The sequence below is a fragment of the Narcine bancroftii genome, unplaced genomic scaffold (assembly GCF_036971445.1).
Source record: "Narcine bancroftii isolate sNarBan1 unplaced genomic scaffold, sNarBan1.hap1 Scaffold_266, whole genome shotgun sequence".
Classification (NCBI taxonomy): domain Eukaryota; kingdom Metazoa; phylum Chordata; class Chondrichthyes; order Torpediniformes; family Narcinidae; genus Narcine; species Narcine bancroftii.
Window position 1 is genome coordinate 26,097 of NW_027212001.1, and position 72,089 is coordinate 98,185.

Sequence of the window (72,089 nt, forward strand, 5' to 3'; positions counted from 1 at the left end):
GCCTCCAAACAGGAAGTATGATCAGGTGCTGCTAATAGGATGTCATCTACATACTGGATCAGAACTACCCCACCTGGCAGTCCTAGCCCCCCCAGCTGTTCTTTCAACACCTGATTGAAAATCCCTGGAGATAAGGTAAAGCCCTGTGGAAGCCTAGTATACCGCAACTTTCTACCTCTATACGTGAACGAAAACACATCTCATAATGGTTCTGCTAGCAGCAAGCAAAAGAAAGCATTCGCTAAATCTATGCAAGAGAACAACTTGTGGTTAGGGGTTAAAGTAGTCTTGGCAGTATATGGGTTTGGTACTGAAACTGTGGGTGTTCGCACAATACCATTGATGAGCCTTAAGTCATGGGCCATCCGATATTTGCCCGTGTCTTGTTTAGGAACAGGTAAGATGGGTGTATTCCAACTAGAACATGAATGTTCCAACACCCCTGAATACATAAGGCCATCAATGGTATCTGCCAAACCTTCCTCAGCTTCAGGTTTGTGGGGATACTGCATCTGCCAAATAGGGGTGTAATCTGACAGTTCAAAGGTTATGGGATCAACCTGCTGACAAAAACCCACATCTGCTGATCCCACTAACCACAGGTTCTCAGGGAGAGAATCTAGCATAGGGGCTGAGTCGGGGAGATCCATCTTCTCTCTACCATGAAAGCGTTCAATCTGTCTATGCTCAAGGAGGACTCGATCATATGTCGGGGACCAAATCCTGTATGCCTGACCAGATGAGGAGAACTGCACTGTCGGTATTTGGGTATCGGACCAGTCACTTAGGGACATCAAGTTCCGACACATCAGTCCAAAATCTTTTGCCTGGTGAGTAGTGCCAATTGCAAGGGTGACATGAGGAATGGCCTCACCTGCCATCTCATACCATTCCAGCTGTTCAGATGTCAGTGCCACTGTAGCGGCCACTCCCTCCTTTCCTACCACTATGTAGTCCGAATTAATTTCCCATAGCATGCCCTCTACCTCTTCATAAAAGGCATGCTGATACATTTCATCCCTATCCCTATCGTAAAAGAGGGTCATATGGGGGGGGGTCCAAGGGAGGGGTATACGGGTGTAACGTCTGGATCCACGGCTTCAATTGATTATAAAGCTTTAACAGCCCTCCCTTCTGTGGGTCCTCTGGTTCCAACAGCCCCCAGTAAATGTCAGCCCATTGTCCCTCAGACGCGGATCCTCCAGCTGCCGCCAACAACATCTTAGAACCGGAATGAAGTGTAGTTACTGAACAGTTCATAGAATATCCATTTGGAAAGGTGACCTCTATTCCGCTGGGTCCACAAAGGATCGATGCTCCGCACCTGACCAACAGGTCTCTGCCCAAAAGATTGGTAGGGCACCTGGCTGACAAAATGTATTGATGTGTAAAACTCTGTCCCGCCACAGAAGTGACTAGTGGTGTAGAAAACGGCAGATTTTCTGGTGTACCCGAGAACCCTATCAGCTGGACGCTAGAGGATGATGTTTTATCTTGAAACTCAGCGCCAGTGAGTGTTGAAAATCTGGCTCCCGTATCCACTAAAAAGGATACTTCCATGTCCATTACTTTAATCTGCAGGAAAGGGTCTGCCAACCTAGCCTGCTCGTGGGTGCTCGGGCTCCATCACTGTGGGCAATATTGCTCCTCCTCTGTCAGCAAAAGGAATTGTCTCTTCGGAGCTACAGCCGCATAGGGTGCCTGATGTACGATCTCTGGGGCTGGACCCAATGCTCATTTTGTGGTGGTCCATATCCCCTTTCCCCCAGTGTCCCGAGGATCCCAAGCTAGGGGTCAGTCTCTCTTCCAGTGTCCTGGCTGACTGCATACAAAACATACGGCTGGTTGCATTCGTGGAGCACCCCGACCTCTCCCTCTTACTCGGAATCCCCCCATTGGACCTCCCGTACTGCCCACGTAGGTGGGACCAGGTGCCCAATATGGGGCCGGGTGCCAACTCATATTATTCCCTTGTGGTGGCTGTGGTGGCTGCTGAATCATCTGGTTCGCACCCTTTGAGGAAATCTTTTTTGCCTCGTTTGCCTTTTTCCTAGCCTCTTCCAATTGAAGCTTAAGGAGTTGCACTTGTGCCGACTCCGTAGTTTGTTTGTCCTCCTTTTGCTTAGCCCTGTAACGTTTCATGTGATGGGTCAAATGTTTTTCCCATTGCTCACTCGAGCAGCCAGGAATATCAGGGTTATTCTCTAATGCCTCCCAAACTATAGCTGGCAGTCCGCTCGTTACTGCAGCCCTAAAGAGTGTAGTCTGCAAGGGATCTGTGGCTGGGTGTACTCCTGCTTTATCCATCCAACTCTCCTTACACTGACTCAAAAAAGTCGAGATCTCCTCATCCTCCTCTATGGAAAAGGTCAGGGACTGCATGACACCGGGGGGAACGGGAAACTTATCCCGCATTGCCCCTCCTACTGCCGAGGCATGGTTGGCAAATGGCTCGGCATCGAGGCACCTAGTGATTCCTGCGATCATTTCTACCTGCTGTATCTCCCACAGCCCAAGCTGTTTACCCAATAATTCTCTCCAATCCCCTATGGCTATCTTATGTCCCATCGTATATTGGCAGAACTTTCCCATCCACGCTCCACCTCCCTCAGTCGGAGGTGGCATTTTGTCCAAAATACAATTCATGTCGGTGAATGAGAAGGGTTGATACCTTTCCCAAATTTGCGGACCCTCATAAATTAGCGGCATCTGTCTAAACCTTTCTGGAAGCCGTACTTCCTCCCTGTCCAGCAACGCATATCCCAAAGGGGAGCGAGGGTTATCCTGACCCTGTCTTCTGTGTGTGATCATGCTTCCCCTGATCGTGACTGGCTGTTTCTCCTCTTCACTCTCAACACTCACACTAGCTATATCAGTTTCCTCGTTCTGCTCTCTCTCCCGCTCCCATCTGACACTCGCTGGGTCATTTCCCTTCCTATTCTCCTCTTCTTGTCCCAGCTCTCTCTCATCTGTATTTCCCAAGCCCCTACTATTTTCCCTTACTGCACATATATCGTTCTGTACTTCGTGCACCCACTCTTTTGTTTCCTCCACTCTCTCCTGCGCAACTCTCTTAAGACTCTCCTTCGCCTCATGTAGTTCTGGACCTGTTAACTCAGTGACATTCACTATTCCCTCACTTATCTGCATCTCTGGCATTTGGGGAATAGGATAAGGTGGTGGCAATGTCTCCAGTAACTTTGGATATAACGGGGCAGATGGCTTAACCTCCCCTGTATTCTCCTTAGTGATATGGGATCCCTTTTTAATATCATGTTGAAGGTTCGCTTCCACAGCCATACAAGCCAATGTCATATTGTGTAAATCTGCCCTTCTCTGTTCCTTGTTGTTTAAGCCTTCTTCTATTCCATATAGATCCTTGTCCCTTTGCCTCATGTTCCTGTACCTCCTTGGCTGCTTCCCTCTCTGCTTCTCCTAAGTACAGTACCAGCCGGATTTTTTCAAACCCTCGCGGTACCTTCCCCTGACTCTGCAGCTCTTTCCATATCTGTTCATACCGTGCCATAGCATGTACCTCCTCTCCCTTCGGTAATCCTCCCAGTAATTGATTCCTTGTTTTTTCCCACTGTCGGTTTACAGATGGGGGATCTCCTCTGACTTCCCCGAACTTTAGCCCTACATCCCTATTTACTCCTTCCATCTCTGTTCCGATTTTTAACCCTTTAGCCTTCGTACTTCACTGGGTCTCTCCCCTGGTAGGATTTTGCCACCCTGCAATCTACTTCGACCCTTCCCACGTTATTATAAACACCAGCGGCACACTGTACACAATCCTTAAACAAATACTTATTATAAACTATTATGATACACTACACGATTCTTAAACAGATACTTATACACTATAGAAACAAATAACTATAACACAATACACCTTATACAGATACTTATTATACACTACTATGGTACACGATCCTTAATCAAATACTTATTACACACTATAGAAACAAATAACTATCACAATACACCTTATTCTAATTGGCCAAGTGTCTAAACCTATCTCTCGAGATCGCTACGAGGGGACTCCAACCCCGTTCTACTAGGGGGACTCTAACCCCCTTTTTTCTACAGGGGACTCCAACCCCGTTCTACTCGGGGGACTCCAACCCCCTTTTTTCTACAGGGGACTCCAACCCCGTTCTACTAGGGGGACTCCAACCCCCTTTTTTCTACAGGGGACTCCAACCCCGTTCTACTAGGGGGACTCCAACCCCCTTTTGTTTTATTCTTTGGCTTTAACTAGGGCTTTTGCAGAGTAGTGACAACACACAATTTTATCGTTGCCAATAGCAGAACTTCATTTAAACAGGCGTCTGCTTACCTCCCTTTGTAGAATGGTCACTTGTTGTAATCACCACACCACAATCGACCGGTGTTTCGTATCTTTTTCTTCCGTCACTTCTCCATCTTCATCACGTCGGGGTCACCAAATTGTCGGACTCTGGCTTTACTTTACTCTTAATTTAGTTTATGTGTGGTCCGAGTCCAGCGTGTTCTTTGAATGAAGTGATAGGAGAAGGTATTCGGTTCAACAGTCAATTTATTACACAGCACAAGAATAAAGCTTAACAGAGCTCTGGGTCAATCGTTAGTTCATAGGTCACCTGCACAGTGAGCTACACCCCAAGACTGACCCGTATTGTCCAGTTGGCTTAGTTTATATAGATCAACATTATCGTACAGAACAAAAGTTGTCTTCCTTTGCTAGATCTTTTTGCATAAGGGTTATCACAAGTCATCTCCTGTTTTGCAGATATCTGGGTTGTAGCACTCCCATCTTAATCCTCCAAGCCAGACTATCCTGTTGATTGGATCAGAAATTAATTCATCCCCAGATATTTCTAATCACCATTCTGTTCCTGTCTGGCCAATTTCTGCTGTTCTCTTTAACACCTCCTCCTGCCTTAATCTTCCTCCTAGACTGGTTTTCCATTCCCTTTGTTTCTTGCAGGCCATTCTTTGTTCTGGTCTGGCCTGTGTCTCCTGTGCTACTCACCACCTCCTTCAGTTTGAGCATTCCTCCTAAATCGTTTTCTGCATTTCCTCTCCCTGTATTTGGGAGCAGACAATTTTGCTCAGCCAACTTTGCTCCATGCTGTGATTGCCACTTCATCACATTCCTCTTTTTCCCTGACTCATGCAGTACATATAAACTTATTAATTAATCATTTCTTTCATAATGTTTTAACCCCTAGATTCCAACAAGTCTCAGCATCATCAGGCAGAATTAGGGACACATGGGTTATAGTGTTCTGATGAGGGGTCCGTTGAATTAAATACTGCACACAAGTCTTTAGGCAGGGGAGCACCATAATGGCCAGAATAGCGAGTCCAGCTGCTATAAGGGTTGTGGATATCAGACTCCAGCTACCAATAAAAAGTCTAGTCCATCCCACACTGGATCGAGGTTGCCAAGTCTGAACCTGAGCATGGGAAGTTTTTCGAACTCCTGAAGAAGTGTCTTTAACTGCCTGACCGTTGTGAGCATTGTCATTAACCAGTCTTTCACAAACGCTGCCTTCAGCAGCCAATGAATAATCAAAAGCCAGGCGGTTTTGTTGAACTGTGGCTCATATCTGTCGTCTTTCTTCAGCCCATAAATTCAGGGCCATTGCTGTCTGTTCGGTGATCATGTCCAAGGCTGTCTGGAGTCTGATTAAACGATTGAAATGCCAAGCAGCTGTGGTGTTCTGGAGCAGCTTATGTCGTTTACAGCTGGGACTCCCCTTACCGAGGTGGTGCTTAACATTCCGAATGTCTGTGTGACCCAAAGGATGCTTTACAGGAGACCAAGTTGGGGAGGGGTGTTTCTTATCACTTAACCATGAGTTGCAGCTTGTCTGCGAACATTAGCACAAGTATCACTGAACCTGTGAGTTGCAGCCTGTCTGTGAACATTAGCATATGTATTCACTCTATCTCTGCTACATGTACAATCCTGACTAACATTCTGTCTGTCATTGTCCCACCATCTTCTTTGTGCTATCCCTTTAAAACTCCTCTTTTTAATACATGTAGAGGCCAAAATACAAATCAAATCTACTCCTCTAGAGCCGTTCTGTTCCCCTGGTATGATTATACTCTATACCTGCGCCCTGTCTACATTCTAAAGGTAAATAATTGTCACCTCTGCTGCCCTTGTTCCAGGAGGACTTAATGCATTGTGAGCAATTTGGTGATTTCCCAAAAATTGGGAACCAACAAGTAAATAAAACAGCAAATGGTAAAAACATCATTACAGCACTTTTTCTCGGCGTAGGACTGCATGCCAGGTGGAGGGTAGATTATCAATGTCGTTAGTCTGTGGTTCAGCAGCTCGTTTAATTCGTTGGATGTGGCTCCATCCCTTTTCTTTCATTCGCACGGCAGTGTCTGTAATCAAAAGTACACAATAGGGGCCATCCCAGACAGGTTTTAGTTGGTGATCATGCCATGCTGTTACATATACCCAATCACCAGGTTTAGTAGAATGAATAGGATACTCCAGGGGTGGAGTTTGAGCTAATAAACCCTTCTGTCGTAAGTCATGGAGAGAAGTAGAAAGTCCCTGTAAATATTTAGATATGTACTGGTCATTAGCCTCAGGGATAGGGGTATCAGTGTGGAATCCCATGTAAGGAAGACCAAACATCATTTCATATGGTGAGACAGCAAGGTCCTTACGAGGAGCTGTGCGAGTCCTAATTAAAGCTAAGGGTAAACATTTAATCCAGGAGAGGCCAGTTTCCTCATGAAGTCGAGTGAGCTGATTTTTCAAGGTCTGATTCATTCGTTCAACACGGTCTGAGCTCTGGGAGTGCCATGGGGTATGTAGCTGCCAATCTATTCCCAGTATTTTGCACACACCCTGGAGTACCTGAGAGGTAAAATGTGTACCTCGATCTGAGTCAATGGTTTGAATCATACCATATCGTGGAATCACAGACTCCATTAGTATCCTGATAACGGTGCTGGCACGATCATTAGGGGTCGGGACAGCTTCAACCCATCGTGTGAAATGATCTACCATCACCAGGAAGTATTTGTAAACCCCTATCTTAGGTAATTCTGTAAATTCAATTTGTATCCGTTGAAACAGGCGTACAGCTATATCGCGACCGCCAGGCATTACCTGGCGCATAACTTTCTTATTTACTCTCTGACAGAATGGACAACCCCGAGTACTTTGTTTGGCTATAGTATATATGCCTGAGCAATGAAAATACCGTACAAAAGTATCCACAAGTGCCTGTGTTCCCCAGTGTGTCTGCTGGTGTAGCTGATCAATAATTTGCCGAGCCAAGGGTTTGTCCAGTACTTGATGTCCTTCTGCCGTCCACCACAACCCATCAATGGTTTGACGAATTCCCTGGTCTTTCATGTAAACCTCCTCTTCCCATGAAAAGATCGGAGTCTTTTTAACCTCAAGTGGGGTGGGCAGTAACAGCTGCATGTCTATTTTCTCCATGAGCACAGCCTGTTTGGCAGTTGCATCTGCCTGTCTGTTCCCCTGTGCTTCAGGACTGTCACCACTTTGATGGCTTCGTACATGAACTACAGCTATTTCCTCAGGTAATGTAAGAGCATCTAGAGATTGGACAATTAAGTTTTCATGGATCAACTTTTGTCCTTTTCCAGTTATCATTCCACGCTCTTTCCAGATCTTCCCAAAGGTGTGCACGACATCAAAAGCGTATTTTGAGTCTGTGTAGATCGTGCCCATCTTGTTCTCTAGACCCTGGAGAGCTCTACGCAGGGCATACAATTCACAAGATTGTGCTGAGCAATGACCGGGAAGGTGACCGGCTTCAATCACCACTCCTTCTTTCCCATCCACTACACTATACCCGCTATAGCGAGTGCCATCAATGCAATGGGAAGATCCATCAATAAACCACCTTTCACCCTCCTGTAAAGGCTCATTGCTTAAATCCTCTCTAATTTTGATCTGTAAATCTATTACCTCTAAACATACATGCTCTAACTCATTTATGGTATTGCCAGAATTTGGAGAATTCGGGGCACCAAACGTAATCTTTCGTCCTTCCTTAACTAAAATAGCAGTGGCTGCGATGGCTTGCACACACTCTGGCCAACCACGACAAACAGGGTCTAAAACTTTTGACAGAAAAGCAACTGGCTGTCTACAGCCTGCTCTCTCTTGTGTTAGTACTCCGGTGGCTACACCTCCTTTCACATTGGTATATAGGTCAAATGGATTATTTAGGTCGGGTAAAGCCAACACTGGGGCATTGATAAGGCGCTGTTTCACCAAGTTAAAATCTTTCATCTCTTCCTCTGTCCAGACAACAGCTTTGCCCCCTAGAATTGTGAGTTTGTCATAGAGCAATTTGACCAGGCTAGAATAATTTTCAATCCAGATTCTACAGTATCCCATTAAACCAAGGAATTTCCTAAGTTCTTGGGCATTCTTGGGAAGTGGGATCTGTAGAATACCACGTATCCTCTCTGGACTTATTTTCCTAGTTCCCTGACTTACCAGATGACCTAAGTATTTAACTTCTAATTGAACAAATTGTAATTTGGATTCATTCACCCTGAGACCCTTATTCTCCAGAAAATTCAAAAGTTCAACAGTATACTGTTTAACTAATTCATACGTTTTTCCCATAATTAACAAATCATCAACATATTGTATCAACTGACAATTCTCTCTCCGAGGAGCCTCATCTAATATTTGTTCTAAGACCTGGCCGAATAAATTTGGTGATTCTGTAAAGCCCTGGGGAAGGACCGCCCACCAGTATTGATTCTTGCGTCCAGTAAAAGGATTTTTCCATTCAAAGGCAAACATGTCTCTGCTCTCTGTTGCTAACGGACAGGTCCAGAAAGCATCTTTGAGGTCAATCACACTAAACCATTTACTATGGGGATCGATTTTACCCATTATTGTATAGGAATTAGGTACAACCGGGTGATGGGTGAGAATAATTTTGTTCAGCTCCCTTAAGTCCTGCACTAATCGATAGGTACCGTCTGGTTTTTGGACAGGTAAAATTGGGGTATTAAAAGGTGACATACAAGGTTCGAGTATACCATCTTTCACCAACTGGTCAATTACTGGCTGCAGCACCTTTCGGCCAGCCATCGGAATTGGATACTGCTTTCGTCTAATTACTTGCTCAGGATCTTGCAGGGGAGGAATATTTAACACACCTCTATTGCCTTTTTCTGCCCATACACCAGGATTTATTAGTTTTCGATCTTCCTCGCTTAATACATACAATTGAACCCCGATACCCGATTCCTGTGGTCTGGTGCCGATAGCCAATTGGTCCTGTAAATCTCGTCCTAACAAACAAACTCCAGCTTGGGGAACTAGTAAAATATCCTCTGTTATTATCCTTTCTCCCATTTGTATTCTTACATCTCTTAATACAGGGACCATAAAATCTCTTCCTCCTACTCCCAAAATCATCACGGTCCCCTCTATCTTAATACCCTTGGGCGGTTGTAAAATACTAGACCGGGCTGCCCCAGAATCTACTAAAAATGCCATCTTGTCACTGTGGGGTCCTATGCTTAAATTTACCAATGGTTCGCCGTGCAGCCCTACGGTGTGCATTGACTGAGAACCGTGACCACCCTATTCATAATCTGCTTCCATCAGGGCGTAAGATCGCATCTCCCTGGCTCGCATTGGGCATTCTCTCTTAAAGTGTCCTTCCTTTTTACAATGGTAGCAAACTACTGTTCCTGTTTCCCAATTTCTACCTGGGTCTCCACGGGGTCCCGGGAATGGTCGTCGTCCCCGTAATTCTCCTCTACCACTCCCTCTGCTCTGGTCTCTACTTCCCCACCCCTGGCGCTCCTCCCAACGTCCAGGAGCTGGCACACAGTTTCTACCCTTTCCTTGCTGTTCCTCCATGACTTCCTTGACTGCCTGCATCAAAATCTTAGCCTTTCCTTTCTGTTTATCCTCAGGCCTCTGGACGTATGCTCTTTGTGCGATCTGTAGAAGCTGTGTTATTCCCTGCTCATGCCAATTCTCAGTCTTCTGCAATTTCCTTCTAATGTCTGGGGCTGAGTTCGGAACGAAGCCCGTTAATACCAATTGTTCACCCGCTGGGTATTCTACATCCAGACCCCCATATTGCTGTATGGCCATGCTCAATCTATTCAGAAATGCAGAGGGGGTCTCCTTGGGACTTTGGGGAACATCAAATGCTTTCTTAAAATTCTGTCCCTTTGGAACAGATTCCTTGATTCCTTTTATCAGATTAACCCTATATTCTTCCATTAATGTGCGACCATCATCAGTATTCTTATCCCAATTTGGTTTTGCCAGGGGGAATTTAAGTTCCCCAGTACCGCCTCTGGTCCCCCTTGGTGGTCCCTATCCCAGACTCTAATCCCTGCTTGACGAATCATCCCACGTTCATCCAAAGTGAACAGAGCCCTAAAGATCGATGTTAATTCATCCCATGTATATATATTTGGTCCCAAAAATTGATCTAATTGTTCGGCACATCCCTGAGGATCCTCTATCAGGGAGGTCATTTCTCTCTTAAAGTTACGCACCTCCGTAATGTCAGGGGCACATTTACAAAACTGAGACCCCCTCCCATGAGAACTTCCCGCAGAGGTCCCATCCAGTTAATTTCTGGCTTATTATGTCTAGGTTCCTGCTCTCCGGGAAATGAATCAAAGGGTTCTGCTCTTTCTTCCCGGAGGGTCTCACACTGTTCTGAATCAAAGTCTCCTCCCTCTCTTGTCAATAGAGGTGGTAATCTAATACTTTGTGAATGGGTCATCATACCACCCCTACTTTCTTCTTCTTTCTTTAGCTGTGGGGGAGGGTGCAGAAGGGTAGAGCATAGGAGAGAGGGGAAAGATAGGAGCCGGCATAGGAGGAGCATAAGGTGGAGGAAGGGAATGTAACACATCCCATCCTTGTGTTTCAGGGACAAAAGGTTCCTCATCCTTCTTGTCCTTACATTCCTTTTCATTCAAAATCAGTTGATCAACCGATCCACTGAGCCAGCAGGCTGCATATTCCCTGCTCTCAATATTATCTCTTTGGTTTTGATAGAGCCAGATGTTCAATGCCTGACACATCCAGTCATCCTCGGATCCGAACTTTGGCCAATATACCGAACTCCCTTTTATCGGACTTTTAACCCATTCCAGACAGCAATACCTGACCATGGTCAGTTTGTCTTTCCCACGGGTTCTCCCCGCAACCCAATCAGATAGCATTAATCCTAACGGACTTTGCTTAGTTATCTGATCATCCCATCCTTCCCTAGGACTATCTTCCATGCTACTCACACCTCCCATACTGACAGGTAAGTAAAATTCCTCTTACCGGGATCCAGTAGCTATTCCTAGCGCGCTTCCTTAACGTCCTCCCATTATTTGTTCTCAATGCCTCTTCTCGGATATCACTCGCTTCATCCACTGACCAGTCACCCGCCGTCCGTGAGTCCAGCTGAATTAGCCAGGGTGCACCTAACCCCGTCGTCGGGCACTCTGTCAGTGGAGGGAGTGGGATCCCGGACGAGTCCCCATTTGTGAGAAACAGAAGTACCTTCACAGAATTTGCTCGAGACAAAAATTGAGAACATAGAACATTTATTATACAACAATGCAAAGTTGGGTGCTTCCCCTTATCCTGGGAATACACACACATACTGGGGCTCACCCAACTTTTATACAGTTTATTTCAGTATAGAAGTACCCTCCCCCTTACATTCTTCTGCCTCCTGGATGAGTTTGGCATTAGGCAATCCTGTCTGCCTACGTGCGGTTTCTGTAAAACTTGGAGGACCAGCGGGTATCCTGTCGGTGTCCCATCATGTAAGGAAGGAGAGAGATGCATGTGCTGTGGACCATCTGTAAAAAAATTAAAAATCCAGGGTAGAACGTAAAGGTAAATGGTGAGGAATCTGAAATAACAAATATATACTTTATTGAAAGTGGTGTTGTACGTAGGCTGGGCCGTAACAAGAACTTTTGGCACATTCGTCTTCCTAAATCCAAGCCCCGAGAACCCTGGAGTCATTTGTGCAGAGAATATTGACAACCATGTGGCCGAGAATTGAGCAGGTGAGATTCGGTGAAGGTTCAATAGATGAGATCATTTGCCCCGGAGCGTCGGAGAATCGGGGGAAATTTGATAAAACCTCGATGAGTTAAAGCAGGCGGGCTTTTTCTCCGAGCCCGTCCGTGAGAGACAGGAAAAAATGGACAACCTAACGGCGAAAGTTTTAAGCGAAACTTCGTGACGGGCGGGATCTTCATCTCAGAGGGTCGTGAGAGTCCGAAATGAGCTTGTAGCGGAAGAAATAAATGCTAGTTCCATTTGAACACTGAAGAGAATTTTAGAGAGAGACACACAGAGAGGCGGGGATTCGAGTGCGACAGTCCGGGTACAGGTAGATGGGACGAGGCGGGAGAATTTTTCGTCGTGGAGTAGATGGTCGGGAGAGCCTGGTCCCCTGCTGGAGCGATCTGTCCTTGTAGGCAAGTGTTGGCGTCATTAAACATTTGTCAATAGAGTAAAAGTGTCTTCTGCTCATTCCTATCGCCTGTGATTTTTGCAAAGTCGGCGTGACATTCTCCCTTCCAGAAAGACGTGAACATTCATTCAGCCACGAAACTCAAGTGTGTGCTTAATGTGACCTAATTGGAGGACTGGCAATTAAAAATTAGTCATAGCAAGTCCAATAGGAATTAAGCAGCTCCACACACTTCCCAACATTCTCCATAGGAAAGGTTGAAGCTAATACCCCTTGACGATCACAGTTCATCGGACGGGAAGAGAAGGATCCCCCGTGGAACTCTTTGTTCAGTGGTTGTCTCAGGGGAATTCGTCTCACTCCTTAAAGGGAGGCGTGTGAGCAGCTGGAAGGTTGTGCGCACGGGAGATGGGGTATCCAGCGATTTTCTACATCGTTCGCATTTACTATCCGGTTCTGGCAGCGCTCGGCATCCCCGGTAAGATTCTAATCTGGTGACAATGTCTTTTTGCAGCACGGTGGAATGAATCTACGTTTGGGCGGACCATCCGGAGGAAACCCACGCAGACAAACCATCCAAACCACGGTGGCTGCAACAGCCTCACCTGCCGCCGCGCTGACCCATCTCCCTCTATCTGCTGCAATGTCTTCACACCCAGCACCTTGAGCACCGTTTTCAGAATGGGGTTTTTTTTTTGGTGGGGGGGGGAAATTTTATTTATAAATCTGAATACAATCAAATTATATATAAATACATAATATAGTCCCCCTCCCAGCCTTCCGCTAAACTACCCCAAAGAAAAGAAAGTAAAAGTGGAGATCAATTTACATTTTCTTTGGCTTGGCTTCGCAGACGAAGATTTATGGAGGGGTAAATGTCCACGTCAGCTGCAGGCTCGTTTGTGGCTGACAAGTCCGATGCGGGACAGGCAGACATGGTTGAAGCGGTTGCAGGGGAAAATTGGTGGGTTGGGATTGGGTGTTGGGTTTTTCCTCCTTTGTCTTTTGTCAGTGAGGTGGGCTCTGCGGTCTTCTTCAAAGGAGGTTGCTGCCCGCCAAACTGTGAGGCGCCAAGATGCACGGTTTGAGGCGATATCAGCCCACTGGCGGTGGTCAATGGGGCAGGCACCAAGAGATTACCTTAGGCAGTCCTTGTACCTCTTCTTTGGTGCACCTCTGTCACGGTGGCCATTGGCCAATTTACATAACAACCTTCTATTATCGCTATCGTTTAGTGCAACCCCATCAATTGTGGGAAAAAGAAACTATTACAAATTATATCTCATATACGGCCTCCAAACTTTAACAAAAAATAATTATTATTATGTATATTATACACGATCTTTTCCAACGGTATGCAAGACCTCATTTGCGAATGCCACCGTTGAATACTCAAACCAGCCTCATTTTCCAATTGCCAAACATTTTCAAGCCACTGCTAAAGCCAAACTCAAGAAAACAATTTGTGATTTATCTAATTTTAATTCCAAACTCAATTTCTTAATATAACCTGATAAAAATACCATAGGATCAAGTGAAATTTTAAATTTAATAAAGTTTCTAAAAGTTCCTTAATTCTATTCCAAAAACGTTTCACTCTTTTTCACAACCAAGTTGAATGCAAAAAAGAGCCAACTTGCTTATGGCACCTAAAACATAAATCAGAAGAAACAAACTTCTATTTCCTTAACTTCTTAGGAGTTAAATATAACTGATGTATAAAATTATAATGGACCAATCTATATCTTACATTTACTAATTTAGTCATACTATCCTCACATCCAGTCATCCTGAGAAATAGATGAAGATAAATCTTTTTTCCCATTTTAACTTAGATTTATAGATATCCATCTTAAGCATTTTATGCTGTAATAAGGCATACATCTCAGATATAAATCCTCTCTTACCACCTTCAGTAAGTAAACTTTCAAATCTAGACCATCAAGGCAACCATAACGTATGGCCAAAGTTATCCAACAATAAAGCTCTATCCAGATGATAAGAAAACAAAGTGTTTGAAGAAATTTCATATGGTAATTGCTCTTGATGCAGAGAAGGCCTTTCATAGAGTGGAATGGGGTTTTTTGTTTAAATTTTTGGAAACGTTTACATTTGGGCCTCTTTTTATTGGGTGGATTAAGGCTTTCTATAAAAATCCTTCCCTAGAGTTGTGACAAATGGACAGGTATCTACTTTGTTTGTATTAATTAGGTCGACTAGTCAGGGCTGTCCTTTGTCACCAGCTCGATTTGCATTGGTCATTGAACCTTTGGCTCAGTTAATTAGACAAAATGGTAATATTAAAGGTATTAAGGTGAAACCAGATGAGTGTAAAATAAATTTATTAGCAGATGGTGTTTTGATATATTTAACACAACCCTTGAAATTTTTAGGGAGTTTGCAAGTACAATGAAATATTGGGATATCAGGTTAATTAGGATAAGAGTGAAATTATGCCTTTGGCGGATGTGGATCACATTATAAATGACGGATGCACTTTATGCATTTTGTAGGCATATTGCGAAATTTAAGTGGTCTGATCAGATTAAATATTTTTGTATTATAAGAGATGATAATTATAATCATTTATATGAATTGAATTACTTAACTTTGTTGTCTAAAATTAAATATGATTTAAATCGGTGGAAAGATTTACCAATAACGTTGACAGGACGTGTTAATCATGTGAAAATGTATATTGAATTCCCCATATTCAATATCTTTTCCAATCTATTCTTTGAAGGGTTCCTCAAAAATTCTTTAAATATTTCAATGTTGTGGTGAGGACATTCCTATGGAAAGGTTAAATGGTGAGGGTGTCGTTGCAGAAATTGACCTAGAAATGTGCTTTAGGAGAATTGCAACTTCCTCCTTTTCAGAATTATTATGAATCAGCGCAGTCGAAATTTGTTAATAGGATGTTTGAAGTGCATAAATATTTGGTTTGGGCCAAGATTGAATTGTCTCAGATTAATGAGAAGAGAATGGATCACTTTATTTATAAATGGAATTCTCAACTGTTACACAGTTATAATTTACAAGTGTTGAAACACTTAATGGAATTGTGGACTAAGAAAAATGAAATTATAGGTACGGAAAGTAAAATCTTGACTAAATCGTCTTTATTTCAAAATAAGCTTTTTCCCTTTAATCAGTTTTTGTAATTGTGGGAACAGAAAGGAATTAGATTGGTAGAAAATTGTTCTGAGGCTGGGTATTTTATATCGTTTCAAAGAATGAAAGAGAAATATGCAATTTCTTTGAATACAGTTTCCAGAATATTGAAGCTTCATGCCATTGATATTTTGTTTGACACTTTCATGTGTTGCAATAGTTTAAATGTTGCGTTCTGCATATAATTGTAAAATTCGACATACAGGTAACAGGCTTTTCCGGGCCACGAGCACATGCTGCCCAAATACCCCAAATGACCCACATCCCCTGGTGCATTTTTAAGGGTGCGAGGAAACTGGGGCACCCAGATGAAACCCACACAGAAATGGGGAGAACAGACAAAGTCCCCACAGAGAGCACCGGATTCGATCAGGGCCACTGGTGCTGCTCTGACCACCACACTAACGGTGCCAATCCGAAGGTTGGAGTGAAATCCTTGCTGATACTGATGTTGTTCTGTCATTTTTACCTGCTCTCACTTCCCCTTCACTATTCGTACATATTCTTGGCGATAAAGAGAGTTAAAACTTTACAGCAACAACTGTGGCAGCTTCGAAATCATTTTTAGTTTATGCGCAACATACAGGTCACTGTCGGACTCTGGCTTTACCCTCCCCTCAATTTGGTCTATGTGTCAACTGAGTCCAGCGTGCTCGTTGAATGAAGTGATAAGAGAAGGTATTCGGTTTCACAATAAGTTTATTTCATAGCACAAGAATAAAGCTTAACAGAACTCTGGTCCAGTCGTTAGTTCATAGGTCACCTGCTCAGTGAGCTATTCCCCAAGACTGACTCTTACTGTCCAGTCTCTTCTGTTTATATAGATCAACATTGTTACACTGAACAAAAGTTGGCTTTCTTTGATAGGCTCCTTGCATAAAATTTTTCTCAAGCAATTTTCTGCTCTGCAATTATCTATGGTGTTGCACTCCTATCTTAATCCCCAAGGCCAGAACATTCTGTTGTTTTAGTGTAACCTTGGGGAAGAAAGTATTCTCTCTCTTTGTATTTGGAGGCAGCAAATTCTACACATACTATAATCAGCCAACTTTTCTACATACTGTGGCTGTTACTTAATTGCATTAATATTTCCCTTACACCTTATAATTGAAGTAAATAGTAAATTGTTACATAGTAATGGATTAATGAATACATAATGAATAGTACGTAGGCATATTTTCCATGATTACTTAACCCTTTGGTTCCAACATCACAAGAACTATCAGGTAGAAATCAAAGTTCTCTTTGATTCTCACCATAAAGTGGGGGGTCTCCTCGTTTGTCCTTCCTTGGGCTTCTGTCGGGTCCAATTGTGAATTATGATTCCACTTCTCAAATACGTCATTGCTAAAGATTAAAGCTGCTTTTATTGTCAGGCTATAAAACAAAACATGTGATATTACACAAAACTTCCTTCAGTCTAGGTGTAGGCACAAATATCCCGACAACCGTTACTGTCAGAGGAAGCAAATCCCCCCTCCCCAAATCACTCAGTGTCGTTGATTGACCTCCAGTGATCCCATAACCTCTGCAGCCACATCGAATCCAGTCCAAATCATTGGGAACATGAGCTGCAGATCCAAACCTCCTGCACCATCAGGAAGTCCTTAGTGCCCTCGCACCCTCTCGTATCTGGTTCCCATAACCATTCTTCAGCAGTCCGGAGCCCATGTGAATCTCTCGACTGCAGTTGCCAGTAGCAATGTGGATTGCTCTCCATGAGTCGCCAACAGCCTGCCGCCTGTGTGTTCTTCAGCCGCAGAGCTCCTCCCTGTGCCAGTGCTGTGTGCACTGTCCCGTGAGTCATTTCCTTTGCCTCTCCTTCTCAAACTGGGTGTGTCTTTCCTGTTTCTGGTCTGCTGTGTCAGTCTTCTGATTCCCTGGAGTCTGGAAACCCTCAAGGCGTTACCATACATAGGTGCCGCTGTCATGGGCCCAGTCCTGCGATCTCAGGATTTTCATATGGTAAAGATGAAATCCGCTGGAACCTCGAGCCACGCTCAAAAATATTGAAGAAAACATGTCACGGAAGATGATGGGGAGAAAAAGCGCTGGATCTATCACTAATAGCAGGCCACGCAGGGAAGCCAGATGTAGACAAGACTTTCCTTATTTTAATGTATCCTATTTTAAAAATATCAACTTTCAAAAGCATGAGCTATGATATTTCAAATATCGATCTCGTTAATAAATCCAACTCTGTGACTGCTGCTTTAAGTAGTTGATAAAACAGCCAAACATTTTGCATAACTTCACATTAACACTTTCTTAACAATGAATAACAAAGCATTTCTAATGTTAGAGATATAAAATGCATATAAAGAAGCTCAAACTTTAAAGAGATTCATAACAATATAGATAAAAAAATTTAAAGAGAAACACAATTCAAAGAAAAATCTTTCATGCATCCTCTAGAATAATGAGCAGCCATTAATCAGCACCTAGTCACTATGGAAACACTGCAAACAATAGTATTTTAAAGGGATAGGCACAAATTTAACCAAGAGTTAAAAACACAAGGTTTTCCACTTTACATTTTGGCCTCTAATTATTAAAATGGACATTAATGGCTCATATATAATAATTACTGTACAGATACACAAATAAATATAGTTAGTATAAGATTAGAAACAAAACTTTCAGGTTCCTGTAAAAGACAGATTTTGTAATAGGTTGATTTAAGTAACCCGTCTTGGTTTTATTCCACATTTGCTGAATGTAACATTTCTTGTCTGGAACTGTATCCATGATTTTCCCCACCAACCAAGCATTTCTTGGTGAAGAATTGTCCATGATAATTACAATGTCTCCGCACACAAAATTGTGCTTAGCTCAAGACCATTTTTTTCATTCTTATAATAATGAAAGATATTCTTTAGTCCATCTTTTCCAAAATAAATCTGCAAAAGGGGGTTCATTAGGTGAAACACTGTCCTGTGGCAAATCTGCCATTTGTTGTTGTACAGGTTTAGCATTTGCACATAGACAAGTTACACATTTTGATATAAATGTTTTGATCAACGCTGAAGCACCAAAATCCAGTATTTCTGATGTAATTCTGTTAATACATGATTACAATCACCATGACCTGTTTCCTCATGTACATATCAAACAATTAAATCATAAATATGAAATTCCTAATATAATTGGATGTTTCACTTCTTCTGGCATTAAGTTGCTCCAAATAAATGACCTGTCATTCTGTATTCAATCATGCCTTTACTGTCATCCCCATAAGACCACAATAACAATCCAAAACATTGATGAATGATCATTTCAAATCTGTAGCAATTACAACAGGCTCATTACAAAATCTTATCAGAACACCTATTAAAGTTCCGGTTAGGTCTGGACCTTGTAGAAGTTGAGAATTCAATGAAACTCCTTGAAATGATGCTGCACCATCAAATACAATGCATAGTTTCTCCTTCTGTAGATGTTTAACTTCATGCTGATGTAAATACCATTTTCTACCATATTTATGTTCCAAGACATCTTCCTATACCTTTTCTACATAACTTGGCTATCAGGCCCAACATGACATTCGTATATTCCAAATGAAAGGAAGGATTTCTCTTGAATTTTCTCTTCAAATTCAGCATATGCTGTTCTGCAATTCTTTTATTATCTGGAATACTAATTTCTCTTTTCTTCCAAGGTAATGCTAAACAGTAATGACCATCAACATGTTTCACAGAATTTGAAACTAAATCCAGAAACTGCTTGTCCTTCTTTGAAGGTTCTTGAATATCTGTGAGACATTCAGGAAATTTGATTTTAAATGGTTGTTCCCACAGATCATAAGTTTCAAAACTGAAATTCTGTTGACATTAACATTCGATGACTTCTGATCATTATTCATTTTTCCTCCTAATGGTCCATTAATCATCCATCCAAACAACATTCTCACAACATTTTGTCCATCATTTTGACTCCTTATTCCTTCAAAAGATTTGAGAGCTTTTGGTACATCTAATCCAATTAACATCTCAATCTTGACATAAATCTTAAGTAAGCAAACATCTTTTATATGAGGCCACTGTTTGATATCATCCTGATATGAAATATTATCCTTATTCAAAGGCATAGTCTTCTGAGTATATACACTTGGAAGATCGCAAAATTCATTGCTATTCAATCCAGCAATCTCTAAACCTGAAACGATATTAGTTTCAATGTTCTTTTCTTCATTCAATGTCTTCATAAGATCTGTGATATTTTTTCCATGAATGTTAAGTTCATTCATTAATTCAACAGTACAAAATAATGCAGTACTTCCTGGATCAAGAAATGCACAAGTCTTCAGTATGAAGCTCCCTTTTTTGGCTTTAACCTGCACAGGAACTATTGAGATGGCTTTGTCACCGGCCCCAGTAAGACTGTTTGTCTCAACCAAAGCTGAAGCATCCTCTCTGACTGTCTGGTTAGTCTTGGATTCAGATTGTTTGACTTCCTTCTCAAGTTTACTTCATTGAGTCTACAGTAACTTGGGATGTTTTAAACTGTGTATATCACAAATGAATCGCTTGCTACAAGTTTTGTTGATGTGCCCTTTACACAAGTAGCCAAAACAATTTCCATTTTTCTTTAAAACGGTTAATTTCTTGTCATGCAACTTTCTCTCCAATCGTGAACATCTTTATAAAACATGCTCATCTTTTCAATAAAAACAGGTTTCCTCTACCGTCTGATCTTCCTTCTCCTTTGTTTCCTTGTTCTTCCCTGTGCTTGGATCTGACACAGCAGTAACAAAGGTACTTCCCTTTGGTTTCTGTTGAGACAATAACTTAGACTTCTTTACATCTTTATGAACTACTGAAATATTCTTAATATTTCCAAATATTGGTATAGTGTTAACATGCACGTCATTCCAAAATTGTACAACATCCTCAAAAGTGGCGTCCCTTCCAGGAAGCATCTTAAGTTCTGCAACTTTGGTTTTCCATAAATCCTTCAGCTTATAAGACAATTTGTTTATAATAATCGACAAATAAGCAAATTCAGCTCTTGCAAATGTAAACATTGTGTTTCAACATCCTCTCAGAAAGAGTGAATATGCTTGTCAAGCCTTTGCATCCTCTGATTTTATGTGGGCCCTTGCCATTTAATGTTCATCGCCATAATGATTTTGCCATTTTAAAATCTTGCTATGAATTCATATATTGTCAACATTTGACTAACTCCTCCACCTGTCCTCCAGTTTACTGTTTCAGATAATAGAGACGATCTTTGGTATTTCTAGTATTACTTTCAATGTGATGTTCAAAAGATTTCATGAATGTCAAATATTGTAATGGATCTCCAATAAAAACTGTAATTTCCCTCTTGGGTAAATATATAAATCTTGTTGTTGTGCTAACAGAGCAGAGATTTTATTTTGTTTTTCTATACATATTATATTGTCTTCTCCACCATGGCTTGCAACTGGTTGCCTTAGGGTGAATGGAGAAAATGGACCTTGAACTGGTGCCATAGGTGAAGGACCTTGAGTTGTAAGTGATGGTCTTGGTGAGAATCCTTGGGTAGTAAGTGATGGCATTTGTGGAGATCCTTGACTTGTTGCTTGTTCTCCATCACCATGAAAGGACCTCAATGGTTGATATCTCAAGGATCGACTCACAGGGTTGAACTTTTTTGAAATACTCTCCTTTTGGGAAGATCCTTATATTGTGTGTTCTGGCGAGCTTGAATGTCGTCAGCCCTTTCCATAGGATTGGTCATTGTCATTTGAGCATGAGCTGCGACACCCGTAGCTCCTTGCTCGAGTATATTTGTTCCTTGAGGCTGCGGTACCTGATGCTCTGCTGGAAGGTTAGGTGCTAGCCTGTGACAGAATATTTAGGAATATTTTTTGGGAGAGAAATTGGAAATGATAGATTTGATTACATAAACACTCTTTAAAACAGATCTTATTTGAAAATACTGCAGAATTCATATTCAGTGATTTTACAGAAGCTGTGGAAATAAATGGACTATTGTCTTTAAAGCATCAAGCAGAAGACATGATGTCTATTGATAGCTCTTTGCAGAGTTTTGGAGTGATCACAGAAAGGTCACTAATGGGTTCTTGTTTACCTAAAAACAGCCGATGAACCAGAAGACTGACTTCTATTGTTTGATGGAAAAGGAGGAGTTTTTTGTCAGAGAGAGAAAGAGAGAGAGAGAGAGAAGGGTAAAGCAAGTGGTCTCAGTCAGTGTATGGGTCACTGAAAACTGTAACAAGCAGAGAAGCTTGTTGAAACTGAAGCAGAAGCTGTTGGAATTGAAACAGAAGCTTCAGTGGAGGATGGCCTACACTTCTGGTTCATGCAAAAGGAGGAAATGAGCTGTCTACTGTTTCTCTTGGAATAAGAGGAACAGAAAGGATAGCCTGAAAGATAGAGGTAATCATCTGGAGAACCTTGATGGGGCAAGCTTCATCAGCAATTGTGGAAATCCTGGAACCACAAATATCTCTCTACAAAACCTACAAGAACCTTCCTGAGCAGTAACCATTTATCTTTCAAGCACCAAAGCCTGGTGAACTTTATATATGTTAAATTCTGTGCCCAGTGTAAGAATTACCTGCAACCAGAGAACTTGGAAGATTGAGAAGTGAGATTGAACTGTGAACCAAAGAGCTTTCTTAAATTTACACACACATTACATACACGTGTCCTCAGAATTAGAAGGGGGTTAAGATGGCTTGTTAAGTAAATCAAAAATAGAGATAAGTTAAAGTTTGATTCTGTTTTTATGTTTAAAGATAATTAAAAACAACTTTTGTTTAAGTAACCATTTGTCGTGGTGAATATCTATTGCTGCTGGGTTTTGGGGTTCTTTGGACTTGTAACATTTTATGGGGCTCGTCTTTTTCAGATTTTAACACGTTTTTTGTGGGTTATTAGTCAATTGGTTTTTTTCGAAACTAATTGAAAGCTTGTGTGTGGAAAAACAGCAGCAATGGATGTTGGTAAATTTTTGTCACAACCATCACCTGCAGAGCTGCAGACCAAGAGAAAAGGGGAATTGATGGTTATTTCTAACGAATTAAAACTGACTGAAGCAAAGCATTGGATGAGGAAAGTACAAATACGGAGTATAATAGTGAGATATTATATAGGTGATGGTAAATTTGTCGAGAAAGACTTAGAAGAGTTTCCAGAGGATAGATTGGAATTGGAATTGCAATTGGAAATGGAGAAATTGAGGATGGAAGAAGAAAGAGAAAAAACGAGCTGTTGGAGGCTGAGAAACAGAGACAGTATGAGGCAGACCAAGCTGAAATGCAAAGAAAATAGGCTGGAAAGAAAAGAGAAGAGGCTGAAAAACAGAGGAGATATGAGTTAGAGGTAGCTGAAAGACAAAGAAAATATGATTTGAAAAAGATTGAAAGGGAAAGACTGTATCGATTAGAGAGGATAAAAATTGAGATGGAGGGAGGTAAGAGAACTGAGGCTGTAGCTCCCGGGAAGAGGTTTTTGGCTAGCAGAGAGGTAAATCTAGTTCTTCCTTTTGATGAGAGAGAATAAGATACTTATTTTCAGCTTTTTGAAAAGGTTGCTGAGAGCTCAAGATGGCCAAAAGAAAAATGGCCTCTAATGCTTCAAAGTGTATTGAAGGGAAAAGCACAAATTGCATACCGTAGTTTGACTACAGAGCAAGTGACAAATTATGATACTGTTAAACAAGCAGTATTGAAAGCTTATGAGTTGGTTCCAGAAGTATATAGACAAAAATGTAGGAGTTTGATGAGAACATAGAATCAATTTTATATGGATTTTGCTCTGAAGAAATCTATGTTTTGACTGTTGGTGCACCTCAAAAACTATAAATAATTATTTTGAAAAATTACGCAACTAAAGCAGATGCTTATCCTATTCTGAGAATAGATGACTGTATTGATAAAATTGGGAGAGCTAAATTTTTTACTAAGTTGGATTTGTTGAAGGGTTACTGGTGTGTGCCTTTAACTGAGAGAAGAAGGAATATTTCAGTTCTTGTGACAGAGTATTTGGAGGTGGTTTGGGAGGAATTGTTAGTACAGCTTGCACACACACATTTTAAAACACAGAATATTTGCAGGACTTTTGCAAAATGCTTTTTGCAGGAGGCCACATATATGACAGCAGCTTGCCTGGGAGAACATGTGCTATTTGCAGGCAGAGGAGAAGAGTTTTGCTCTCAGAGAGGGAGGGGGTGAAACAGAGAGAGGAGACACAAAAATCAGTTCCAGAAGGACAAGCTGTCTGGAAGGCTGCTTGGTCAAAGAAGGAGATTAGCGGTCTGAACGGTGACCTGAAAGAAAGAGAATCATCTGGAGAACCCTGAAGGGGGCGAGTTTCGTCAGCAAGACTGATTGAGAAGGAATCAGTTGCGGATGCCCTGGAAAAGGAATCTCTCTCTGAAAACCAGCAAGAACCCACCTGAGTGGTAACCATTTGCCTGTTAAGCACCAAAGAATGGTAAACGTTGTTAATGCTAACTTTTGTGCACAGTACAAGAATGGCCTGCAACCAGTGAAAATGGAATGTGATCCAAATAACTTTTCTAATCTTAAATATACATCACACACACCTGCATTTCGTATTAGAGGGTTAAGAGGGCTAACTATTAAGTAGTTAGGTAGGTTATGTAATAAGTTAAAGTTCAATTCTGTTTTCCTGTTCAAATATAATTAAAAACTACTTTTGATGTGTTGTGGTGCATATCTATTGCTGCTGGTTTTTGGGGTCCTCCGGACTCCGTAACTGTCTGCCCTGGACTCTGTAAAGTGCTCGAAGGTCGGCTGCAGGTGTTCCCCAGGCTCACAGCTGGAGCGCAGTCATGGAGTTAGGATGGTAGTGTGAGAGATGAGTAAAACTAATATGAAAATATGTGTAATGAATAAAGCCAGTAGTATGAATAGGATAAGGGTAGATAATAGAATGTAGGAAGTAAAGTTAGTCTGAATAAGATAAGGGTAGCCTTAGAGAGAGTCAGCAAGTTCCACATATGTAATTAGTAAGCCTTTGACAGAATTAGCAAGTTCTGCATATAAGAGTTAGTAAGCCCTGAGGGTTGGGAAGGTGTGAATAAGGACAAAGGCAGGTGAATAAGGACAATGACATGATGGAACATCGACAGGATACCCCCTGGTCCTCCAAGTTTCACAGAAACAGCACGTGGGCAGACAGGATTGCCTAATGCCAAACTTATCCAGGAGGCAGAAGAATGTTGGGGGGGGGGGGGGAGGGTACCTCTACACTGAAATGAACTGTATAAAAGTATGTGTGTGTATTCCCAGGGTAAGGGGAAGCACCCAACTTTGTATTGTTGTATAATAAATGTTCTTTGTTCTCAATTTTTGTCTCGAGCAAATTCTGTGAAGGTACTTCTGTTTCTCACAGTAGGAATTTCCATTCTGCAACACCACGTCTGTGTACCCGGACCATTGAGCACGGTTGGCAGGGTGACTGGCCCAGTGCCGTTACTGCGCAAGCAGCTCAATCTCTGGGCTGTCAGGAGTTTATACATTCTCCGTGTCTACATGGGGTTCAGGTTTCCTCCAACGCTCTAAAACCGGGGGGGGGGGAGGGGGGGGAGATCAATTGGGTATAATTGGGCTTGTTTGCTGAGAGGGCCTGTTACCATGTTGTCTGCCTAAAGAAAAAAAAAACTCTGACATACACCATAGAACATAGAACACCACAGCACAGTAAAGGCCCTTTGGCAATCGATGTTGTGTCGATTTATTTAATAACTTCCATGATAAGTTCTGAAGCCTCCCTACCCCGTAAATCTCTACTTTAATCCACGGACCTATCTGCGATAAATGCCCTAATGTTCCAGCCACCACCACCATCCCTGGTAAGGCATTCCAGGCACCCTCAACTCACCGTGGTTTTTTTAAAACTACCCCTAAATTCCCCTCCCGTCATTTTGCACGGGTGTCCCTGGTGTTTGCCCTGGGATAAAGGCGCTGGGTGGCCATTTGTTTTTATTTATTATTATATTTTTAAATGGAGACAACAGCCCGCGCCGCCCAATTGACCTCCAAACCCCAGTAGGTTGTGAATGGTGGGAAGAATCTGGCACCCCCGGGGAAACCCGCAGTCACGGGGAGAAGTAACAACCGTGAGGATTCGAACCTGGCCGCCGATCGCTGGGGCAAGAACCATGTCGTCTGATGGCAGTGGAACATTCAATGATCTCACCGGATGTCAATTAGGAAATGCAGATGAAGTTTGGCGCAGTTGGAACTGTTAGAAACAGAAGTACCTTCTCAGTAATTGCTCGAGACAAAAATTGAGAATGAAGAACATTTATTATACAACAATGCAAAGTTGGGTGCTTCCCCTTACCCTGGGAATACACACACATACTGGGGCTCACCCAACTTTTATACAGTTCATTTCAGTATAGGAAAACCCTCCCCCTTACATTCATCTGCCTCCTGGAGAGGTTTGGCATTAGGCAATCCTGCCTGCCTACGTGCTGTCTCTGTGCACTCGAAGGACCAGGGGGTATCCTGTCGGTGTCTCATCATGTCATTATCCTCATTGTCCTTATTCACAAACCTGTCCTTGTTCTAATTTACACCTTCCCGACCCTCAGGGCTGTGTCCCCTTCATATGTAGAACTGGCTAATACTGTCTAAGGCTTACTAATTACATATGCAAACCTGCTAATTCTATCTGGGGCTAGAAGACCCTTATCTTATTCAGACTAATTCTACTTCCTACATTCTATTATCTATTGTCTATCCTTATCTCATTCATACAGTGAACTTGCTGATTCTGTCGAAAGGCTAGGAGATTCTTATCTTACTCAGACTGATTCTGCTTCCTGCATTCTAATATCCATGTCTTATCCTGTTCATACTGGCTTTATTCATCTACCCATGTATCAATTTTAGTTTCTTCATTTTCATATTTTTATATCAGTTGTACTCATCTGTCACAATCCTCACTTTTCTTTTAGATCAGTATTACTGATCTCTTAACTGAAAATGTATTATTTGTATCTTGGTCTTTTTCCCAGCTGGTCAGTAAACGAACTGCAGTCTCAGTGTCATCAGATAGAAGTTGGGAAACATACATTCTTTGGGTGATAGTGTTCTGACGAGGGGGTCGATGGATTAAAAAGTGAACACAAGTCTTTAGGCAGGGGAGCACCATAATGGTCAGAATAGCGAGTCCAGCTTGTGGGTATCAGACTCCAGTTACCAATAAAAGTCTAGTCCATCCCCCACCGGACCAAGGTTGCCAAGTCTGTACCTGATCATGGGAAGATTTTCGAACTCCTGAAGAAGTGTCTTTATCCGCCTGACCGTTGTGAGCATTGTCCTTAATCAGTCTTTCACAAACGCTGCCTTCAGCAGCCAACGAGTAATCGAGAGCCAGGCAGTTTTGTTGAAGTGTGGCTCGTATCTGTCGTTTTTCTTCAGCCCCTAAATTCAGGGCCATTGCTCTCCATTTGATGATGTCCAAGGCTGTCTGGAGTCTGATTAAATGATTTAAATGCCAAGCAGCTGTGGTGTTCTGTAGCAGCTCTTGTCATTTACAACTGGAACTCCCCTTAACGAGATGGTGCTTGTCATTCTGAATGCCTGAGGGACCCAAAGGATGTTTGAGAAGAGACCAAGCTGGGGAGGGTTGTTTCTTATCGTTTAACCTGTGTGTTGCAGCTTGTCTGCTAACATTAGCATAAGTATCATTGAACTTGTGAGTCCAAGCCTGTCTGTGTACATTAGCATATGTATTAACTCTATCTCTGCCACATGTACCATCCTGACTACTATTCTGTCTGTCTTTATCCCACCATCTCCTTTGTGCTGTCCCTTTAAAACTCCTGTCTTTAATACCTGTGTAGGCTAAAATACAAATTAAATCTACTCCATTAAAGCTGTTGAATTCCCCTGGTCCGTGTTGGAATCCCTTGTTAACCCATATCCCATTATGACTATACATTATATCTATGCCTTGTCTACATTCTAAAGGAAAAAAAAATGTCACCTCTGCTGCCCCTATTCCGGGAGGACTTAATACATTGTGAGTAATTAAGTGATGTCCCAGAAATTGGGAAGCAACAAGTAAACAATACAGTAAATGGTAAAAACAACATTATGGCACTTTATCCTGGCATAGTGTAACTTTGAGATCAGAAGGATGAAGGACTGCACGCCAGGTGGAGGGTAGATTATCAATGTTGTTATTTCTGGCTTATTAGGTAGCTGGTTTAATTTGTTGGATGTGGCTCCAGCCTTTTTCTTTCATTCGCACGGCAGTGTCTGTAATCAAAAGTACACAATAGCGGCCATCCCATACAGGTTTTAGTTGGTTATCTTGCCATGCTTTGACATAAACCCAATCACCCGGTTTAATAGAATGAATAGGATACTCCAGGGGTGGGTTTGGAACTAATAAACCCTTCTGTCTTAATTAACTGCCAATGTATTCCCAGGATTTATTAGTTCACGATCCTGTTTACTTGGTGAAATGCTAATTAAAAGTGAATAGCTGCAATTTAATGCCTTATCTGTTTTTTTTTTAACAATAGTTTCCAAAATCGTTCTGGGGCAAGATACCATTTACCATAACAATCTGACTTTTCTTTGTGTTAGTGTAAATGTTATATTTAGAATTATTGTAAAAAGAAACACAAACCATATTTCCATGGGTTTTGAATATATTAGACCTTATTAAAACACAGTTGAAGCTGCTTGTCTGTATGGGGCAACCAACCTGCAATTTGTTAGAGTGAGTACATAACAGACATTGCAGCACAAGAGCCCCTGCGAGAGAACATGAAACATATTCAACCTTTAGTTCTGCCTTAAGTACACAATTAGCCATAATGATTCGGCGAGTGAAATTTACTCTATTCTAAATGAATTTTTCTTTAAAATAGCCGAGTGGGAATAAGACATATCTTTGTCACTGCCGACGGCAACGAATTTGACGATTATTTAGCATCGCTATTGTAATTGTAAACATTAAATGCCTTGCGCCACAGCTCACAGGAGCTGGCCTTATTTAAAACAGTCTGTAAAACCGGCACCAAAAAAACATTTAAAAGATGATCTTATGAAGCATTTAAGTACAGGCTAGTTTCTATTATATTCCACTTAAAGTTCTGCTGCATGAATCCTGGAGTTTGTGGAGTCATTATTGAATCAAGAAATATTGGTGCCATGCCAATCACTCTGTAACATGCCAATTTTGCAGTCGTTAAGCCGAGACATACTGAATAGCATCTGGTACAAGATCTGTGAGCTATTAATTATATTATTATTCCTATGCACCCAATTGTTCTGAACTATGCCACCAATTTACATCATATTCCACCTATTGCAGTACTCACACACCACCATAGACCAGTTCGCAGGTTTATTTCTGCCTTAAGCTAAATCCAGTCGCGCAGTGTTTACCTCCGTGATTATTTACAATGTAACTTCTGCACGACCGGATTTAAATATAAACCTGATGAATGGGGGAAGTTATCATGAACTAAATTACAGCGGCAATACAGAGAAATTGTGCTGAGGCATTAATTTCACTCCGGAGGAAAATGCACCAGAGAAATCAATCATTAACTTATTGGAATCCCCAGAGGTTTCTTTATTCTCCAGAGGTGGGCGATCTGTAAACTCACGGACCTTGACTGCTGAATGTGTAGAAGAAATTTACTAAATCTATTGATAGGGCTCCATACTGCTAACTGCAAGACAGGAGCCTGAAGCGTCAGTTTCAAGTGCCACAATGCGCTTAAAGGGACATGCACACTCCCCCTTCAACTGGCTGATCCAGCAACTTTACACATCAGATCCTTTCTTTATCTTACATACACTTAAAAATAAGACGTATAGAACTCACCCTATTAGCACGAACATTTCTCCCTGCAAATGTTATAACATCGTTCAACTCTCACATACTCCCTGTGCAAAATCATGTTTGAATACAATTTATTTCATAAAATGAAATTAACTGGTAGTTAAATTCGCTCATTCTACAGTATTGATAAATGATCATTTATGACATTTACATTTCAGCATGAATTTTAATTACTATTGGTCAGTGACTGAAGTGAGAAGTTGTGATTTGAAATTATCTCTGTTCTTTACTCTCCCACTCCCGGCACTTCTCCCAATGTCCAGAAGCTGGCACACAGTCCCTACCCTTTCCTTGTTGTTCCTCCACTACTCCCTTGACTGCCTGCATCAAAATCTTAGCCTTTCCTTTCTGCTTATCCTCAGACCTCTGGACAAATGCTTTTTGTGCGATCTGTAGAAGCTGGGTTATTCCTTGCTCATGCCAATTCTCAGTTTTCTGTAATTTCCTTCTGATGTCTGGGGATGAGTTTGTAATGAAACCTGTTAATACTAGTTGTTCACCTGCTGGGGATTCTATGCCCAGACCCCTATATTGCTGTATGGCCGTACGCAATCTATTCAGAAATGCAGAGGGGGTCTCCTCGGGACCTTGGGGAACCTCAAATGCTTTCTTAAAATTCTGTCCCTTTGGAACAGATTCCTTGATTCCTTTTATCAAATTAACCCTATATTCTTCCATTAATGTGCAACCATCATTAGTATTCTTATCCCAATTTGGTTTTGCCAGGGGAAATTTAGCTTCTCTGGGTATCGCCTCTGGTCTCCCTTGGTGTTCCTTATCCCAGACTCTAATCCCTGCCTGGCGAATCATTCCACGCTCATCCAAAGTAAACAGTGTTTTAAAGAAAGATGTTAGCTCATCCCAGGTCTATGCATTTGGTCCCAAAAATTGATCTAATCTTTCTTAAAGTTACGCACCTCTGTACTGGTCAGGGGTACATTTACGAAACCGAGACCCTCTCCCACGGGAACTTCCCGCAGAGGTCTCATCCAGTTAGTTTCTGGCTTATTAGGTCTAGGTTCCTGCTCCCTGGGAAATGAATCAAAGGGTTCTGCCCTTTGTTCCTGGAGGGTCTCACACTTCTGAATTAAAGTCGCCTCTCTTTCTTGTCAATAGAGGTGGTAATCGAGTGCTTCGTGAACGGGTCATCATACCACTCCTATTTTCTTCTCTTTTCTCTAGCTGTGGGGGAGGAGGGGAAGGTGCAGAAGGGTGGAGCATAGGAGGGGGGGAAAGATAGGAGCCGGCATAGGAGGAACATAAGGTGGAGGAAGGGAATGTAACACATCCCATCCTTGTGGTTCAGGGACAAAAGGTTCCTCATCTCTCTTGTCCTTGCATTATTTTTCATTCAAAACCAGTTGATCAAACGATCCCCTGAGCCAGCAGGCTGCATATTCCCTGCTCTCAATATTATCTCTTTGGTTTTGATAGAGCCAGATGTTCAATGCTTGACACATCCAGTCATCCTCGGATCCGAGCTTTGGCCAGTATACAGAGCTCCCTTTAATCGGGCTTTTAACCCATTCCAGACAACAATACCTGACCATGGTCAGTTTGTCCTTTCCACGGGTTCTCCCCGCGCCCCAATCAGATAACATTAATCCCAACGGGCTTTGCTTGGTTATCTGATTCTCACATCCTTCACCAGGATTCTCTTCCCTACTATTCACACCTCCCATATTAACAGGTAAGTAAAATTTCTCTTACCGAGGTCCAGTAGCTAGTTCTAGCGCGCTTCCTTAATGTCCTCTCGTTGTTTGTTCTCAATGCCTCTTCTCGGATATCACTCGCTTCATCCACTGACCAGTCACCCTTCGTCCGTGAGTCCAGCTGAATCAGCTGGGGTGCACCTACCCCCGTCGTCGGGCACTTTGTCAGTGGAGGGAGTGGGATCCCGGACGAGCCCCCATTTGTTAGAAACAGAAGTACCTTCACAGAAATTGCTCGAGACAAAAATTGAGAACAAAGAACATTTATTATACAACAATGCCAAGTTGGGTGCTTCCCCTTACCCTGGGAATACACACATACACTGGGGCTCACCCAACTTTTATACAGTTCATTTCAGTATAGGAAAACCCTCCCCCTTACATTCTTCTGCCTCCTGGAGAGGTTTGGCATTAGGCAATCCTGCCTGCCTACGTGCTGTTTCTGTGCTCTTGGAGGACCAGGGGGTATCCTGTCGGTGTCTCATCATGTCATTATCTTCATTGTCCTTATTCACAAACCTGTCCTTGTTCTAATTTACACCTTCCCGACCCTCAGGGCTGTGTCCCCTTCATATGTAGAACTGGCTAATACTGTCTAAGGCTTACTAATTACATATGCAAACCTGCTAATTCTATCTGGGGCTAGAAGACCCTTATCTCATTCAGACTAACTCTACTTCCTACATTCTATTATCTATTGTCTATCCTTATCTCATTCATACAGTGAACATGCTGATTCTGTCTAAGGAGATTCTTATCTTACTCAGACTGATTCTGCTTCCTGCATTCTAATATCCATGTCTTATCCTGTTCATACTGGCTTTATTCATCTACCCATGTATCAATTTTAGTTTCTTCATTTTCATATTTTTATATCAGTTGTACTCATCTCTCACAGAACTAACTCTCTTTTCTTCCTCGCAGTCAATATCATGGGGATTGTGATCGTGTCCCGCGGAAAGTGCGGACTCTCGAAATGCATCACCCGCTACCTGGTAGGAATGGCCACGGCAGATCTGATGGTGGTTGTAGTGGTTGTTGTATTGGAGCAGATTAATTACCTCTATACCTATACGAGGTTCCTGCACATGACCCCGGTCTGCGCTGTCACAAGTGTACTGGGGTCTGCAACCATCGACTGCTCTGTTTGGCTGACAGTGAGTTTCACATTCGATCGTTTTATTGCGATCAGTTGCCAGAAGCTGCGCGAACGATACTGCAGGGAGAGAACGGCAGCCGTTGTTACGGTCACTGTGGTCGCAGTGAGCGGCGCCAGGTGCGTCCCGTTTTATTTTATGATGGAGCCCAAGATCATAATTGTCGGCGTGCCGTGGAATTGCGAGTTGAAGGCTGAATACTTCACTTCACCAGCGTGGAAAGCATTCGAGATATTTGACAGCATCTTTACACCGTTGTTACCGATCGGTTTAATTTTTTTGTTCAATGGATTGACCATCAGACACATCGTAAGGGCAAATAAAGTTCGCAGAGAACTTCGGAAAGGCAGTGAGAAACAGGAGGACCCGGAGATTAAACACAGGAGAAGGTCCTTGGTTTTGTTGTTCTGTCTGTCTGCCAATTTCACATTGTTGTGGATTCCCTCTCGTATATTCCACGAACTGGCAAATGGTCAACTATAGTTACACAGACCACTATTTGAATACGCCGATGTATATACTGCAGGAGTTCGGATATATCTTGCAAATGCTCAGTATGTGCACCAACACATGCATCTACACACTGACACAGCGGAAATTCAGGGAGCAGCTGAAACAGGGCGCTGCTTTTCTGTTTACATTAGCGGGGAAGCTGCGTAAATCACATTGAAACTTGCATGAGTTTTAAACTAAATGTTCCCAAACATTCCGAGTTTTATTCACATTGAATAATTGACATACAGCAGGGAAACAGTTTCTTCATTCAAACTCGTTCATGCAACAACGCTGTCTGTTCAATGTCTCTGTACCTAGCCTACACCCACAAAACTTTCCAAACCACATGGCTGTCCACATTTGCCTACCCTACTTCCATATACTATTGCCCTCAAGTACCAGTTCTATGGTCCCATGCACTGCTAGTCTGACAAGAGGAAAAACTGTAGAGGTTCAAACCTTGTGTTTATGATTTGTGGATGTTTTATGTCTTTCCCTTTAAGAATATAACAGTGTAGTCATATCCTAGTGGACCAGGAGTGTGTTCTCATTCTTGGAATGACCACGGAAGAGATGTGAGCACTCCAGAAACTTTTCTTTGAATTAATCATTATTATTCATTATTAATCATTTATCATCATATTTGTTTGTTTATATTTGTTTGAAGTTGAGTCTCATTAACATTTACAATATGCTCTTTATGAAGTGCGAAGCTATGAAAATGTTTATTCTCTTTGATCAATGAAAAATTAAAGCTATTTACAGCTGCAATTATGAAGTTTGATTTATTTGGGTGAATAAGATACAATTTGGAATATCGAGGCTTTACTTCTCTTGGAAGATGACATCTTTTGAGATTGCGAAATATTTGGAGCTGAGAAGTGTCATCTATAAAAACATTGCATCTTCTGTCTGGGCCCCCTCCAACCAAATGGCATTAACATCAACTTTTCTGGTTTATGTTTCCCCCCCTCAACTTCCTCCATCGCCTTTCCTCTCTCTCTCTCTCTCTCTCTCCCTCTTACCTTTTCCCTCTGTCTCCTTTAACAGTGTCAAAGTCCACCTCTCCTCTTATCATTTGCAATTGGCACCTTTTGTTGGTCTGGACTCCTTCCCCAGCCAGTTGATAGTATTTGATCTAATGCCTTCCTGTTTTTTGCTTATTCCTTTAAGTAGGGTTCAGGCTCAAAATGTCAGTAATATTGTGGCAGCCCTTCGCAGCTCCCCTATGGGGCCTCACAAAATGAAGGACGAATGCAACGATCCAGCAGGCTGCACAAGGCCCACAGCACTGCCTCCAATTGGCCACAACCAAAAGAGCTTAACTGGCCTATCAGGGAAAGCGGATCACAAACACACTAGTCAGTGCTGAGAGGGTTTTGACCATGCCCCTCATCTTGAGAATAAAAGCAGGGCTGTGAGCCCAATAAAGCTCAGTGTTAACTCCACCCAACTGGGGTTCATGTCATTCTTTCTGAACTGACCTGCACACAGTTAGAACCTCTCCTGCACTATAGGCTCCACAGAGCCATAGCTTGTAGCAGCCAGCTCCAATGTATCCTTTGGATACTGTGATACTGGCTGAGTTCTTACAACATTTCTGAGTGTTTTTACTCCAATACCAGCATCTGCAGGCTTCACATTTTACCCCATTACATTTTCCCTATCTTACCTTCAATTATAATCTGTGGGTTCAGAATGCTGTCATGGGAAGGAAGGCTGTGCCCTCTTAATTTCACGCCTATACTGTCACACTGCAGTCCATGAAAAAAAACCTGCCCATCTAATTTCTCCTATCTCAATAATTTGAGACAAGGGTACATTCCTGCAAATATTTTATGGTTGTGCCTTCCTGACAAGTGAGGGGAGGTTGAGTGTTCACATTAGGTCAATAGTTAAGTGAACTTTATCTATCTGCCACTAATTAAGTGAATTCTCTCTCTCTCTATCTCTCTATTTATCTATCTATCTATCTACCAATCTCTGACCTATTGCCCTCCCCTTTCTTTTTATATAATTATATTCCTTCACACACATCAATTTTTCATTGTCACAAACATGAAATTTGGTGTTTTATGGCAGCATTCGTATTATAACCATCTTACAACATTACTATAAAAAATAAAAATAACAGTGCATGGAAAGTCAGGCAGTGTCTGTGGTTCATTGATCATTCAAGAATCTAATGGCAGCGGGGAAGAAGCTGCCCTTGTGCCATTGAGTGCTCAACTATAGGCTCCTGTACCTTTTTCGTGATGGTATCAGAGTGAAGAGGGCATGGCCTGGGTGGGAGTCTTTAAGGATAAGGCTGCTTTTTTAAGACATCGACTCAGTAGATGTCCTTGATGGAGTGAAGTCTGGTGCCTGTGATGTCGCAGGTCGAGTTAACAACCCTCTCGGGTTAATTCTTGTCCTGATAGTTGGTACCAGGCAGTGATGCTCAGCAGATAGCATGTCTGAGCTTTTGTTTTTAAAGACAATAGTTCATTTATTTCCACAACAGCAGTTCAATTAACACCCACCCATAGGCATTCTTCACAGTTTCTGTAAATATGAAATTCTCCAGTACTTCAAATAAGATCTGTTTTAAAGTGTGTGTATGTAACATACTCTAACTTTTCTTAATATATCTCTCAAAAATATTCCTAAATATTCTGTCGCACCTTCCCCCTTTAAAGGAATTTTAACTCTTGAGTTAAAATTCAGTTATAACTGAACTAAAGTAACGATGTTGAGAGTATTTTTAATACAGAATCAATTTTAACATCTTGTCAAAAAATCTGCCATTAATTGAACCCCTGATATGAATAATTTGCAAATTGTATTCTTGTAATATTAAACTCCAGTTTAACAATCTTCTGTTTTTGTTCTTCATTTTATTCAAAAACACCAGAGGATTGTCAGTAAATATCACAATTGGTTCCTGAGGTGGGTGTGGCAAGATGGCATAGGAAAAAGACGTTAGAAAACTCCTCTCCCCGACTTATAAATGTTTGACAAAATTTTTAAAAAGTGTTAAGAAGTTGATTAAACATTGACTATAGCAGCAATGAAGAAAATAAAAAGATAACTAGTGAAGAAAACGACATTTAAATGAGCTGAAAGTGAAGAAGAACCTTGCCCTACCTTCCAAAAGGAGCCTCAGGAGTCAAGTGAAGTGATGTCCAAGCCTCAGAGGACTTCCTCCAGCAGGTTAAACATAACGCCGGCGCCTACCTTGCATCCTGATCTCCAAGATGGTGCCGACGTTCCTGGTGCTCCTGTCTTATTTTCTGAGCATGCACAGAGACCAATGCACGGTTGGCGGGCCAGAGGCACGCAGCGACATGCACAGTAGTGGGTGCATGTATGTGGCCAATGACCTGGCCGTGCACAGCGACTTGTCTGGTGACGCTCACATGTGTGCTGCGGATGAGCCAGTCATGTTATTAGACTGGGCTTGGGCTGTGGCAGGACACGGCCTTTGCCGCCCCGATGAGGTCAGCCCAGCGGCGAGGGATGGGGGGGGTCCCAGACCTGAAGTCAAGTGGTCCAGAGCCAGGTGAAGAGGAAGAAGAACTACTTACGGAGGCAGCGAGACTAATGGAAGTTAGGCCTCAAGTTTTAACATCTGCATCTGTTGGAGCTGAAGCTACAAATCCAGTTTTAATGGACATTGCCAAACAGTTGAAAAATTTGGCTTTGCAATTGAATCAAGATTTTGCTGCTGTTAATGAGCAATTTGTTGAAATCAAAGGGAAAATTAATGACATATGTGGTGAAATTTCAACCGTGAAAAACAGATGTCTCGTCAGTAAAAAATGGATGTTAATAAATGTTTGAAGGCTGTTGATAATGTGCAAGATAAATTTAAGAAGATTGAAGAAGCTTTTTTTGACTGTAAAGATCAGGTGGATCAGTATAAGGAAAGAATGGATCACACTGAGGATTCTTTTACTGGTTGGGAAATTCAAAAGAGGGAGCTGTTGAAGAAGATAGATTCGTTGGAGTATCAGAGTTGACATAAACAATATTAAAACCGTGGGGCTACCAGAAGCAGTAAAGTTTTTTCAGAAATGGATTCCTGAGGTGTTGGGGGTTGAGGCATTTCTGGACTGTTTGGAATTAAATAGAGTACACCGAGTGATAAGGAAATATTTTTTCCTAGGTATCAGGACCGTGGGATGATTTTGTGTCTCGCTGTGCAAAATGCCTGGAAAAATCTGAGCCCTTTAATGGTTAAGGTTAATAGGGTGTTTTTTAATGCTGATTTAAGTCATGATATAATCAAATGACGTAAAGAATTTAATTCAGCTAAAGCTGTATAATGGAAGAAGGTATCCGGCAGTATTGAAGGGTTTTTACGGGAATTATCAAGCTCAGTTTTTTGAAAATGATTACGATGCTTTAACTTTTGTTAATTCTTTGCCAGACAATAGGTCATCAGGATTTGATGAATCAGCCACTTGTGAAGCTTTCAGAGGTGAAGAATGGAAAGAAAGAGTTGGAGTCTTTGCAGTTGATTGATATCGACGATGATGATCAAGTCGATTGTATATTGAAAGAAGTAGGTCAAACATGAAAAATATGTTTTTTTTCAGTAGTGTTTGATTTGGAGGGAGGTGAACAATTCTGCCACTTCTGAAGTCATCTGCCAGTGGTGGCATTGGCCACACCCATATAACTGAGGGAGTTACTACACTATTTGTTGTAGTTTTTCTTTTTTGAGGGGGGTATTTGTTTTTGTTTCTTTTATGTTTTTTTCTTCTTTTTTGGGTTTAAAAAATTTTTTTGAAGGAGCTTTTTTTTAATTGTAGAGCCGTGTGGGGTGATTTAGAGATATGGCTAATTTAATATTTGCAAATTTTAATGTTAATGAGCTTAATAATCCAATTAAAAGGAAATGAGAATTAGCTTATATTAGAAGATGAAGATTGATATTGCTTTTTTACAAGAAACACATTTCACTGAAAAATAACATCAGAAATTGAAAAGAGACTGGGTAGGGCACGTAATAGCATTTCATTTTAATTCAAAAGCAAAAGGTGTGGCTATTTTAATACATAAAAAGTTAGTTAGCTTTTACATTCAATTCAGTCTTCGCAACAGTGAGTAGAGCATTGGTTGTAAATTTAAATTTTTTTCAGAAGTGTGGACAGCGATAAATGTTTATGCACCTAATGTGGGTGATGAAGGGTTTTTAAATCTGAATGAAGCGAATGAGAATGTTCTGGTGGGTGGTGTGTTACGAGCCCAAAGGACCCCAAAACCCAACAGCAATAGACATTCACCAAGACAAGTAGTTACTTAAACAAAAGTTGTTTTTAATTATCTTAAAACATGAAAACAAAATCAAACTTTCACTTTTCTCTATTAGCTTAACTAACCTAACTTAACCCCCTTCTAATTCTAAGCGCACGCATATGTAATGTGTATGTAAATGTAAGAAAAGTTCTTTGGTTCAGAGTTCAATCTCACTTCTCATTCTTCCAAATTTCTAGTTGCAGGCAATTCTTATACTGTGCACAGAATTCAACATGTATAAAGTTCACCAGGGTTTGGTGCTCGAAAGGTAAATGTTTACCACTCAGGAAGGTTTGCAGAGAGAGATTTCTTATTCCAGGATTTCCACAACTGAGGAACCACCATTTGTCACCTCAATGTCTTGCTGATGAAACTTGCCCCATCAGGGTCTTGGTGAATGTCTATTGCTGCTGGGTTTTGGGGTCTTTTGGGCTCATAACACACCACCCACCAGAACATTCTCATTCGCTTCATTCAGATTTAAAAACAATTCCATTAAAAACCCTTCATCATCCACATTCATCGCTGTCCACACTTCTGAAAAAAAAATTCAATTTACAACCAATACTCTACTCTGTTGCGAAGACTGAATCGAATGTAAAAGCTAACTAACTTTCAGCAGGCTACCACAGAGTTCCTTTCTGTTCCTATTACTCCAAGAGAAACATCAGACAGATAGCACTTCCAGCCATCCACCACTTGGAGTTTGTTTCATTTCCAACCAGCTTCTCCTGCTTATTTCAGCTGTCTGCCCAGTCTCTCTCTCTCTCTCTCTTCCTCTCTCTCTCTCTCTCTCTCTCTCTCTCTCTCTCTCTCTCTCTCTCTCTCTCTCTCTCTCTCTCTCTCTCTCTCCAACTGCCAGAAAGCCCATGTGACTTTCTCACTTGCAAAACCCCTGACCTTCTCCAGCAAATAATAGGAGTTAGTCTTCTTGGTTAAGCTGTTGTTGTTAGGTAAACAAAAACCCAGGAGTGACCTTTCTATGCACTCTGTCAAAACCCTTGCAAAGAGCTTTCAACAGCCAGAGTGTCTCCTGCTTGTTGCTTTAATAACATCTTTTCAATTAGCACTGACGTGAAATGTGCACAACATTCTCCATAGTTTCTGTAAAGTTCCTCAATATGAATTCTTCAGTACTTCAAACAAGATCTGCTTTAAAGTGTGTGTATATGTATATGTATATGTAACCTACTCTAACTTTATCCGTTTATCTCCCAAATATTCCATTAAGGTTATTTTAATTGTTTGGATCTGTCATTGGAAAAAAACTCCAAAAAATCTGAAGAGAACAAAGATGGCTGAGCAACTGTCAATAATTATGAAAGACTTAAATGTGGTAGAGATTTGGAAGAGATTACACCCGACAGTGAGGGATTTTTCTTTTTATTCAGCTAGACACAAACCTTTTTCTAGAATAGATTTATTTTTAGTATCAGCACAATTACAAGGTAGTTGTAATGCACATGCTGAATATAAAAGTAGAATTTTGTCTAATCATTTTTATTATTAATCTTGTTATATAGGTTCTGAAAATGGAGGAACTACATATTGTTGGAGATTTAACACAATGTTGTGAAAGAAACCTGAATTTATTGAATATATTAGAGATCATTTTAAATCTTTTTTACAAATTAATTAAGATTCAGTACAAAGTAAATTTATTTTATGGGATGCTTTAAAAGCATATTTGAGAGTTCAGATTATTAGTTATTCAACTAAAATTAAAAAACAATATTTGGTAGAAAGTCAAAATTTGGAGAAGAAAATTAATGTTTTAGAAAAGGAGTTACCACAAAATTCGATGGAAGATAAAAAGGCTTTTTTGACTAAATTAAAGTTACATTATAATACTTTATAAATTTGAAAAGTTATTACAAAGGTCTAAACAATGTTTTTATAAGTTAGGGGAACGTGCCCATAAAGTTTTAGGATGGCAGTTGAAGATAGAACAAGTTTCCAGGACAATAAATGCAGTTAGAAAAGGTTCAGTTATTACCTACAAACCCCAGGAGATTAATTAAGAATTTAGTTTGTTTTATGAGGATTTGTATACTTCTGGGGTGGTGCAGGATAATGCCTGAATTGAGACATTTTTGTCAGATTTGGATTTACCATCATTGGAAGAAAAAATATGAAAGAGTTGGATATTTTTTTTACTGATTTAGAAATGAAAGAAGCTTTGCAGTCTATGCCAAGTGGGAAATCATCAGGTTAATATGGATTTATTTCAGAATTCTATAAAGAATTTCATGATTTACTGCTTCCTGTATTTATGGATGCTTTGAAAGAAGCGACTGATACTGGGTTTTTTTTCTGGAATCTTTTTCTAAAGCATTAATTAGTGTTATTCCAAAAAAAAGACAGAGACCCATTAAAAGTTGGTTCATACAGACCAATTCCTTTATTGAATGTAGATTACAAAATAGTAGCTAAGGTTTTACTTAATATATTAGCTAAATTTTTGCCACAGTTGGTTCATGTAGATGGGTTTATTAAGAATAAATATTCAGCAGTTAATATTGCTAAATTAATTTCTCTGATTAATGCTTCTAGAAAGCCACTCAATCAACCAATGATAGTAGCTTTAGATTCTGAGAAAGCTTTTGATAGATTGGAATGGAGTTATTTTTACTTAAAGTTTGAGAGAAATTTAAGCTCTTTATTGGTTGGGTTAAAGCTTTATATAAGAATTCATCAGCCAGGGTGGTGACAAATGGACAAATATCATCCTCATTCATGTTAACTAGTTCGACTAGACAAGGATGCCCTTTGCCATCAGCCTTATTTGCATTAGTAATAGGACCATTGGCTCAAGCAATTAGACAAGATGTTAATATTGAATGTATTAAAGTAGATTTAGATGAATATAAAATTAATTTATTTGTGGATGATGTTTTAATATACTTAACACTTCCTAAAGAATCTCTGGGTTATCTACAAAAGTGATTGGAGCAGTATGGGGACATTTCAGGTTATAAAGCTAATTGGAGAAAAGTGAAATATTGCCAGTAGCAAATGAGGAATATTCAGATTGTAAGCAGATGACACAATTTTGATGGTTAAATAAGATTAAATATTTAGGAATAGTTATTGATTTCGATTATCAACATTTATATAAGCTAAATTATATACCTTTATTAAATAAAATTTAATTTAATTTAAATAGGTAGAAAGATTTACCATTAACTTTATTGGGGTGTGTGAATTGTATTAAAATGAATATTTTTCCTCATATACAGTATCTTTTTCAATCTATAAGCTTCCAAAGGAATTTTGTAAAGAATTAAACACAATGATACAGTTATATTTATGGAAAGTTAAATTATCAAGGTTGACATGGAAGTATGCTTTAGGGGGACTTCAATTACCACATTTTCAGAATCATTATGAGGCAGCCTAGTTAAAATTTATTAATAGGATGTTTGATATGGATCAATCCCCTATTTGGTCTAAGGTTGAATTGGCCCAGATTTCAGAACAAAATGTTTATAAATGGAATCCTTGTCTTCTACAAAATTATAATCTACCTGTGTTGAAGCATTTGATGGAGATATGATATAGTAGGGACCAAATTATTGGAACTAAAGGTAAAATTTTGGTTAAAACCCCATTATGTCATAATAAATTATTTCCTTTTTCAGTGAATAATCATTATTTGAGATCATGGGAACAGAAGGGTATCAGATTGGTGGGAGATGTTATGAAGAGGGATAATTTTTGTCATTTAATAGTTTAAAGGAAAAGTTTGGAATTATGTCAAACATGTTGTTTGCATATTATCAAGTTCATATTTGGTTATTAGATAATTTAGGGCATGAGTTGAAATAACCTAAACAATGTAAGTTTGATCTTTTATTAACTGATGGGGTTGAAAAAGGTTTTATTTCAGAAATGTATGATTTGTGTAACAGAAGATTACTAAACCTGATTTGTATAAAATGAAAAATAAATGGGAGAATGAGGATAATGGGAGAGTGAAGATAGTATGACTAGATTAATCAATCTGAGATATAGATTATCATTTTTTTACATCAACTATATTTAATTCCTGAGAATTTAAAAAGATATGGTTTTAGTTCTTCAGATGTGTGTTTCCAATGTGGAAAAGAGATTGGTACTTTTCTACAATCAGTTTGGCTTTGTGAAAAAGTGACATCTTTTTGGTTTATTCAAATTTAAATTAGCACTTTATCCATTATTATTTTTATTGGGATATACCACAACATTGACTTTAGGTTTAAAATTAGACAAATTTCAAATGGCATTTATTCATTTAGCTTTACCAGTTGCTAGGAAATGTACAGTAATTACGTGGAAGAATGAAACTGAATTGAACATTCAAAGATGGCACACAGAGTTGAAATTTTGAATTCCATTGGAAAAGAACACATAATTTATGTAATAATTATTATTTCTTTATTAAAATGTGAAATCCATATTTGAAATGTCTGAGTTTGGGAATATAATGGCTTTTTTCTTTAGATGAGATTGGCACTCTCCACATCATTAAATAAACTATAGATATATCTATATCTATATATATATATATATATATATATATACACTTTAGCTCAGTTTTTAAAATATTTTTTCATTGGGGTACATATTAGGGGGGTTGGGAGGGAGGGAAGGGGAGGGGGAAGGAAGATATATAGGGAGAAAATCATGTATTGTTAAATTTTAATCTTTATTTGTATTTTATATTTTGTTCAATAAAGTTTTAAAAAAACAATTGGTTCCTGAGAGGTACTGAGATATACATCAAAATTCGGCACAGAAAAAACAGTACAATAGACAACAGTTCTTTTTCAATAGTGGAATAGTTCTTTTGATTAATATTTAATTTTTTTTTAAAGTAGGCAACTGGATGGTCAATTTAATTATGTATTTGCAATAAAACTGCACCTGCTGCTCCCTCACTCACGCCCACTGCAACAGAAAATGGTCTGTAAAAATCAGGAGATTTTAACACAGGGTAATAGCATAGCCTCTCCTTTAAATTTTCTAATGCTGTCTGACAAACTTTAGTCCATAGAAATTTCTCCCCTTTCTTCAAAAGTTTGGTTAAAGGAAGAGCAACCTCTGCAAAATTTCTGCAAAACTTCCTATAATATCCTGCCATTCCTAAAAACCTTCTCACTGCCTTCTTGCCATTGGGAATAGGAAACTCAGAAATTGCATTCACTCAGCTTAAATAGGTGCAACTTTGCCATGACCAACTACATAACCCAAGTTTATTACAGTGGCATTTGCAAATTGACTCTTTGCTAAATTAACAGTTAAGTTTGCTTTGGATAATCTTGAAAACAATTTGTCCAATTCCCTTAAATGTTCTTCCCCTGTGTCACTTTTTGTGACCAAGTCATCAATATGAGCATCTGTATGTGTTAACCCTTGGATAACTGAATTAATCATCCTTTGAAATGATGCAGGGGCATTTTTCATGCCAAAAGGTAACACATTATACTCGTATAAACCAGATGGAGTAAGAAAAGCTGAAATATTTTTCCTCTCTCAGTTAGAGGCACACACCAGTAACCCTTCAACAAATCCAACTTAGTAAGAAGTTTAGCTCTCCCAATTTTATCAATACAATAATCTATTCTCAGAATAGGATAAGCATCTGTTTTAGTTACTGAATGAACCTTCCTGTAATCTGTACAGAACCTAACAGTTCCATCTGGTTTCAGTACCAAAATATAAGGAGAACTCTAATCTGAGACTCTAAAAGGTCTAATAATATCATTTCTCAACATATATTCTACCTCCTGGTCCATGATTTTACTCTTCTGAATGTTTATTCTGTATGGGTGTTGTTCAATGGGACTTGCATCTCCCACGTCTACCTCATGATAAATCACTGATGTCCTTTTTGGCACATCGGGAAACAAATTTGTATATTTCAAAATTAATTCTTCCATCTGCATCTGTTCTTGTGAATTAAGATGGCCAAACCTTTCCTCCAAATTTTCCAAAATTACTGAGTTAGACAGGTGCACAGGAACCATGGTTTATTTAAGGTTACCCTCACAAGATTCTGATTCCATGATCTTATGATCCATAACTTCCTCAACCCTGCCAACAACTAACACCACTGATAAAGATTGCTCTCCACTACCTTATTCCTCTAAACAAGGTTTCATTCACATTTCACCCTTCAAGTAATATGCACAAGTCATTTCTTTAATTGCCTATTCATTAACTTCTTTTCACCTCGGTCCATAAGATCTGTATCTATTTTCTGTTGCTGAATTGACTCTTTTCTTGACAAAGAGAAATTCTTACTCTCACAATTATCCTGCTCTTTCAAAGCTATTTTATAAGCACTGGGCAAGTCTCTATCAACTGGATCTTCCTCAGCTCTCATCATTTTCTTAGACAAAGACCTTGTTACAGCACATTCAGGATACATCTCACAATCCTTTTCAACTTCATCCTTACTAGGCCGATTTTTTAATCTTGAAACTGACCCAACTTTATCCTCTGCCAAACATTCCTTAATGTAAATGAGACATCCTGCATGGGGAATTTTAAAATTACTCCTTCTACAACAGGTTCTTTAATTAACTCTGAATTTATCACTATATTGTGAAGAGATATTGACTCCACCTCACCTCCAACACCTTTAATCAAAGTTGTCTCCCATGTCAGTCCTTTGATCCAGAGTTAAAACACTTTCTAACAGTGACTGAGCAGCCCCAGTATTTCTAAGAATTTTAACAGGAACCTGCAATTCTCCCTCCTTTCTGAAACCAAGCCTTCTGGCATAAAAGGTTTGAAAACATCTATGACACCCTTACCAGGTTTGGTACATCTGCTCTCCTTAATTTCCACTGTTTGAATACATGCTTCTGGTAAAACCTCCTTTTCTCATCAATATAATTTCCCAACATGTATTCCACCTCCTGATCCATGATTTTATTTTTCTGAATGTTTATTCTGTATGGGTGTTGTTTAATGAAACTTGCTTCTCCCATGTCCACCTCATGATAAATCACTGATGTCCTTTTCGGCACAACAGGGAACAAATTTGTATATTTCAAAATTAATTCTTCCAACTGCATCTGTTCTTGTGACTTAAGATGGCCTAACTTTTCCTCCAAATTTTCCAAAAATGCTGAGTTAGACAGGTGCACAGGAACCATGGTTTCTTTAAGGATATTCTCACAAGATTCTGTTCCCATAATCTTATGATCCATAACTTCCTCAACCCTCTCAGCAATTAACACCTCAGATACAGATTGTTCTCCACTACCCTTATCCTCATAATAAGGTTTCAAGATATTTATGTGACAAACCTGAGTTTTATTCCTTCGATCTGGAGTGTTAACAACATAGTTAACATCATTCAGTTTTGATTTAAAGATATACTGTCCAGTAAATCTAGCTCTCAAAGCATTGTCATGTGTTGGAAATAAAATCTAAACTTTACTTCCTGTCTTAAAATTCCTCATGAGCTTTCCTATCAAATAAATGCTTCATTTTACCTTGAGCCATTTCTAAATTCTCTCGAGCCAAAGTCCACACTTTTTGTACCCTATCCTTAAATTTAGAAACATAATCCAGCAAATACAACTTCACATCCTCATTAATCCACTGTTCTTTTATTAACATCAAAGGGCCTCTAACTTGATGGCCAAACACAATTTCAAAGGGGCTGAAACCTAATGACTCCTGCACAGCCTCCCTTGCTGCAAATAACAATAAATGAATACCTTCATCCCAATCTCCTCCATTCTCCAGACAATAAATCTCTCATATTTTTAAGAGTAGATTGAAATCTTTCCTAAGCTCTCTGAGTGTCAGGATGATACACAGATGAAGTGATCTGCTTTATTCTCAACTCATAAATCAACTGTTGAAAGACCCCTTGATCCCTCTGGATCCCTTTAGGTAATCCAAAAACTGAAAAATCTTTCCAGGGCCTTTACCACTGTTTTGGCTTTAATATTCTCTAATGGCATATCCTCTAGAAATCTCAATGCTGTACACATAATTGTTAATAAGTACTGATTTCCAGGCTTAGTTTTTTGCAAGGGGCCTATTTCTTCTTTGTCTTGGCTTCGCGGATGAAGATTTAGGAGGGGTATGTCCACGTCTGCTGCAGGCTCGTTGGTGACTGACAAGTCCGATGCGGGACAGGCAGGCACGGTTGCAGCGGTTGCAAGGGAAAATTGGTTGGTTGGGGTTGGGTGTTGGGTTTTTCCTCCTTTGTTTTTTGTCAGTGAGGTGGGCTCTGCAGTCTTCTTCAAAGGAAGTTGCTGCCCGCCAAACTGTGAGGCGCCAAGATGCACGGTTTGAGGCTATATCAGCCCACTGGCGGTTGTCTATGTGGCAGGCTCCAAGAGATTTCTTGAAGCAGTCCTTCTACCTCTTCTTTGATGAAAGGTTCCCCAACAACAGAAAAAGGTTGCAATGGAGCCAATGGAAAACCCTGTTTAGGTTTCCCCACAACCTTACAAAAGTGACATGTCCTGCACCAATTTACAACATCCTTCCACAAACCAGGCCAGAAAAATGGGCCTTCAATACACTTTGGAGCATTAGAGGCCACTTTTCTTTTAGTCATCTTGAGCTCTCAGCGACCTTTTAAATAAGCTGAAAATATGTATCTGTATCTCGCTCATCAAAAGATTTACCTCTACTAACCAAGAACCTCTCCCCAGGAGTTACAGCCTCAGCTCTCTTACTTTCCTCCCTCTCAGTTTTCATCTTCTCTAATTGATACAGTCTGTCCCTTTCAATCTTTTCCAAGTCATATTTTCTTTGTCTTTCAGCTACCTCTAACTCATATTTCCTCTTTTTCAGCTTCCTCTGCCTGAAATATCATCTGTTTTTCAGGCTCTGCTCTTTACTTGGCAGCCTCTTCTCTTTGCCTTTCAGCTTGGACGGTCTCGTATTGTTGTCTCTACAACTCAAAATTATGTTTCTCTCTTCTTGCACCCTCAATTTCTCCAATTCCAACTGCAACTCACCAGATCTATCCTCTGTAAAATCTTTTGAGTCTCACTCAACAAATTTTCCCTCATCTATATATTTTACTATAATCCTCTGTATTTGTACTTTCCTCATTCATGTGTGCTCCGAATTAGAAGGGGGGTAAGTTAAGTAAGTTAATAATAATAGAGATGTTAAAGTTTGATTCTGTTTCATGTTTAAAAATAATTAAAAGCAACTTTTGTTTAAGAAACCATTTGTTATGGTGAATATCTATTGCTGCTGGGTTTTGGGGTCCTCTGGGCTCATAACATTTTATGAGGTCTTGTCTGGTTGATTGAAATGCGAGTTTTCGTGGGCAATTGAAAAAACAGCAGCAATGGATGTTGATAAATTTAGAAAAGTTCTTTGGTTCACAGTCCAATTTCACTTGAAGAATGAGCTTCCAAGCTCACTGTTTGCAGGCAATTCTTATACTGTGCACGGAATTTAACATTTATGAACTTCACCAGGATTTGGTGCTGTAATGGAAGATTTAAACCGTGTTTTTTTAGTTTTGCAGCCTTTGCTTCTGCAAGGCTGAGAACCTGCTTGTTTTTTAGAATCAGCAGACATAAGCTAAATTCCACTGAGGGGCCAGGGATGCATATGAATTAGTAGATATACCTAAATTCCACCACGGGGCCCAGGATGCAGTTGAATCAGAAGACACATCTAAATTCCACCATGAGGCCCAGAGATGCAATTTTCTTTTGTTGGTCGCAGACTGTCAGGAGATCTTGAAGATAATTAAATCATTTGTTCAAAGAGTTAAGCTATGAAGTAAACAACTTTTGGGTAATATAAGCCATGGTCCCACTGCTGAAGTTTGAGACTCTCCAAGAGGTGGCAAAATCTCTCAGCAAGAAGAAGAACTTCTAGAGTCCAGTTAATGTCCCAGTCGAGGGAGGTGGAGAAGCTGCTACTGGCGACCCGACAACCTACTACGTGTGCAGTTGTTGCATCGCTTCGGCAGTAGGGACCAGTCCAGGCATTGATAAGTATAATTGGGAAGGGCTAGCGTATTGTAGTTTGAAATCAGCTTTTGAATTTGTAATAAACATTTGTATAAACTGAACTGCTCTCGGTGTGTGTGTCTATTTTCTTTCGGTAGCTTAAACACTGTGACCAATCTAAAACGAACAAAGTGAGAGGTCCAAGTTTGCCCAGGACAATTGGCGCTGTGAGCAGGGTTGGTCTCAAGATGTTTTGCCAAAAGAAAGAGGTGAGCCCTGAGCAGTTCTTGATTCTGAGATGGACTTCCAAAGACGATGGGTTTGGCATATTGGCCAATACCCTGTCCTTGTTTGGACCACCCCTCAGTTGGGATGAGAAGTTAGAGCGGGTTGCCACTCTCCTTCGAGAAAGTAAATTTCCTGGTAAAAAGGGGATGCTAACAAATGGTTTTTGGCTGCTGGCCACAGCCTTACGCCACTCTGTTCAGCAGAACCAGTTCAGCAAGAAGTAGAATCTCAGCATAAGAGAGAGCAACTAATGGAGGAACTAGAAGCCCTGCGACAACGCTTTTCCATGATGAGCAAGATTGTTCGCACCAGTCAGGGTCTAGCCAAAGAATGGGAGGATAAGCATGTCCAAACAATCTGCCGTAATATTAAACCCCGGCAGCAGCTCTGTGCAGATAAAGAAAGGCATGGAGTACATCGTACATCGTATTCGTGCCATGATAAGGAATAGCGACGATCCTGATGTAATTGATGAATGGGACGGGAATATTTGGAATGATGACCATGGTAATAATGCAGATTCTCCTCAGCATGTGTCTAACATACTGCCCTCTACACCTGCTGTTCACGCATACCCCGTAAGACAGCAGACTTCCCAAACAGACGGAAGGGTGGATGATGTAATCCATTCTCTAGATTGAAAGGATAGATACCCCGGTCTCCCAAGCGGACCCAGGGGAAAATACCCGAACCCCTGCTTATGCTCTATGGCCGACCCCCTCTACGAGATGGCCTAGGCCTCATCCCGTCCACTGGGCAAAGGACCCTGTGGGTCAAAGTGGGAACAAGGGTCGGAAACAGTCAATGATATGTGACTTCGCTGCCATTGGAGATCGATTTAGGCAAAAGGCAGGAGAAACTCTGGCGGTCTGGCTCCTGCGTGTTTGGGAGCAAGGAGGGGGTAATGTATATTTAACCCCTGAGGAATTGTTGGGATTAGGAACATTGACTACTGATATCCGGGTCATTGCTGAGCTGCGGGGTAGAGGGAGAGAGGTGGATTACTTACTTACTACTCTAGGTGATGCCCTGCTACATGTATACCCATCACCAGTAGATTGGGATTTACATTTGCAGAACAATTGGGGAATCCCAGAGGAGGGTATAGCAGTAATTTGTCAGCAGGCCCTGGCCTCTGCCTTACATGCAGGGCGTTTGAGGCTGTGGGTACATGGGGGGAGCCCTGATGAAGAGATATTCACTGCCGGAATGCATACCCGATTGGTTAGTTCCACCCAACTCACTGTACGGGGACTGGTTCTGTCCGTAACTAGTCCGCTAATTGGGCACCCTGTGTCTGAGGCAGTGCACGCCTTATCTGGGCTTAGAGAATTAGAGTTGGGAGGTAAAATCCACTCACGTACAACCCAGGTTAAATCAGACAAGCAGGATGAAAAGAGAGGGGCTGCTGCTAACAAGGGACCGACAAGACCTTGTTAAAGTTAGGCGTACCTAAAAGTGATATTGATGGGAAACCTACCGCGGTCCTTTATGCCCTTTATAAGAGGAAGGCAGGGGAACATCATCCCCAGCTGCTGAGTCCTCCTGGCCCAGCTGTGCCTTCTGCTCCCACTGCTGCTCCTATCAAGTCAGCTTCTCTTGCTCCAGTTACCCGTGATGAGATACAACAATTGGTTAAAAAGCCTCTTATGGATAATAGTGGCATGTGGGCCTGGAAGCCCCCGAATGCTACTAAAGCATGAGGGTGTGGGCAGGGCCCCCATGTCCACTCCATTGAGATACGGCGGATACACGAGGACCCGCGGCCCTACATACCGTTAATAATCCATTGGGGTGAGGGTAATGACTGCCAATATTTGGCCTTGGTCGACACCGATGCGGAGCACTCGGTGATTCCTGGTAACCCCGACCTCTGGACTGGACCGACATTTTGAATAGAGGGGATGGGAGGTGCGATCACCCTAGCGAAGGAAATAAAAGTCCGCGCCACGGTGGGTGATGGCCCTTCCCCTATATGGTTATATGCCCTGGTGGCTGCCACTGACGAGTATATCCTGGGTATTAATATGTTGGCCGGTACGGCCCTTAATACTAGCCAAGGGGGATTTACATTTGGAATTCGGACTATTATTAAAAGACTAGTGGTGGGTCGGGCTAAGTGGGATCCTGTGATGGTGCCTCACCCCCCCGAAACCAGTGTGCATTCCAAAATATCGCCTCCCTTGGGGGCAGGAAGAGATTACTGCCACCATTGATGCTTTGCAAGAAGAAAGGGTAGTGAGGTCCAGAACGTTGCCGTTTAATAACCCTGTTTGGCCGGTGCAGAAGCCGAATGGCTCCTGGAGAATGACAGTTGACTATCGTTTTTTGAACAAACATCCCCCACCACTGGCTTCGGCAGTTACAGACATTGTTACCCTTATTGAAAACATTGCTACTGCGAACTCAGGAACATGGTATGCTGTCATTAATCTCGCTAATGCCTTCTTCAGTATTCTTATAGTTGTACACTCACAGGATCAGTTCACCTTTACCTGGAAGGGACACCAGTATACCTTCACGCACCTCCCTCAGGGCTATGTACACTCTCCCATTATTTGCCACAGCCTAATTGCCCGTGATTTGGAGACGGTGCCAGTATCGCCTTCCCTCTCAATTCACCATTATATTGATGATGTGATGATCCAAGGGGCCACGGAAGAGATGGTACAGGAGGGTATGGAGAGTGTCCAAAATACCCTGATGCAAAGAGGGTGGGCCATTAACCCCGCCAAGGTAAAGGGCTCGTCCCAAACAGTTATCTTCCTTGGAATTCAGTGGCATTCTGGAGAACAGGTGGTTCCCGATAAAGTTCGCAATAAGATCGCAGTCTTGACCACTCCTACTAACAAAAAAGAGACCCAGCGTTTCCTGGGGTTATTGGGATTCTGGCGACGCCATGTTCCACACTTTGCATTGCTTTTACGTCCTCTATATAAGGTTACCCGAAAGAAAGCAGACTTTTTATGGGGTGACGATCAGAAAAGGGCATTCCAGTCTGCCAAGCAGGCTATTCTTCAGGCCCTGCCCATTTCTCCCCGCATCTCAAATACCCCCTATGAACTACAGGACTCCGTTACTGATCATGTGGCCTCCTGGAGCCTCTGGCAGAAACAAGAGGGCCACCGAGTCCCATTGGGATTCTGGTCACAAATCATGCCTGAGGCTGCCACTCGTTATTCTGCTTTTGAACAACAATTACTGGCCTGTTACTGGGCCCTGCTGGAAATGGAAAGAATGACAGGTGATGTAGACGTCCAGTTGCGATCTGCACTTCCAATATTGAACAGAGCCTCGCGGGCTCAGCAGTCTTCTATTGTTAAATAGAAGTGGTATATTCAGAGTCGTGCAACCAGAGGGCCTGAAGGGGTGGGCCGCATACACGAACAGGTGGCTGATCTTCCATCTCATCATGAGGATGTTAAACCCGCCTTGTCCCCTCCCCTTCCCCCTTCACCAGTTCAGTGGGGTAAACCATATGATTCGCTCACTCCAGCAGAGCAAGAGGATGCCTGGTTTACTGATTGTGGCATCCAGTGAGTGCAAGGAAAGCAGAAGTGGAAGGCGGTGGCTTACCATCCCAGGTCAGGAATTCACTTATTGGAGGAGGGGGATGGTAGCTCCAGTCAGTATGCTGAGTTGAAGGCGGTCACTTTACCACTAGCCCCCATGATCACCCTCTTCGCTTGTTTACTGATTCCTGGGCTGTGGCTAATGGACTTATGGTATGGATGCCTGATTGGCCAAAGAACGACTGGCTGATACATGACCACCCAGTATGGGGCAAACAGTTGTGGCAGTTGTTGTGGGATGCTTCCCATCATCGTGAGATAACCGTATATCATGTTGACGCCCACACTAATGTGACTACGAACCATGGCACAACATAATGCAGTAGCAGATCAGCTTTGCCAATATCAGCCGCACCGATACCATCCCCCTGGCTCGATGGGCACACGAACAGAGTGGCCATTTGGGGGAGAAGGGATCAGCTATGTGGGCCCGTACACATGCCTTACCCATCCATCAGGATGATGTCCGCATGGCCGTGCGTACATGCCCAGCATGCCAGCTTGTGAAGTCCCGCACTGTTCCACGTAGTCCGCATGGCCGAATAAGACAGGGAGCTCGCTCAGCTGCGATCTGGCAAATTGATTACATAGGCCCTATGCCAGACTGTATGGGTAAACGTTACGTCCTAGTAATGGTTGTCACCTTTTCAGGCCTGGTTTTTGCTTTTCCCACCAAGACAGCTGACCAAGCTAACACTATCCAAGGACTAAACCATTTAATTTCTCGTTAAGATGTACCAGAGGAAATTCAGTCTGATAATGGCTCACACTTCTTCGGGAAGGCAATCTGTGATTGGGCAGCTGACAACAGTATTTTATGGGTTTACCATACTCCTTATTACCCGCAGGCTGCTGGGTTAGTTGAACGAATGAACAGCTTACTGAAGGAACAAATTCATTTGTTAACACCACTGGAGACCCTGAAGGGGTGATGCCGTGTGCTGCAGCAGGCAGTCGACAATTTGAATCATCAGCCTTTGAAGGGAGGTACACCTTTCCACCAACTTCTTCTCGCTTCTGAACTACAGCCTATTCCAGAGGGAAAACAGTCATTGCCCCGCATTCCCGAGCCAGAGAATGCCGGACAAAAGGTATGGGTGCCACCACCAAGTAGTGGCCCTCCTGCAAAAGGGGAAATAGTGACACCTGCCCAGGGTAACACTCGGTGGGTAGCTATTGAAGGACAGGATGGTTTAGTTTGTTTCAATACTGAACGCTTATGGCATCATGAGTGACATATGTCAGGCTTCTTTGTTCCAGATCCTCCATCTTGCGTTCCTGCTGATCTGGCTTAACAGCTGCTTTGATGCCAGCAATTGGACTTGTAATGCCAAGAACGTTCTGAGGGAGTTGCCTGTGGGGGACACGGCCCGATGTATCCACGAATATATCTGATATTGTTCAGCATGTTTCAAAATCTGTTTGTGAGCTTCAGTCTGGGTATTGTGGCCCACAAGGATAGTTTGAGCCTTGATTGGAATCCTTTTTCATGGTTAACTGGTACATTTGGGGGATTGGGCCACACTATTCTCCATTGGTTGCTCGCATTATTGCTTATTTTTGTGCTTATTATAGTTTTAGTTTCTCTTTTTTGCTCCTTCTGTACTCTTATGCTTGTTAAGTCTCGTGTCTGACAGCCTGTGACCAAGGGGTTGAATGTAATGGAAGATTTAAACCGTGTTTTTTTACTTTTGCAGCCTTTGCTTCTGCAAGGCTGAGAACCTGCTTGTTTTTTTAGAATCAGCTGACATAATCTAATTTACACTATGAGGCCCAGGGATGGATATGAATTAGTAGATACACCTAAATTCCACCATGGGGCCCAGGATGCAATTTTCTTTTGTTGGTCGCAGACTGTCAGGAGACCTTGAAGATAATTAAATCATTTGTTCAAAGAGTTAAGCTATGAAGTATACAACTTTTGGATAATATAAGCCATGGTCCCACTGCTGAAGTTTGAGACTCTCTGAGAGTTGGCGAAACCTCTCAGCAAGAAGAAGAACTTCTTCTTGCTGAGAAGAAGAACTTCTAGAGTCCAGCTAACGTCCCGGTCGAGGGAGGTGGAGAAGCTGCTACTGGCACCCTGACAACCTACTACAAGTGTGTAGTCATTGTCTCGTCTTGCTTTGGCAGTTGGGACCAGTCCAGGCTTTGATAAGTATAGTTGGGAAGGGCTAGCATATTGTAGTTTGAAATCAGCTTTTAAATTCGTAATAAACATTTGTATAAACTGAACTGCTCTCGGTGTGAGTGTCTATTTTCTTTCAGTAGCTCAAACACTGTGGCCAATCTAAAATGAACAAAGTGAGAGGTACAAGTTTACCCAGGACAGGTGCGCAAAAGGAAAATGGTTTCCACTCAGGAAGGTTCTTATAGGTTTTGTAGAGAGGGATGTGTTATTCCAGCATTTCCACAACTGAGGTACTTCCCTCAGTTACCTCAGTGTCTTGCTGATGAAACTTGTCCCATCCGAGTTCTCTTTCTTTCTGGTTATCACAGAGTTCCTTTCTGTTTTACTTATTCCAAGAGTAATACCAGACAGCCAGTACTTTCAACCATCCTCCATTCTGGAGCTTCTGTTTCAATTCCAACAGCTTCTGCTTGACACAGCTTCCCCTGCTGGTTACAGCTTTCTGTCTCTCCCTCTCTCTTTCTCTCTGACTGCTTACAAAAACCCTGACCTTTCCATCAAACAATAGAAGTCAGCCTTCTGGTTCATCTGTTGTGTTTAGGTAAACAAGAACCCATCAGTGACCTCTTTGTGAGCACTCTTCTCAAAAGCCTTGCAAAAATGTATCAGCAGATACTATGTCTGAGCCTTTGCTTTAAAAGACAATAGTTCATTATTTCCACAATCTTTTCTTCTTTGGCTTGGCTTCGCGGTCGAAGATTTATGGAGGGGTAATGTCCACGTCAACTGCAGGCTCGTTGGTGACTGACAAGTCCGATGCGGGACAGGCAGGCACGGTTGCAGCGGTTGCAAGGGAAAATTGGTTGGTTGGGGTTCAATTAACACCCACTTGTGAAGTAACTCTATATGTGAATTATCCACTATTTCAAATAAGAACTGTTTAAAATGTGTGTAACCTATTCTAACTTTTCCCAATTTATCTCTCAAGAAATATTCCTAAATAAAATATCCATAACCAATGATAGAAAAAAACTTATTTTTTCGCCTCATTCCCCCTCCCATTCAAAATAATAAAAGAAAGAAACACCTACCATTTAATATATAATAATATTAGCAGAGACAGTCATTAATTGTTAATTTAAAAATACTGATTAAGAGGAGTGGATAAGATAGAAGAGATGGATGGAAAATTATCCATAAAATTCATATATGATTTCCAAATACTATTAAAAAAATCAACTCGATCCCTTAAACTATAAGTAATTTTTTTCCAAAGGTATACAATTGCTCATCTCATTATACCATCTACTTAATAAAACTTCTCTCTCATCTTTCCATGATATCGCTAGACATTTCTTTGCAGTTGCTATTGCAAAACTTGAAAAAAAATTTTTTGGTATTTGTCCAATTTAAATGTTATATCATTTGCATAAGTATATCCAAGTAAAAATATTCTTGGATCCTTTCGTACCTTTATCTTCATAATTTGCCCTAATAATACATTCAGTTTGTTCCAAAACCTTTCCACTTTTTCACAAGACCACACAGAAAGCAAAAAAAAACCTCCCTATTTCTTTGGATCATCAAAAGCACTTATTATAATAATTAAGGATAAATCCATTTAATTTATATGGAGTATAATTTAATTGATGGAGAAAATTATTCTGAACCATTTGGTATCTAGCATTAACTGTATTCGAATCAAAAGTGTAACCATTTTCCCATAGCACATTTTTAACAGCATTGAATTCTTTTTTTCAACAAACCAAAACTTATGTCAGGGTAAAAGAAAATCTTATTATCATTGTAAATCAATGGCAATTGAATCCTTTGCTTGATTCACAGCCAGCTCCAAGATCTTCTCCCTCACTTCATAACGAAGCAACTTGACCAGAATCAAATGTGGCTTCTGATCTGGCTGTGGCTTAGGTCAAAATGCTCGATGAGCTCTTTCAATCTCAATATCTCCTTGAAATTCAGTTACCCTGCCAAAGTTTGCAGAATCCAACGTTGTAAAAATCTCTTCACATCTTCCCCTTCGTCACCTTCTTTAAGTCCATAATTTTTATATTATTTCTTCTAAAGATTCCTAACCTGTCAATGTTATGAGTTAATGCTTCTTTAGTTGCAGCGGCCTCAGCTTGAAACTTCTTCATTTGCTCTTTAACATGTTGAATTTCAAATACATTGCCTTTAATTTCTGTGTCCATCACTTCAAATTTTTGTTCCATTTGCAACAGAATTCTCTCCACCTTCTTCGTAGAACCATTATTTTCAATTATACCCTCATTACATTTTTTAACTGCCATTGTTAACTGTAATAAGGTTTGCTGGAATGAATCCAAATACTTCTTCATTTCAGTTGTAGACATGTAAGACTCCTTTATTCTCTCCAGTTGTTTGGCCAAAACTCTGTGTTCAACGTACATTTCTTCTTCTTCTTCCTGCTCCTCTTCTTCATCATTGGAGCTGGAGGCTTCTTGAGCTTTTTAAAAAAATTACATGTTTTTTTTGTGTCTGGGCATGTGTGAGGAGTCGTGCATGCACAGTGTCACTTCTTCACCCGTGGCAGTCGGCCATTTTCGGGTGAGAAATTGTACAGCAATGTTCAAGGTCTCCCCAACTCCAGGTCTGTCACCTTGCCATCCGGAGAGCTCCAGGATGCTTCTTCGAGGTCAGCCTCTCTTCTTTATCTTGTTCAAGTTCTTTAAAAGTAACAGTCAGTTTATCTTTCTTATGAGGGATTGTTTATTGCTCAGAAGGCCTTCTGATAGCTTCCTCTTCTATTTTCTTGCAGTCGGTTCAGGCTTCTTTACTCTTTTTTAAAACTTTTTTGGAGTGAGTAGAGAATTTAAGTCTAGCCCCATGTCATCACATGGCACTACCCCCCCCCCCACCTCCCCACGCCTAGGAATTTGAAGTTCTTGACCTTCTCCATTACTGAGCCCTCAATGAGGACTGGGTCGTGTTCCCCTGACTTCCACCTTAAGTCCACAATCATCTCCTTGGTTTTGCTGACATTGAGTGCAAAGTTGTTGTCCTTCTACTGTTCAAAGAGCTGATCTATCTCCCTCCTGTATGCCTCCTCATTGACATTTGTGACTCTGCCAACAATTGTGGTGTGTGAGACCAGCAAACTTGTAGAAAGCATTTGAATTGTGCCTGGCCACACAGTCATGGGTGTATAACGAGTAGAGCAGTGGGCTAAGCACCATCCTTCGGGTGCACTTGTTCTGTCAAATTAATGGAAACTGAACAGAGAGAGAGAGAGAGAAAGATGAAAGAAAAAATAAATTCATATATAATATGACAGACCAGAAAGTAGGAAGTTTTTGTGGACAGAATGGCTTCTTTCCCTAAAATTCCAGTGTTGTAGTGACAGCAACATTGTGTGCTGCTTTGCCCTGTCATTGTGAAAGAGGATGATCCTTTGAAAATGGTAACAGTCAATGTAATAATCAGATTACAGATAGCATGGTGTTGGTTCATGCAACTCTGATAAATTGCCCAATTCCATATTCGGGATAGCAGAAACATGGCAGATGTTCTCATGATGATCGACCACTACCTGAGGACTAGTCAGTGCTCTGGAGTGTGAAGTGTTTCAACTCCCCTCATTTGGTCATGAGAAGACATTAAAGGCTTCAAACTCACAGTGCTTAATCCTGGAATTTAGTCACATTTTGCATTTGGGGAGCTGAAATGTGTGCGCCAATTTCAGTCACGGGGAAATCTAGCCATTATTTTTTGCAGAGTTGGTTGGTTCCTGAAATATCAGAGGGTGAGAAATAATATCTGACACGAGGCCTGAATCCGTTTGTTTCTCATTCACTGAAATGAAACAGGTCCATAAATCTCTGAATCTTTAAGGAAGCGCATTCACAGATCTCTGGTTTCACTCACAGAGCAACAGCATTGAACTTTTCAAATAATCCACAAATATATTGACGTTTGGAAATACTTGGCCTCAGTCGTCTGAATTCACACCAAGTAGAAATAATGCTGGGACTGCACTTTTGTTTGAAAGGTCTTAAAATGGTGAGAGATCGATACCCTGAGCCTCAATGTGGAGAAATAAAACACAGGAGGTGATTGTAAACTTCAGAAGGAGGAGGGTCAAGGATTCTCCATTACACATTCATGTTTTAGTCGTGAGGATAACAAGGTCCTGCATATATCGGAGTTATCCCAAACCCACAAAACCTCCTCATTACTCAGGAAGGAGGTTGACTCAGGCAAGGCTACCGGGATCTATCTTGACATTTTTGTACAGGAGCAGAATTGACAATATCCTGCTTGCTGTATCATCCCATCCAGAGCACAATGTCGTTTCCTAAGATCCACCAAAACCACGCTCCTGGACTAGCAAAACCAAGACTACCTAGTTGGTAAATAGCTTGTTTCTGCCAGCTGTGGGATTGATGAACAGTATCTTATGTTACAAGCCCAGGGGACCCCCAAAATCCGGCAGCAATAGATATTCACCAAGGTAACTTAAACAAAAGTTGCTTTTAATTATCTTTAAACATGAAAACAGGATCAAACATTATCTTATCATTAATTCTAATTCTAAGCTCACGTGTATGTAATGTGTGTGTAAGTTTAAAAAAATTATTTGATTCACAGTCCAATCTCATTTCTCATTCCTCCAAGTTTACTGGTTGCAGGCAATTCTTATACTGTGCACAGAATTTTACATTAAGTTCATCAGGCTTTGGTGCTTGAAAGATAAACGGTTACCACTCAGAAAGGTTCTTGTCAGTTTTCAGAGAGAGTTTTGTTGTTCGCTGGACACCCACAACTGATTCCTTGTAACCAGACACTTCAGTGTCTTGCTGAAGAAACTTGCTCCCTTAGGATTCTCCAGGTGACAACCTCTTTCTTTCAGGTCACCACAGAGTTTCGTTCCTTTTTGTTTCTCTTATTTCAAGTGAAACATTAGACAGTCAGTCCTCTCCTCTTGCATGAACCACAAGGGCTTTGACCAGGCTGAAATAAGTAGTCACAACCCATCTTCCAAATGGGGTTTTCCACAAACTTTCCAGCTTGTCCTGTTCCAGTCCCAGCTGCTGCTGCTGACTGTAAAACAGCAGAACTGAATTCTCTCTCTCTCTCTCTGATACAGAGAGACTGTTTTACTCTCTCTTCTTGCAAAACCACATGACCCTATGAGAACAGCAAGTTCCACTCCAGATAGTCTGCAGCTCTGACGAGTTCTTTCATCTGTTGCCATTTTCTAAACAACAATCCATTAGTGAAGTCAATTGGACACTCCCCAAAACTCTTGCAAAGGCTCCTGGCACCAACATGTCCAGCATGAGCATAGCTCCAGTATTTTAAATAAGATGTTTTAAAGTGTTGTATGTGACCTATACTAAAAAAACCTACTCAATTTATCTCCCCAAACATATTTATAAACAATACAAACACAATATAATCCGTCACACTTGTTACAGAATAAATCATCCCAAAATATTTATGTGCATTTCTGTGTGTGTATATGTGTGTGCAGGTTTCTTGCTTAGGAGAAGGCCACTCCAATATAAAACCTACGACCCAAGGACCTCGCTGCCACGTCCCAGCTTGCTTGGCCACGGCACACGAACCATGGGTGTAAAGGGTGGGGCCAGTACTGCGCACACTGCACTCCACCTAAAAGCTCCTTTGCGCAGGCCCGAGGACAGGTCCACGTCCTACCCCTCCACGTCCTCCCCTTCCACGTCCTCCCCCTCCACGTCCTCCCCCTCCACGTCCTCCCCCTCCACGTCCTCCCCCTCAAAAGATGCTCACAAACTCAAGCTAGCATGCTGGAACATCAGAACCATGCTAGACAAGGCTGACAGCCACCGACCTGAACATCGGTCTGCCCTCATTGCACATGAACTCCTCAGACTTGACATCGACATAGCCGCTCTCAGTGAAGTCCGCCTGGCAGATGTAGGCAGCCTCCAAGAACGCGGCGCGGGCTACACACTCTACTGGTCTGGCAAGCCTTCGGATGAACGACGCCTATCTGGTGTAGGCTTCATGGTCAAGAGCTTCATTGCCTCCAAACTCGAAAACCTTCCGACAGGCCTCTCGGACCGAATCATGTCCATGCGACTCTCCCTTCAAAACAAGCGTCACATCACCCTCATCAGTGTCTATGCTCCAACCCTCCAGGCGGAACCAGCAGAAAAGGACAAGTTCTACGCCGACCTGCGCAACCTCATCCAACGCACCCCTAGAGCCGACAAGGTTGTCATCCTGGGCGACTTCAACACTCGTGCCGGCAAAGACACAGAAACCTGGCCAGGAATCCTGGGCAAGCATGGCGTCGGCAAGTGCAACGACAATGGGCGCCTCCTGTTGGAGCTCTGCGCAGAACAGCGGCTTGTCATTACAAACATCCTTTTTCAGCAGAGGGACAGCCTTAAGACCACCTGGATGCATCCCCGATCCAAACACTGGCACCTCCTGGACTACATCCTGGTGCGAGAAAATGACAAACGAGATGTGCTCCACACCAGGGTCATGCCTAGCGCGGAATGCCACACTGACCACCGGCTGGTTCGCTGCAAGCTTAACCTTCACTTCAAGCCAAAGCCCAGGAACAATAAAGCCCCCAGAAAGAGGTTCAATGTTGGAAACCTGCAGTCAGACGAAGCGAGAGGAAACTTCCAGGCAAACCTCAAAGCAAAGCTCGACGATGCAACCCACCTCACGGACCCGTCCCCTGAAACCCTCTGGGATCAGTTGAAGACTACCATACTGCAATCCACTGAAGAGGTACTGGGCTTCTCCTCCAGGAAAAACAAGGACTGGTTTGACGAAAACAGCCAGGAAATCCAGGAGCTGCTGGCAAAGAAGCGAGCTGCCCACCAGGCTCACCTTACAAAGCCGTCCTGTCCAGAGAAGAAACAAGCCTTCCGTCGCGCATGCAGCCATCTTCAGCGCAAACTCCGGGAGATCCAAAATGAGTGGTGGACTAGCCTCGCCAAACGAACCCAGCTCAGCGCAGACATTGGCGACTTCAGGGGTTTCTACGAGGCTCTAAAGGCTGTGTACGGCCCCTCACCCCAAGTCCAAAGCCCGCTGCGCAGCTCAGACGGCAAAGTCCTCCTTAGCGACAAGATCTCCATCCTCAACCGATGGTCAGAACACTTCCAATCTCTTTTCAGTGCCAACCGCTCAGTCCAAGATTCCGCCCTGCTCCAGCTCCCTCAACAGCCCCTAAGGCTAGAGCTGGATGAGGTTCTCACCCTGGATGAGACATATAAGGCAATCGAACAACTGAAAAGTGGCAAAGCAGCAGGTATGGATGGAATCCCCCCAGAGGTCTGGAAGGCTGGCGGCAAAACTCTGCATGCCAAACTGCATGAGTTTTTCAAGCTTTGTTGGGACCAAGGAAAACTGCCTCAGGATCACCCTGTACAAAAACAAAGTCGAGAAATCAGACTGCTCAAATTACAGGGGAATCACGTTGCTCTCCATTGCAGGCAAAATCTTCGCTAGGATTCTACTAAATAGAATAATACCTAGTGTCGCCGAGAATATTCTCCCAGAATCACAGTGCGGCTTTCGCGCAAACAGAGGAACTACTGACATGGTCTTTGCCCTCAGACAGCTCCAAGAAAAGTGCAGAGAACAAAACAAAGGACTCTACATCACCTTTGTTGACCTCACCAAAGCCTTTGACACCGTGAGCAGGAAAGGGCTTTGGCAAATACTAGAGCGCATCGGATGTCCCCCAAAGTTCCGCAACATGATTATCCAACTGCACGAAAACCAACAAGGTCGGGTCAGATACAGCAATGAGCTCTCTGAACCCTTCTCCATTAACAATGGCGTGAAGCAAGGCTGTGTTCTCGCACCAACCCTCTTTTCAATCTTCTTCAGCATGATGCTGAACCAAGCCATGAAAGACCCCAACAATGAAGACGCTGTTTACATCCGTTACCGCACGGATGGCAGTCTCTTCAATCTGAGGCGCCTGCAAGCTCACACCAAGACACAAGAGAAACTTGTTCGTGAACTACTCTTTGCAGACGATGCCGCTTTAGTTGCCCATTCAGAGCCAGCTCTTCAGCGCTTGACGTCCTGCTTTGCGGAAACTGCCAAAATGTTTGGCCTGGAAGTCAGCCTGAAGAAAACTGAGGTCCTCCATCAGCCAGCTCCCCACCATGACTACCAGCCCCCCCACATCTCCATTGGGCACACAAAACTCAAAACGGTCAACCAGTTTACCTATCCCGGCTGCACCATTTCATCAGATGCAAGGATCGACAATGAGATAGACAACAGACTCGCCAAGGCAAATAGCGTCTTTGGAAGACTACACAAAAGAGTCTGGAAAAACAACCAACTGAAAAACCTCACAAAGATAAGCGTATACAGAGCCGTTGTCATACCCACACTCCTGTTCGGCTCCGAATCATGGGTCCTCTACCGGCACCACCTACGGCTCCTAGAACGCTTCCATCAGCATTGTCTCCGCTCCATCCTCAACATCCATTGGAGCGCTTTCATCCCTAACGTCGAAGTACTCGAGATGGCAGAGGTCGACAGCATCGAGTCCACGCTGCTGAAGATCCAGCTGCACTGGATGGGTCACGTCTCCAGAATGGAGGACCATCGCCTTCCCAATATCGTGTTATATGGCGAGCTCTCCACTGGCCACCGTGACAGAGGTGCACCAAAGAAAAGGCACAAGGACTGCCTAAAGAAATCTCTTGGTGCCTGCCACATTGACCACCGCCAGTGGGCTGATAACGCCTCAAACCGTGCATCTTGGTGCCTCACAGTTTGGCGGGTAGCAACCTCCTTTGAAGAAGACCGCAGAGCCCACCTCACTGACAAAAGGCAAAGGAGGAAAAACCCAACACCCAACCCCAACCAACCAATTTTCCCCTGCAACCGCTGCAAACGTGTCTGCCTGTCCCGCATCAGACTTGTCAGCCACAAACGAGCCTGCAGCTGACGTGGACTCTTTACCCCCTCCATAAATCTTCGTCCGCGAAGCCAAGCCAAAGAAAATATGTGTGTGTGTATGAGTTTGTGTCTGTATCTTGAGAGGGAGTGTGTGTGTGTGTGTGTGTGTGTGTGTGTGTGTGTGTGTGTGTGTGTGTGTGTGTGTGTGTGTGTGTGTGTGTGTGTGTGGTTATCATGCAGTGTGTATTGTGCTTATGTATATGCATGGTAGTCCTGGAAATGCTCTTTCATCGGGTTAAATGACAAACACAATGCTACAGAAACTTCATAGATCAAAAAGCATACATTATACAGCAAAATGCAAAGATATATAACCAAGGTTCCAGTCTTATCCCACAATTAAAATGAGGAAAATGTAGGCATATGCCTGAATAAAATGCTGGGGCTTTAGGGGAGCAGGCAGAGGCGACCAGGCGCACAGGAAAGAGGTAATAGGTGGATAAGACAGCAAACAGGAGAGAGGGGATTGCTCTGTGAATAGAGAGGGAAGGCAGATCGAGGAATATGCAAGACAGGTAGAATGGGGACTGGTCTCACAGACACGAGAGAAGTTGATATTAATACCATCTACCTGGAAAGTACTCAGAGAGAATATTAGATGTTGCCGCTCCAATTTACAGATGGCCCTGATTTACAAGTGCTTGAAGCTATTTGCCAGACGTTATTATGGGAGTAGGGTGAAGAATTGAAATGGTTGGCCACTGGGAGATCCCTATCACTGATGCAGAGAGAAGTGCTCACCAAAGTGATCTCCCAATTTTTGTCCCATTGTTGCGATGTAGAGAAGGTCACAACCCAGCCATCGGATGCAGTAGATGAGCACCACTCATTCACACGTGAAGTGTTTCCCCACTTGTAATGACTGGCTGGGGTCCAAATCTTGGTGAAGAAGGAGAACAATATACTGAATGAGTGGTTTGTATTGGTATTCTCCAAGGATAACAACTTGGAATATCATGACAGAAAGCATGATGTGGTAATATAAAATATCCTTTTGAGATCAATAAAGAGATCATGGTAGGTCTTTTGATGACATTTAAAATTTACGAGACACCAGGGTCCAAAGCATTATATCCCCAAAATACTAAAGCAATTCAGTGTAAGGGGCAGAGTACATGTAGACCAAAGACACAAATGTCTCTCTTTAACGTTCTGTTTCTTGTTAAAATGAAGGATGATCGTACTGATGTTGTAACGATCTTGCTATCTTCCCTCTACTATTGGCAAACTAAACCAGACAAAACTGATGAACTGGAATCTGAAATACATGATGAACAGTCAATTAAGCAGATGGCGCAACAGACATTGGTTCATCTTTTAAGTTGAAAACACCAAGATCCAGAACACCACAGACCCAGTCTCTTCGGATTATTTAGTCTGTGCAACCTGTGTATTCAGTCTCGCCTCATTGACCTGGGCCCGGGAAATAGCTCTCCAATATATTTGCCTCTCCAAATTTGTGTCAAATGTAAAATTTGATCTCCCACTCTGCACTCCCACATTTTCACCACTCTACACGAAGAAGTTCCCATGATGTCTCCTTCAAAACATTATCCTTTGACTCTCAAACCATGTCCTCCAGTTCTTGTCTCGCCTAATACTTTGCATTCACTCATAAACATGAACGATCTGGAATAGGGGACAGGGTGTCGGGCATCAAAGTTTGCTGATTGCACTAAATTGAGTAGAAAAGCAAAACGTGCAGAGGACACAGAGAGTCTTTAGAGAGATATAAATAGTTTAAGTGGCCAAGGGTCTGGCAGATGGAGTACAATGTTGGTAACTGTGAGGTTATCCACTTTGGAAGGAAAATGGAAGATCAGATTATTATTTAAATGGCAAGTGATGGCAGCGTGCTGACGTGCAGAAGGACTTGGGATTGCTTGTTCATGAATCGCAAAAATGTTGGCTTTGCAGCAGCTGCTGCTGCTGGAGAGGTTACACTCAAAGAAGAGACACACACTACGGGAGTGAATTCAACACTGGTTTATCGTGCTGGCAGCTCTACTTATAAAGGGCTCAGAAGCCCATCTCTGATGTCATCATCCCATCCAATAGATGGCATTATGATCCGCTTCCTGGGATTGGTTATTTAGTGCTACCCAGGGACCGGCCATTCAATGAATCATTCTCATTACTGGGTGTGGCTGTTTCCATAGCTGCACACGATTGGCTGCTGCTGACCACCCCATCAGAGTGGGGCGTTGCAGCTGTGAGTTGGTGAGTCGAACGGCGACTTCGAAGCTCGTAGCTTGTCTCAGCTGGTGGTGTAGACCACAGGCTCCTGGTATTGGGTCACTGCTTCAGGCATGGTGCATTCAGCGGCCCGTTACATGACAACTGCCCCCCCCCCCCTCCAGAATTGGTGCTCGGCGAGGCCTTGTACTTGGGAGGCCTGCCCCTTCGGCATAGGGGTTGGTCATGGATTGGGTGGTCAGAGTAAAGGAATGCCAGCTTGAGCTGGTCAAGGGTGAAAGTCTCGTTTCTCCCCCCAATATCCAAAAGACGTTGACCCATTGTGTCGTATATCTCTGTATGGGCTTTCGTAAGTTCTCTGTAGAGGGGATCTATATCCCCACGTCCAACAAATACATATTTACAAATCTAAAGTTCTTTAGATATGAATATCGTCCATGAGCCATGCTGCTTTGTCAGGGTGAGTGTGCCCAGATGGTCCCTCAGGCGGTACAAAGGCAACGGCAGGGAAATCGTCCCCAGTGTCTTTGGCGGTCAGGAATTCCCTCAGAATCTTGAATGGTGCGCCGTACACCATTTTGACTGCAGAGATCGCCAGGTCCTCTTTAGGAGCAGTCCGGATCCCCAGGAGGACCCACGGGAGCTCATCCACCCAGTTCAGGCCATTGGGTCTGGCCATGAGAGCTGCTTTAAGATGTCTATGGAATTGCTCCACCAAACCACTGGCTCCAGGTGGGAGCTGAGTACTCAAGGTGTTAGCGAGATTAGATCAAAGGCCGGAGATAAATTGGGAGCTCCGGTCCAAGGTTATATGCTCTGAAGCCCCAAACCTAGCCACCCAGTTGTGCAGGAGGGCCCTGGTGCACATTTCCATAGAGGTCTCTGACAAGGGATGGCTTCTGGCCATCTGGTCGACCTGTCTGTGCACCTCTGGATAACTGATAGGGGCCCCACCAGATCCATGTGGGGCTGAAACAGTGTCGTGGTGGTTGAAATGACTTGGGGGGGTGGCTTTAGTGTGGGTATGGATTTTTGAGGTCTGGCACCGTGTACTGGCCCACTGGCTGACCTCTTTGCAGAGGCCATGACAGATGAATCAAGCAACCATTTTGACGGTCGTTATGATGGTGGGGTGTGCCAGGTTGTGTATGGCCTCAAAAATGTACCTCCTCCAGGTAATGGGAATGATGGGATGAGGCTTACCCGCAGATGTGTTGCACAGGAGGGTCTGCCCTCCCCCCAGCCGTCCCCCAGGGCCAAGCTGTACATCCTCCAACTGGAGCCTGGTAATTGCAGGGTAATACACATCGATGTCCTTGTCCACTGCTTGTTCTTCAGCCAAAGCCTTATAGTCAATGTTGAGGTGTGTACCACCTATAATGTGGGATATGATGAGGCATCAGCCACCACGTTGCATTTTCCTGAAATATGCTGAATGTCAGTAGAAAATTCTGAAATATATGAAATTATATTTGTTGCCTCTGTTGCCTGGCTGACCACAGGTCGGAAATGTTAATGAAGGCGAAGGTGAGGGGCTTGTGGTCTGTAAAATTTGGAGCTTCCTGCCCTCAAGTATCTAAAATGTCTGATTGCCAGGTACAATACCAGGAGTTCTCTATCAAAAGTATTATATTTCAGTTCAGGCACCCGCAAATGTCTACTGAAAAATGCAAGGGGTTGCCAATGTCCACTCACCCACTGTTCCAAGTGTCCCCCTACTGCTGTGTCAGAAGCGTCCACTGAGAGAGCGGTGGGGGCATCAGCTTTAGGGTGTATCAGGAGGGCAGCATTAGCCAGGGCATCTTTTGTTTCCTGGATCACATCAGATGCCTCTTGGTTCCATGAAATTGTTTTCTTCGTACTGGTCATAAGGAAGAATAAAGGTTTCATGGTACGAGTCTCCCCTGGCTGTAATCTGCATTAAAAATTCACCATGCCAGTGAACCCTTGCCGTCCCTTTCCTGTGTAGGCTTGGGGAAGTCCTGAATGGCCTCAACCTTGTTGGGTAGTGGTTTAGCCCCGTGGCAGTCTATCCTGTGACTTAAAAAGTTGATTGAGTCTTTGCTGAACTGGCATTTTACTGATTAATTGTCAGGCCAAACTCACTCAACCTGTGGCACAATTGTCTGATGTGAGCAGCGTGTTCAGCATGGTTACGGCTTGCAATCAAAATGTCATCGAGGTAGATGAACACAAACTCCAAATCCCTGCCCATAGCAACCATAGCCTTTGAAAGATCTGTGCGGCGTTTTTTAGGCCGAAGGGCATTCTTGCCGAACTCATTACTTGGACTTACCACCAAGTGTAGGTGGGGAGCAGTCAGTTTGGTGCCTTCCAGTGCAAGGGTCTGAAGGTCTTTGTGTGTACTATCTGGCGGCCCTTGACGTTGACTGGGAGGGAGTTGGCCCTCAGGAAGTCCACCCCGAGGTGAGGTTGGTGGACGTCTGCAAAGACAAATCGTCAAGTGAAGTGGCAGTTGCCGAAATGGGGGGGGATAGTTCGGTGCCGTAACTCCATATTGAAGAGTTATTGGCAGCCCATAATCCATGCCCTACCTTCTGGTGGCATGCGTCGGACATGAAGGGAGGAGAGGACACTGACCTCAGCCCTGGTGTCGACCAGGAAGCATCGGCCTGACACTGTATCTCGGACGTGGAGAAGTCTGCTGTGTAGGCCAGCCAGCGCAGCCATTAATGACGGCTGGAATTGGCGTTTCCCGGGAACCCACAGGGTGATTGGCATCAGTAGGCCTCAGCACCCCATCGCTGATAGTAGAAGCAATAAGACTCACTGGGGTTTGCAGGCTCGAAGGAAGATATGCTGGGCAGTCTGTTGAGTGGCCTCCTGGTAAGCAGATATTGACGAGAAGAAGCCACATGGTCTAACAAAATGCAGGCGTCCCTTTTTGTGTCCAGAGCAGGTCGGCTCTGGTGACTACCCTTCTGGGGTCTGCGGTCCTCTTCGGCTATGAATAGCCAGGTCCTTGGGTAACCACTCCAGGAAAATCTGCTTGAATAGAGCACAAGGGGTATGGCCATCATTCAAGGCAAGCATGTCGCTCATGAGGGTGGACGGGGCTCTGTCCCCAAAACTGTCCATGTGTAGCAGACAGGCAGCACCCTCGCGCCAAGAAAGCCCGAAAGCTTGGGTTAGTAGCTCCTTGATGGCCTGATACTTCCCTTGTTCTGGAGGAAGATGGTAATGTGTGCTGCCGTGTCCTGCTTGAGGGTGGTGACCACATAGTAGAAGTGGGTATCATCAGTAGTGATGTTCTGTACAGTGAACTGCGCCTTGGCTTGCTGGAACCACACCCATGGCTGTGAAGTCCAGAAGCTGGGCAGCTTCAATGAGACCATATTGGTTGCTCATTCCTCAGATCCACGATGCTGGTTGGACCAGTCAGGGTCACCATTGTTGCGGCTGCTGCTGCTGGAGAGGTTACGCTCAAAGAAGAAACACACACTACGGGAGTGAATTCAACACTAGTTTATTGTGCTGGTAGCTCTGCTTATAAAGGGCTCAGAAGCCCATCTCTGACGACATCATCCCACCCAACTGGTGGCATTACAATCTGCTTCCTGGGATTGGTCATTTAGTGCTACCTGGGAAACAGCCAATCAGTGAGCCCTTCTAATCCCCTGGTGTGGCTGTTTCCTTAGCACCACCCAATTGGCTGCCGCTTGCCAGCCCATTGGAGTGGGGTGTTGTAGCCGCTTGCTGATGAGTCGAGCAGTGACTTAGAAGCACGTAGCCCATCTCAGCTGGCTGTGTAGGCTGCGGGCTCCCGATGTCGGGTGGCCACTTTGAACATGGCACATTCGGCGGGCCGTTAGAGTTGAAGGTGCAACATGTTATCAAAAAAACCAAATTAAACCATGGCATTAATTGCTATAGGCATTGAATTTAGGAGCAGGTATGTTATGCTGCACTGTACAAGACAGTGCTGAGGCAGTTACTGGAGTATTGCGTGAAGTTCTGGTCTCCTTGCTTGAGGCAGTTCAGAGAAGATTCATCAGGCTGCTTCCAGAGCTGATGGGGTTAGTCTATGAGGATAGATATTTGCCTGGGTCAGTACTTGCTGGAATTTAGAAGAATAAGGGCATCTTATAGAAACATATAAAATTATGAAAGGGATAGATAGGACTGAGATAGTTACCTTGATTCCATAGGTGGGGGAGAATAGAACTCAGGGCATAATCATGGAGATGTGGAGGATGTGCCTTTCCCAGAGGGTGGTGAATCTATGGAATATGCTGCCCATTGAAGCAGTGGATAGATTTTACATAGTTTGGATATTAAGGGATATGGGGAAAAGGCAGGTCGTTGGAGTTGAGCCTATCATCAGATCGCCATGATCTCTCATTAAATGGTGAAGCAGGCATGATGGGCTGGACAGCCAACCTCTCCTCCATTGTCTTATGTTCCTCTGTTCTATACACGCATCTCAATGATTTTTTTTTTACCTCCATCAAACTCCCTTGTTCTACTCACCAGGAAATAATGCCTCAACTTGTTTTACCTTTCCCTGCAAGTTATTATTTTTTCACATCATGGCAACATCTTTATAAATCTGGTTTGCCCCCTTTCAATCTAATTGTAATTTATTTGTAGTTAGCTCAATTAAACTGCACTCCATACTCCAAATGGTGACTCACAAATATCATACCACTTCACCATAACATCTTAACTTCTATACACAAAATTTGGAAGGCCAATAAGTCAATAATATTGCTTTGCAAGTCTTTCTATATGTGAGGCCACACTCCAAGAATTATGTTGTGGCGACCCACTTACCAACAAGTGAACCAGTTCGAAAAATGGCAGATGTGCTGTGTAAAACAACAATTTTTAAAATTCTGAACTGATGACATCACTTCCCATGTGAAAGCAGTAGTGATGTATACAAGCCCAGCATGCAAGCCTGGAGGTGTCAGTCTTGCACTAGACTCCACAGTGTGTACATCAAATCGACAATGTGTACAGCAATTCCTTAACATGTACACTGATGTCTATAGTAGCTCAGTAGCTCCTTGGTGACCCCAACAGTCCAAATGATATTTGGACTCCAACACAAACACAGCCACATGTATGGTTTGACCAAGCAGAAGCCCAATTCCAGTTGGGGCCAATAACATCTGATTCCACGTGATGCTACGATGTAGTAAGTGTCCTGGATCAAGACATTGCAGCAGCCTTCAGAGGAGGGCAAGTATATGGCACTCAAGAGTCTGCTCATCCTCACCTTTGGCCTCTCATGACATGAGTGAGTAGCCCATTCACTTCACATGGATGGCGTGGGAGACAGGACCCATTCCGTGCTCATGAATGAAATGCTTCCGCTAGCGGAAGGGCATCATGTTCGAGCAGATTTTGTTGGAGCAGATGCCAGAAGATATCCACGTGCTGCTGTCCAATGAGGATTTCAGTGACCCAGAGAAAGTCGCAGCCCATGCTGACATTCTATAGCGGGCTAAGCAAGAAAGCATGACATCTGTAGGACAGGTCATCAGATCCCACTCATAGCAGCAGGACCATGCAATTTCAACATTAGACTGGCACCAGTGTAGATCAAATCCATTGCCAGGAGACAATGGGAATGAAGATAGCACCCATTGGTGTTTCTACCATCAACGATGTGGCGCAGAAGCTTGTTTCTTTTTTGAAATTTTTATTTAAAAGTTTTACAAAACATAAAACATAAAAAAGTATAACAACAAAAAAACAGACAAACTCCTCACCACAACCCCCCAACACCTGCACTCCACACCTAAACTATCCATCGCACCCACCCCCCTCAGAGGTAAAAAAATATATTTCCAGGTATTTAATGGTTACTGTTTGGTGTGCCAACCCTTTACATATCATTTATTTAATATCCAAACCCATATATTCCAAATATAAACTCCACATCATAAAAAAAAGGATAATTATTTCACAAATTATAAATTACCTTTTTCCAAATATAAACCTAAACCCAATTGTAATTCATTATGCCATCTTTGTATATTCAATTCCACATCATTTTTCCAGGTAGTAGCTATACATTTTCTTGCTACAGCCAACCCTAATCGTATAAATGCCAGTTGTGGTTTATCCAACCACAACCATGTGGTTAATGTATTCATATAACCCAATAAATGCACCATCGGGTCCAATTGCAAATCCATTCTAAATAAATCTCTCAAAAGCTTTTTAACTTTTTTCCCAAAAAGGTTTAACTTTTCCACATACCCAAACAGAATGTAAAAAAGTACCTGTCTGTTCCCCACACCTAAAACACAAATCTGACAAACTAAAGCCATATTTCTTCAACTTTTCAGGAGTTAAATACAATTGCTGTAAAAATTATAATTAACCATACTATATCTCACATTAAGTAATTTCATAACACTATCAACACACATATTTGACTATTCTTCCCAAGACAAGGTAATAGTCAAACCTTTCTCCCATTTGTCCTTCATTTTATGTTCATCAACCTTCTCCATCTTTTCCTGCAATAACACATACATTTCTGAAATAAATCCTTTCTTTCCTTTATCAACAAATAACACCTCAAATTTTGTTTGACTAGGTAACACCAATTCTCATCCAAAAATTTCTAACAATAAATCTCAAACTTGATAATAAGCAAAAAAATAATTTGGTGAAATACCAAACTTCTCTCGGAATCTATTAAAAGAAAGAAACCTACCTGCTTCAAAACAATCCTCCACCAATTTTACCCCTTTCATTTCCCAATATTTTAAATAAGTATTATTTAAATAAAAGTGAATTGTTTTATTCTGATATAATTGAGATTTAGCTGAAAATTTACAGTTAGATCCTATAATCTGATCTTGCTTAT

At 42.2% G+C, this 72,089-nt stretch overlaps 1 protein-coding gene across 2 annotated transcripts; it reads left to right on the forward strand.

The window, feature by feature from the left end:
• The first annotated feature begins 12,559 nt into the window (after nucleotides 1-12,559).
• On the forward strand, nucleotides 12,560-37,408 carry LOC138750785 (probable G-protein coupled receptor 139). Of its 2 annotated transcripts, none has more exons than XR_011349503.1 (2): nucleotides 12,560-12,957; nucleotides 37,282-37,408. XR_011349503.1 is itself a non-coding variant. In XM_069912926.1 (2 exons), exons 1-2 carry the CDS (start codon nucleotides 12,888-12,890, stop codon nucleotides 32,856-32,858), a joined length of 786 nt encoding a protein of 261 aa, XP_069769027.1. In that variant the 5' UTR covers nucleotides 12,560-12,887; the 3' UTR covers nucleotides 32,859-33,536. The 2 variants fall into 2 exon arrangements, 1 of the variants encoding a protein (XP_069769027.1); XM_069912926.1 differs by lacking the exon at nucleotides 37,282-37,408 and adding an exon at nucleotides 32,143-33,536.
• Nucleotides 37,409-72,089: the final 34,681 nt, after the last annotated feature.

Coding starts and splice junctions, on each gene's coding strand:
- LOC138750785 (XM_069912926.1), top strand. CDS start 12,888: ATGGGGTATCCAGCGATTTTCTACATCGTTCGCATTTACTATCCGGTT. Junction 12,958..32,142: donor GGCAGCGCTCGGCATCCCCG/GTAAGATTCTAA, acceptor TCTTCCTCGCAG/TCAATATCATGGGGATTGTG.